The sequence below is a fragment of the Lepisma saccharinum genome, chromosome 8 (assembly GCF_977018435.1).
Source record: "Lepisma saccharinum chromosome 8, izLepSacc3.1, whole genome shotgun sequence".
In the NCBI taxonomy this organism is placed as follows: Eukaryota; Metazoa; Arthropoda; class Insecta; order Zygentoma; family Lepismatidae; genus Lepisma; species Lepisma saccharinum.
Window position 1 is genome coordinate 54,369,375 of NC_139236.1, and position 72,089 is coordinate 54,441,463.

A 72,089-nucleotide genomic window follows, 5' to 3' on the forward strand; every position below is an offset into this window, starting at 1 on the left:
TCCATACGAGCTTGGAAATGATATATGAAATAAAAACATACTTCATTTTAACTGTTCCTTTTATAGGTCTCTGAGAAATAACCCAGGTCGTTAAGAAAAGTTCCTCTGGCCAGCCCTCCAGCACCACTCCCGTCTACCTCAACGGCCAAGTATTAAAAATTCCAACCAAGAAAGTGTACAAAAAGCATATATACATACATTAACATACGTAGTTCCGACTGTGTGTAAGTTAATCTTATCTCAATGGTGACGCCACCGAACGAGGATCAGCACAAATTTGGTTGGATCGCAAGTAGCCTCTATGCATGAAACAAATTTTTAACAAACTTCAGATGTACAAAAAAAAAAAAAACTAATTGCAGGAAGGCTGGTTGCCTTCGTCGTGATCGTCTCTCTCTCTCTCTCTCTCTCTTTGTCTGTTTTTTTTATTAATTTCTCCAGTGGCGGAGATTAGGGGAGGCGAACCCCCCGCCCACCACTTTTTGCCACTTTTGCTCCCGCACTATGTTAAACCTTAGGTATCAAGGGAAAGTAAACTTCCTCCCTCGTCCCTTAGTTTTGGAACCCAATCACCGCCACTGAATCTCTCTTTCCATGGGCGTCAACAGGTAGGATTAAGTCTTTGCATTTCTCTTCTGGAATATCGGAAAATTCTTGACTTACTTGTATCATCTTTCCTATCCCCTTACTTCCCTAATGTTGTCTTTTCTCTTTTCTTAATACTTTTTCGCCTTCTTTCCCCATTCTTAAAACACACTTCATATTACCTATTTCCTTTCTTAATCTCTTCCATTCTCTGTCTCATTTTCTTCTTTCTTCTCTCTTCTTTATTTATATTTTTCGTTTCTTAATTTCTCTATCTTTTTTCTTTCTGTCACTCTTTTCTTTGTATCTTACTTTCTCACTCACTCTCTCTCCCCTCGTGTATATTTATTTCAATTTTCTCTTTCTCTCCCTTCGTTCAACTCTCTCTCTCGATTCTGTATTTATCTTCCTTCTCCTTTCTCTCGCGCTATATTTCTGTCTTTTACTCTTTGTCTGTCCCTCGCTTTTATTTCTCTTCCCTTCTCTCTCTCTCAAAACATTTCCATACTACGATCACACGCAAACATTAAATGACATTATGCGGTTTTCAGTGTGTGTATGTGCCACTTAAATATATAGCATCTTCATTTTGATCCCCCTTTGAATTTTTCCCGCAAATGCTAATGTTCTTCTTTCTCTCGTTCTATACTTTTTCATCTCTCTTCTTTCTTTTAAAACGTTTTTTCCTTATGATGTCACGTCCACGCAAACATGACATCACCACACCCGACTTAAGTACTGTATTTTGATTCCTCAGACAGTTTTTCTGCGGTCGCCGATGCATGCAGGTGCCCAGAAGGAGAAATTTCTCCAAGTCCCCCTCCTGCCACAATATCATCAAGATTATCATCACAACATGTTAACCAGAACTCGAGCACCAAAAGACGTGCGCTGCTACACATGTATGCCCCGCAGTCCAGCACCGAGAGATGCTTTCTCATTTTTACGATGAACTTGGTTTCCCTTCTCGACCGACGCGGAAGCGTGTCCTCCCTCCCTCCTGGGAGGTAAAAATCCGGATGTCACACGGCGCAGACCAATCGAAACAGAAGGAGGTTTTACCTTTTTCCCACTCTTAATTCCGACGGTCAAACGAGTCCGGAGAAAGCCGTCCACTAACGGAGTGGCCCCTAAGGGGAGGGGAGGGAGGGGCGGGGGACGATGGTCTCGAGAGGCTTCCACTTTTCATTCAATTTTCGTTTCGCACAACATGCACTTGTCCATTGTTGCTGCGCTCGTTGTTGGTGTTCAGTATGGGCATTGTTGGGATGACTCCGTTCTCGAGATATACAATCCCGATGGTTTGGTGCGGGTCTGGCATGAAAGCACGGATCAAGTGTCGGACCAGTGCTTTACTTCTATGGATAGTTTCCTCGGCGACCTGAAAGATGGGAGGACTTGGGCCATTAAATGTGAGTAGATGCTTCAAGAACCTAAAGATGCAAAATCAGTTTGTTTTCAAGGAGATTAAGTGCCACACTATACATGCATGAAACCACTTGCGTGCCATGAACGCACATTTAGGGGATTTGGGGGGTAGGGCCCTCACACATTCTTGATCTCCGCCATTTTAGAGGTGATGTGATGAGCACCACGCTTCGGCCGCCTTTACCCTCCAGGGTTGCCCCCAGGATGGGAGGGAAAGAAGGCTAGAAAGACATCTACATCTTACCCTGGATTCAAACAAAGGAACCCCTGTAGGGCCTCCCCGATGGCGTAGTGGTAACGTCATAGCTTTGTTCCCTAGTTTGATAGCTGTGAAGATATAAACTCTAGATCCAGTCCCGATAAGCCTATCTGTGCATAATATGGACTTAAAACTCAAAATACACAAACCCCCGTGTCGTAGCACCTCCAACACAGTATTTTCTTAACAGAAGGTTCAGCTTCTTCCAGCAAATTACTGGCTACACATCTAATGTCCTAATCGTCTCGATCAGCCAAAATTTGCAGAAAACAAACTCAAAATGAGAAATTACATGTTAGTGTATTGGTACCCTTGCTGTTTGCAAAGCTATGGACTCCACGTTTATATCCAGGGTGCGCAGCGCTCCAAGTGGAAATTGTTAGGTTGAGTAATATTTGCTTGAGCCCTTGGGCTCACTGAGGAAGGGTGAGGAGGATGCTCCTATATTTTAACATGGTGACTATGGACAGCTGGGAGGAGGGTTTGCGTAAATTTCCCTCACCGGTAGGGATACCATCCCTTGCATTCCCCGATCCAGTTCGATCACACAGTGTCTCTGTTAGTTTAGGGTTTGCTATACATATCGGATTTTTCGGGACATTTCCTGAATGAAACTGCGCGAGTTCCTCAATAATTTCACATGACGGATACGTACCATGGTTTATAAAGTCAAAAGAACACAAAATAATAAAAATGATCAAACTGGAATTAAATTTCTAGAAAATTTTACAGTTGCAGAAAAGTGTGCTCAGTTTTGGCCCTCAGGTACCCAAGGACAAAGAAAGTACTTGAATGGGTCCGCTACCGGAACCGCCTGTCACTAACGTTTCTAATGTGTAAATCACAACACTGGCGTCATCTAACGGACCAAAAACATGATTTTTATTCTACCATTTCGCATTCTTAACCTCTAATCAATCAATTATCGGGGAAAATTTTCCATTAAAAATACATTACTGATATGTACTCTGACTTATGTTATTTGCTTTCATTTTCGTTATTTTACGTCGATCGGTTTAATCGTGACGACGAGGATGCATTGATGAAATCGCTGATGGGGCAAACACAATGATACATCTATTCCTGTCGAGGTTTTTATCCTGTGGCTTCTGGCATCGTAGCGCGTTACTCTTACCATTGCGCCAAGGGGACCGGCTAAGTTCAATATACAGTAACCAAAGAGTGATCGAAGTGAGAATTGTCAGGTATTCTCGAGCCTTGGGGCTAACTGAGGGGAAACTCATCTCCACTTCGAGCACTGGTCATATTTAGAAATTTCCGCGCCAACCCTCATCATTGGGTGAGAATATACTTTAGCGCTTCCAATCCCTGTAGTGTTGCCCACGAGACGAGACTTTAGCCTGTCTCGTCTCGTGGAGCCTCGTGGAAATGCTGTCTCGTCTCGAAAATATTAGTTTGTCTTATGACACATGGTCAATCTCGTCTCGTCTCGAATTTTTAAAAGCCTGTCCCGTCTCGTCCCGTGGGCAACACTAACCCCCTGCTTAGGAAAAAAATTATTGCCCTATTGGTCTATTTTACTTTACTTTGCTGACACTTTTGGCTAATCGCGAAGATAAAGATGAGTGATGATATGATCAAATTAATGAAGGTACAATCACAAAGAAAAGAATATCCAAGCCCAGGCCTGGATTCGGACCCGGGACCCCTAACGTCGTAACGCGCTATGCTAACCACTCTGCCATGGAGGTCAGCATATGTAATTCGTGCGCAAACAACTCCCCAACTGCGTAAGTCAAATCATAGTAAAAGATGATACTTTGTTTCAAGTGCACATACTCCCTTAGAACAAAATTGTTTTATAACTGTATAAATCTCACCAAGACAAAAAGGTTAGAAGTGTGAATCTGTCATAATTTATTTTTCCATTCAACTTAGCAATTTGCAATGCAATGCCAAGCAGTACTTTCCACATGGCTGTACGCAACGGTACGTCGTAACGGGACCTTTTTATAGGTGAGAATAAAAGTGCTACATGTTATTTTAACGGAAGAAATGTATGCGTGCGCGTGTGTGTGTGACTACATGGATCATTGAACATTAATGAACATACATATGATGAACATAACAATAAGAAACCAACTTGAACATACCGGAACCATTCTTCCCAGAAAAAAAGCGCCGAGTACAACCATTAGTCCATTACAGTATACACATGATCGCTAGTGTGAAGTCCTAATATAATAAATATACTCGTAATAGAAGCCCAGGATGAAGTTTCATTTTATAACTGACAATAATCAATACTATATTTCTGTTTGTTAATGCAGCTCTACAATATACCTTCATAATTACTTTATCAATACGCATACTTACATCATCACTCTGCCACTTGCATATCACATGATCATGAACAAAATGTATGCACTATATATTTTTAAGGAATATGAATGAACTTGATTTGACTTTCAGAAAAGTCTTTATTTTCTTTGGAAAGTGCCAATATTTCCATAGGGCGCTATGACGTGTACTTTTTCCCTAAATTTTCCCGTTTGCCTCTTTTCCCCTGACCCCCCCCCCCCCCGTAGCTACGACTCTGTAACCAAAACCATTTTACTGATATTAATAGGAGTGGTGGGTGCAAGATATTAGGCATATTTCAGACATTTTCCACCTAAATGGAATCATTTATTTAGTAATTAGTTTACACCACTACATTTTTCATCCCATTTTACACTAAATTGCTGCAGTTTTAAAAAGGCAATTTCTTCGTTATTTGCTGTATAAATTTCCTTTAAATCTGATGTTGGATTTCATCGCTGGCCGACTCAGTTCAATGTCAGAGTCATGCCCAGGAAAGAATTTCGGGGGAGAAATGACGAGAGTTCCGCTCTCTCCAATATTAATATATAGCAAAAAGAGAGAGTTTTGTGATTTAAACATTGCTAATTTTTCATGCTTTATTGTTAACATTTTCATTTCGAGGTTATTTCGGGACATTAACCCCAACCTCCTCTTCTCGGAACGCCCTTGTTCAAAGTATAAAAGGCAATTTACACAAAATCAGTTCCGTTACATTTTATTGTCTTTCTAATGAGATCTTTAAAACTTATGTTCCCAAGTCAGGTAGAGAGAAGATAAAGAACGAATAATTTCCTATTTATATTTCCATGTTCATCAATAATTGCACTTCAAATGTAAACAGTGAATATTTACTTATCGTTCCGTTGCGCTATTCTGTGACGTAGTACTAATATTTTTGTTCGGTGAAAATAATATTGAAGTAAGAAAGAAAAGTGGCAGCGGTCATAGTTTTTACACAAGTGCTAACAACTTTCTCTCCAGGCCGGTTTGATATTTTGAAGTTGCTCCCTTAGAATGGATCCTGATATTCTGATCACGTGCTGCTTGTATTAAAACATTGCATAATGTTTTGGGAAGTGGAGGGAGGGCAGATGATTTGTGGGTCGACAAAACGAAAGCTCCAACACATATAGTTTCGCAATTCGAATCTCCGAATATGCTGCGTACAAAGACATTACAAATAAACGTTAGACTACTTTATGGCGCTGTTGTTTGGAAATACCTTTATGCAACGAAATGAGGTAGTAAACGGTAATTGTACGTGTCCATAATTGTGTGTTCCAATTATATTTGCGTGTTCTTCCTATGCTATATTTACGTGGTTTCGGGGTCAGATCCCCACTTCAATTTGTCCTCATCTGGACATTTGAGGAAGGGTTTTGCCCACTAAAACAGTTTTTTTAACTGAAGCACAAAACACGTATTTCTTCTTTTGAGCCCCTCTATACACCTGCCAAGTTTCATGGAAATCTGAGGGGGACACAGGGGTCAGATCCCCACTTCGATTTGCGCTTATCTTGACATTTGAGAGGGAGTTTTGCCTCCTAAAACAGTTTTTTAGCATAAACAAAAAAACACGTATTTCTTTCTTTGGGCCCCTCTATATACCTGCCAAGTTTCATGGAAATCGGAGAGGGACACAGGGGTGAGATCCCCACTTCAATTTGTCCTTATCTTGACATTTGAGAATTGAGTTTTGCCCCCTAAAACAGGTTTTTAGCCGAAACAAAGAAACACGTATTTCTTCCTTTGGGCTCCTCTATACACCTGGCAAGTTTCATGGAAATCTGAGCGGGACACAGGGGTCAGATCCCACTTCAATTTGTCCTCATCTTGACATTTGAGGGGGTTGCCCCTAAAACCGTTTTTTAGCCGAAACAAATAAACACGTATTTCATCATTTGGGCCCCTCTGTTCACCTGCCAAATTTCATGGAAATCGGAAGGGGGACACAGGGGTCACATCTTCACTTCAATTTGTCCTCCTCTTGACATTTGAGAAGGGGGTTTTGCCCCATAAAACTGTTTTTTATCCGAAAGAAAAAAAACACGTATTTCTTCCTTTGGGCCCCTCTATACAGCTGCCAAGTTTCATGGAAATCGAAGGGGGACACTTAGATAACCTCCCTTTTAAGTGGTACAGTTCTGTTCACAAGATCTGGCACACTCGTTTGAGTTCAAGATCAGCTTCGGGTCCGATCGAGTGTGGCAGTACAGCCGAAGTAAAGGTTCGGGAAAACAACACTCTGCAGTGTTGCTAACCACGAAAGTTTTTCACCGGATGCAGGAAATTTTCTGACTTGCCGAGTGAAATGAAACGGTTACATGAAAGCTTTGCATTTTAATTATTAATGTAACACAGTGTCCAATTTTAAAAGAGAAAGGCGGGGAAAAATTCAGGAAAATATGTTCGAGATAATCAGTATCCCATAACTTATATATATATAAAAAAGCCTCAATCCATTCGCTTGCGAAAAGCTTATGTTTATTTGAAAGCAGAGGGGAGTGGATGGTGGTTCAATTACTTCTTTCCCTAGATTAACGTAACAGCAAAGTCGACGTTCACCAAGAGGACCCGCGTTCGAATTCCGACCTGAGTGTGGGTGTTCTTTGCGGTGTCGTGTCGTTTGTGCCGAGTCATTTGCGCCGAGGCTTCTTATCGGTTCATTTCCGCCGTGACATATGTCAAGACCTTCCTTGGCTGGTTTTCTCAAAATCTAGAGTGTAATCACCGCCGCGTGCACGTGTGTTTTTGGGCACACGGTGCATAGTGCATAAAGTGGACTTAAAAAAAATCAAACGTGTGTTTATGATGTTGCACAGCTGTGTTTACACTGAAAAGTTAAACCTATCCAGAGAGTCAAATATGACTTTTCTTTACTTATTTCAAAAGACGTTACACAGGATTACTTGTATCAATTTTATACAAAAACTTAAATCAGCATCAGCCTATTAACTATTAATCATTTATCGTTATTCGTCAAAAAAACATTGTAAATACAGTATTGTTAAAATATTGCAAGCATTCTACAAGTACTACTTAAATGTGCCAGTCTATTACACTTAATTATTATACACAACATAAAATCGTCTAAACCATTATAAATACAGTGTTATTTCTTGCAAACATTATATAAGTAATAGCTACGTATATATATACTCAATATTTCGATACACTTGCACAACAACAATACAATCGTTATTTGAATTCTTTCCACTCGTTTTTTCTATCATTTCCATATTCTCAGCTATCTTGTCGTCTCTCTCAAGTCTCAGTTTTACATAAATACTAATTTCCCAATGTACATAGATCCCTCATATATACTTTCATCTTACATTCATTTACCAATTACCTTCCTTTTCAATCGAAGATAAACACAGCTGCAGCTGGGTAACGTCATAAACATACGTGCACGCGGCGGTAATGACACTCCGGATTGTGGGAAAACCCAGACTCGTTCTTTGCAAGTGTCTCTTCATCAATTTTTCCATATCATCATTCATCTTCTTCGTCGCGATTAACTAAAAGTGGAAGAAAAGGGAAGCTAACAAAAAAATCAAATTGATGTTCTAGATGCGGACGGGAGAAAATAAACAATCCAAGGCAATAAGAATGTCTATCACGGCTTATGTGATGTGACTTCAGGATCACTTTCGTAACTTTCTTTTACGTATGCAAACTGCTTAACTAGCTTGTAATTTGAACACGAAAGTAGGATAAAAAAGCTCCCAAAATCAATACAGGCTGGATGAATGTCTTCATATTTTCCTGAAAAGTCACAACTCTTCGTCAAATAGTTAGTTCAAAAATATAATTATGTATGTGCCATTGACTTATAAGATTCGTCGCCACATATCAGAATCTGCTATGTTGACACAAGCTAGAGCACTAAGATTATTAGGGGTTGGAAACTTAGTGTTGCACAAAAGCACGTCTCCGATCGTCTTCATTAATATATACACACACAACATTAACTTATAGTCTGTGAGCAATGTGTGCACAGCTTAGAGACTATACCATGAAGCGTATTGCTTTCAAATTAATGTAATTAGAGAGAAGGGACATTGAAAGTTTGGAGCCGGACAGGTAAAAGTGCAATCTTCAGGAGAAATCTCCCTAATGGCATGCTTTTTTGAACAGCGGCTTGTGTCCATGTCGGTAAAACGCCAGCTTCGTAAGCTGAAATCCTAGGTTTGATTCCCCGTGTGGTCATTTTTTCCTTCCTTTTTTTGCCAAACGGGTGCCACGAAAAGTATTTCACCGAGTCACAGCTTTATACTTTGTTGTTGTTGTTCGTATGGCAAGGAGAAAATAATTATTGAAAGGACTATGCGTGTGGCATAACTTTGATTTGGAGGGTATTTTTTTCTTTATTGCGTTGTTACTGAAACTCCATGTATATAACAACCACTTCTGATGTTTTTTTCTGGTAACAAATCCTAGCGTAAGATCAAGCGTTATTCTTCTCTGAAAGAAAAATCACATAATTTAAGTTCAAAAGTTCGTTTTGGCTCTGGGCCGAGATAGCGCGTGACATGGGGCAGATGCCGGCATTTTCGTCCCGTAACGTCTCGCTTATTTACGCACGTATCTTTACCATGTACAATTATATTTATATTGCATAAAGAGTACTTACCTGTGTTATAAGAGTTGCTCAAAGTTGTCCACGCGCTATCTCGGCCCCGAGCCAAAACGAACGCACTGTATTTGCTGCAATATGAGAGTAATAGATTCAAATGGAAGCACCAATAAACAGAGGAATCATCGCGCTTCGGCATTAATACAATTTAATTAATTAAAAATATATAGGATGTAAAATAAATAGCGATGAGATTATATCTTCTACTATCTTTACAACTACCACTTTGTCCATTATCTCCACCTTGAATTGAAACTGGAATCCCTTAATCTTACGGCAACATTGTTAGCCTCTGCGCTATCGTGGAGGCGTAATTTCCAATATAAATTATATGTTGAAACTCTACTTTGCGACAATAACGTATTTCCAGTTTATTTATTAATTACGAGTATATTTTGTGTTCTTTTCATCTTTTTAAAGAGATTTGCATTGAAAAATAACTATCTTACAAGTCCCAGAGGCAATTAACTCAGAATAAATAACGTCTGATCAAAAATAAAAGAATCCTGGATTGAGTTCTTGTGCTCGATTGCGTGAAAGCCGGTTCACAACAAACAAAAAAGGAGAAAGTGAGATATAAGTAGCAATTGCACTCAGCAGGAATGTAGTATGGAATGCACTACTTATTGACAATATTTACTACACCTACGCTCATGTGTTGCCACTTTCTATTGCGATATGGGGAGAGTGTTTGTGAAAATAGGCCCATTTTTGTGGGCGAGCATTTAGCGCAATCAGAAAAGCACAAGAAATGTAAAATCTGTGATATCAAGCAAATAGAGGGACGTAAATAACACCCCCGCAACCCCCGCGGTGCGGTGAGCGCAAGAACTTCGGGGGCGTAGTAAGAAAGACCGATAGTTCACAAAAGTTTTCCTTTCGACGAATTGACAGAAGATGGTTTTCTCGACCCATTGGAATGTTTTAAAGTAAAGATTTTCTACCTTGCTTTAGATATTCTAGTAAATCAAGTAAACAATAAATTTCAGAATAAGAAACAAATCAAATAAAGCTTCACCTTTTTAAACCCCACAGCCCTAACGAAACACACAAATAGACAGCAGTTAGTGGAATCCTTTCTGGGAGAAATATAAAAATGATGTGTCTTTCACTAGAGCTATAGAAATTGTTTGTTTTTCCCCCCGGAATGTAGTGTCAACTGAAATTAAAAGAAGAAACATGTCGAACATCAGCGAAAGTTGCAGAATTCGTCTTTATAGAAAACAAAATTCTGGGTAGTAGCATTCCTGACACATCACTACATATATGCTGTATTTGACCCTACTTGTGACGTCTTCATCGGCTGAGAAGTCGTTTTGCAAGCTGAAATTCATCAAAAATCTCTTAAGAAGCACAATGACAAGATTGAGATTGAGGAGACTGGAGCTCGATAACTGGATTTGACCAAACTAGCACAGGAAATTGCTTCCAACAAAAAACGCAGATTAAGAAATATCGTAATTTATGTAGTAACAATGTATTTTCATATATATTTATAAATAATTTTATACCGTTTGCTTGCTGTCTTAACCTTTCGTACCAGTTTTTACATTGATTCAAATTAGTATGCATTTTCATACTTGTATATGCCTAATATAAATGTAGGCGTGAATTAATATTTTGGAAAGCTCTCTTTATAAAACGAGTAGGGGCGCACAACTGGAAGTTGCGGGGAGAGGGGGTGCAGAATGTGTTAGTTACGCTACTGGGCAAATATCTAAATCCATCATATCTTTAATACACAATAAAATGCATTTGCATTGTGTTATAGTTATATTATTCAAATCAGCTAATAATGTCAGGAATTATTCGACTATATGGAAGAAAAATATTTGATTTCTTGTGTAAAACAAATGAACATATTTTTTTCTATTATGTGATGTAAATATCAGGATTCGGAAAATTACTTTTAAAAAGTATTTGAATTAAATTTATTTTCAGAAGTAACTCATCATTATTGTAAAGTAACAGTAAAGTAATATTATATTTACTTTACGGAGGAAACCTACTTGCGCCGGCCTCCTTGACGGAGTGGTGGGCGTAACGCACGACAAGTTAGAGATCCCAGGTGTAACGTGTTTTACCCATATCCATTCCATCCAGTTTATCATTCACCCTTGTCGTGATTAACCCAAGAGGTAGAAAAAGTGAAGTTAAATAACCGCTATAGAAAGAAGGAACTTATTTTCAACTTGAATATTCCATGATCCTTAACTAAATTACCTACAGCCAGTAAGTCATTTCTATTAATTTTTTGGTGAGGAAACATTGCGATTATGCGGGAGACCACGCTTACTTTAGTTGTATCATAATATGTTGTTACCAAACACGAGAACTGAGTTTTAACCCTTACTCCTTTCACCAACATTTGCCATTTCAGAAAGATAGTTACAGAAATTAAATTATTAGAATTATGAAAAAAATGTACTCCAATGTGTTCTGTTTAGGATGATTCTTGTCCCTGGGTTCTAGTATTTAGCGTTCCAGAAATAATGATTATCTTTTGTTGAAAGAATAAAATATCAGTTTTGAATAATACATGCAAGCAACAACAAAAAAAAATGTCAAGGAACCGGTATTCCACAACTTCACATGGATTTTGATAATGTATTTACTATTCTGCGTATGTCTCAATATCCACCTTCCACAGGGAAGTTTGTTTCAAGCCTACTTTATGCACAGCCTCCCTAATCGAGACTGAACATACAGTTTAAAGTAGAATCCGAAACCTATTATGAGCACCAACCCACAATTTATTTTACTTATCTTTTCCGTCCCTTTTGGTTAATTGCAAAGGTGAGGATAAAACCTGATGAGATGAAATTAATAACAGGCCAATCACGAACACATATGGACACAACACAAGCTCACAGAGGATTATACTGGTTGTGAGTCCAGACGCCAGAGCCTCGTTAGTGTGCAAATGTAATCTAGCGCGAAGCACGTGAACGAGAAAGAAGTCGACATTGAGTGTATTTAGGAAGCGGCAGTCCCTATATACCGTAATTTTCACTTCATTTTTCACTACAGTCAGTCCACGAATGTGAACATTGTTCTCCCCTATTATCCATCCGTACTTTGAGCTACGAAGTTTCCAATTTCTGTACTGAATCTTCCAAATACCCTCTTCTATAACATCTACCCATTTTAACACAGGGTCTTAATGCCGGCTGAATGAAAAAAATCTCACTAATAATTTAATTTCAGTATCAACATACTTAATTCACTGTTTAATATATTCTTAAATTCATATATGTGGAGATTTTGGACGTGGAAATCATAAAGTGTCAAGAATAGTACTAGCGGCACGCGCGTCGTGGTTTGGCCACCCCTGATGTACATTTTCATGTGATAATATAAGTTCTGCATTTGCATTTAATGGATATTTTTTAGTTTGTACCATGCTTCAGACACCTGTCCTCTATAATAAACCAATTTATTTCTGTAATTATTATTTTTGACATTAATTTTATAGCTGATTACGTTGACTTGTGATTTTCATGTTCAAAATAATGTCTTACTTTCACATAAATAGTTTTTCACCTTCTTCCATTGTCTCTAATTACTTATGCGGAGTGTGATTATCTGGTTTCCGTGACGTAGTGGTCATCATAACGCGCTACGAAGCCAGAGGTCCTAGGTTCGAACCCTGGTTAAGGCATGGCTGTGCCATTGAGTTTGTCCCATCATCCATTCATCAGATCATCATTCTTCCTCATCGTCGTGATGAACCCAAGAAAAGCAACATAAAATAACCGAAAGAGTCTACCCGTAACCATCTTCCCGATGCCGTAGTGGTAACGCTCTCAGCTTCTAATCTAAGAGCCATGGGTTTGATTTCCGATGAATCCACGATGCTCAGTGTTTCGGATCCAACTTTACAATGTAGGTTCATTCCCGATTGGCTTATCTGAATATAATGTGGGCTTAAATTTTGGCACAGTTTCTCTTTCTGTATCTTTAATATCAGTGGTGTATACCGAGTCCAAGATCTGGGCTATCTCACTACGTCACGTGATCCTAAGCTATGAATAGAAATAAATTTACTATCTCTAAGAAATCAGGTTGCCAACTCATAAGAAATCAGGTTGCCAACTCATAAGAAATCAGGTTGCTAACTCATAGGAAATCAGGTTGCCAACTCATAGGAAATGATGTTACCAACTCATAGGATATCAGGTTGCCATCTCCAGAATCACCATCATCATCTCACTGATATGAATAATTCAATTTACAATTTCTGATCTATTTTTCTCCTGTATTTTATTCTCTAGACTTCAGGCTTCGCAGGTAGCCTAGCTAGCCTAGAATATACGCTCCTGTTTAATATACTGGGTGAGTCTTTTAAAAGAGGCCCAGTGAAAAATGCGCTCCTTGCATGTAGGCAACCCTGGTACACCGAAGAGAAGAGCGGGTTAGAGAACAGTCCAGGATATCGGTGCCAAGCATATTCGACAACATGACATGACATGACATATCCTGGACTGTTCTCTGCCCCGCTCTTCTCTTCGGTGTAGCAGGGTTGCCTACAAGCAAGGAACACATTTTCCACTAGGCCTCTTTTAAAAGACTCACCCAGTATATATCTATACTTTATGTTAACATTTTTTACTTTGTACTATAATCTTCAGACATTAAGACTCCAACTTTCTTATCAGTTTGAAAGATTGATAAGGCATTCATTATTATTTTTAAAAAAATATTTACTGTCATCATATTTCCAGTGGCAGAGGCAAGCGGGCGTTACCCTTCCAACTTCTTCGCCGGCAACGACTTCTGGATGGGCTCCAGGGACCTGTGCCGCTTCCTGTCCAGCGATGGGGAGGACCCCAACGCCACCTTCCCCTTTCCTCTCCAGTTCCATGTAGCCACGGTCAGGTTCAATCTCACTCTGGAAAACGTAACTGAGGTAAGCAATCGCCCCGGAACCCCCATTAATATGTCTTCGACCGACAGGGCGCTTTGAACTGTCATCATCACCCATGGCCGACTTTACCGTGACGGGAAGTTTGAAAGACGTCAACGAAAATTTCGGGATTTTCGCATTGTACAGTCAACGGCAAAAATAATGGTACGCAAGTTGTCCACCACTATTTTCATTTCTTTCTTATTCTACATCCTGTGTTGTTTTAAGGAATGAAACTATGTTGGTTCGAAGCAGGCATTGTTCTCTCCTTATTGGCGTTATTATTTCAATTCATTGTTATCACATTGTGTAATACATACCGAATGAAAATGGTGGTGGACAATTCGCCTACTGTTTCTTTCGCCGTTGGGTGTACGTTCTACGTCCAAAACCAATGATTGATTGATTTGTTTTATTTTACTTCGCTTTTTGTGCCACATTTAACTAATTTGCGAAGATGAGGATGAGCGATGATATGATGAAATTGATGAATGGACGCTCAAAAGCATCCATGCTCAACCTGGGATTCGAACCCGGGACCCCTGTATGTCCAATGATTTTCACTTCTTATCGTAACGTTAAAACCTGGATAAAGACTCTGGGAAAAAGCTATTACAGTAGCCTATAAACAAGTGAAAGGTGCAAATTTGCTGTTTGTCGCAAAAAACGTCGCTATCAGTATTCGTCATATGCTGCAAACTTTCTCCGGACGAGGTACCGATCAAGGAAATACTGTCAAAGTAACCTACAAGCACTGTAGCCACTTTTTAACGTAAAGAGCCGAAATTCGTACGTACCGTTTTGGTGTCGTGCCTAGAATTCTCATTACAACGCACCAAATACATAACGAAACTTTTTTTAAAAAATGCAACTTGCATGCATTTATAATGAGCACATACCTTTTATGCGTTTCACAAGATTGGCAACCGATAGCTTGTGGATTTCGACGCAACTTCTGCCCAGCTACTAAGTCTCGCTTCTGCACTTCTAAACGGGTATAAAGCTCCTTGCAATCCATGCTTTATTCCCCACACGATCAACAGAATCGGCACAATATTACGCAGCACACAGTTCGACCGTATCAACCTTCCAAACCACGGCACAATATCGCAGTGGAAACATCGACTATCTCAGGCAGCAACCGCCGATCGGGAAGCCTGCTTAGAGACAAGCAACCTTGGGCTTTGAATCAGCATACACCCCAGTGAAGTTCCCATGGTGAATATGGCAATTCCAGACCATAAACTAGATTCACCAAGTCGTTATGCAAACTTTATAACAAGTAACTTTAATATACTGTATATCGTTACTATCACTCTTTAGTCAAGACGATATTTAGAAGCTTTTATTGTGGCTGAATTATGCTCAACGAGTTCGAATCTAACATGTAATTTAGTATTGTTACTATTATTTTATTGTACTTCAGTTATTTGGCGTCGCGTTTCTGCCCTTTTAGGTTTATCGTGACGGTGAAAGATAACTAATGAAACTGACGAACGGGCATTCACAGAGAACACCCATGCCCAGACCGGGATTCGAATCCATGACCCCTGCCGTCGTAGCGCGCTGTGCTTACCACTCCGCCACGGAGATCGGCTTTTTAACTATTGAGTTTTAAAAAAATATAATAATCGTGCAAGAAATTGTAATTTATAACCATTATCTATATTCATGCATAATAATTTATTCAAAGTTACATGAAAAGCTATCGGTTCCCGTTTTGTAAGGGTAGATTATTGTTCCTAAATTTCACAGTAACTTCTAAAACGTGTAGGAGAGATATTCCCACCGGGTTGCATTATTAAGCCTCACCTCATCTATTGAAGTATTTACAACAGTCTACTTTTGGTTACTAAGTCATTCCATACGGGAAATTCTAGAAATTAATTAATAGCTTAAGTCGGAATGACTTTTTTCAGAAAGCCATTTTCTGGGTATACAGACCATGAGAAATTATCTCAGGGTCAAAGTTCTCAGTTTTGGGATTGACGTCATGCAAGCGATAGAAGTCATGCGTAGCAATTGATGGGTTTGGAAATAGCGATATTGTGGTCGAAGTGAAAAAGTGACATTTTAGTATTGGTTGGCAACACTAGCATTCCATAATACTTCCAATAGATGCAGGAAACGTGTACGCATGTAACGACCATATAATTGAATTCAAAATACAGTCTTCTAATTTATAATTTACATAACTCATGGCCGATCGTCTTGAATGAAGATTTTCTTAGATTATTCGCGCCAATAGATGAGGACAAATGTTGAATTATACCATCACGAAAGCCACAGATACCACATCTTCTTCTCTTGCTTTACATAAAATATTTCGAGGAGATATACGTTCCCCAAATCACAGTAACTGTATTGGCAAAGATTGCGTCATGGTGGAAACGCTGAAATATAGGCCAGAGAGGCAACATAACACACTCATAATTAGGGCTCGAAAGTTGAAGACCTATAAATTGCCAAAAAAACAAATACCTATAAAAAGACCTCAAAATATCAAAAAATAACCTAAAAACGGAAAAAAGGACGTATAAATGTGATCCAAATTAATTAATAACTTCAGTTTTACTTACATATTTAATGCATAAAAAAATACAAAATTCTGGTGGTATGGAACCCACAGTGCGAAAAAACTGAAAGCTTCAAAACAAGAGAAAGTTGCCACTTACAGCGCGACTTTCCAGACAAGTTACGGTTAAAGGACCTTGTACCGTACCTGCTTCAGTCGTCCAAAAATGGTTTTCTCTCCTTTCAGGGATGGTTCAAATGTATTTCTTTCTTTTTATTTCTTCACTACAGAAAGGATGTTTAAGAAGTGATGAACTGATGATGATTCGAGTTGAGAATGTGCAGTAAAAACGTAGTCGAAAGAAGGTGAAGTTTACAAAAAAAAGCTATTAAGACCTAAAAAGAGGCTTAAAAAAGGACCAATAAGCCAAAAAACGCCAAAAAAGGCAAAAAAGGACAAATGAAACCCACCTTTTTCTGGCCTACAATGACCCAAAATGAACATATATTATGTTGGGCCTCGTCTTCGGACAATAAGAAAAAAATGATTTCTCCTCAACTTCCGAGCCCTACCCATAATCATATTTACAAACCTGATCTAACATTATTGGCCTAACAATGACCCAAAAGCACAAAATCTGTATTTTCTAATGTTTACTCTAATGAGGATTTTCTTGAAATATGTTTTTCGTTATTTTATTTGCATTTTCAGAGTCGAAAAGTGCAAATTGGGCTTTGCCTTCCAAGATCCTGTTCTTCTGACGACGCATGGAAAATTATTGAGATATCTGCAGATGTATTCGACACGTCCCAGAGAAGTGTCCAAATGATAAAAATACGAACATTGGGTGGCAGCACAAACACTTGGAAGGATCCTGCTCTAACAATACTTCTGTATGTAGCTAATATTTAACTTTTTAATGGATAGTTTAGTGAAATAATATGATACAGTTACAAGTGAAAAATTCTGACCAGATCTCAATTCCATCTGTTAAAGAATTTATTTTCAATCTTCTTAGTGGATGTGCTTATTTTTTCTTTAGAAGTGAGTGTGTGTAGGGATTGTCTTGAAACGAAAATAAAATAACGTCTAGTCCATTGCGACCTATGCCCTGCATATTCTATTATTGATTGATTGCATTTGTAAAAAAATCCCTTTGAATTGTAAATGTTATGATTAAGGCTAGGAGTTTTAGGACCTAAAAAATGAACAAAATATGCAAAATAAAAAATGCACTTATGACCTAACATTTTTGCAAATATGCCCTTACAACTGTGCTGTTTCAAACATTAGTATTTAACCCATGCTGAGATATTTTCACATACTACTTTCACTTAGTTCACTTTCTGAGGCCAACGTCCATTTTCTGATTTTATTCCTTTAGAAAAGGAGACTGGTTTTCCCAATTTTTCAGGAAATTAACTGGGACGTATCATTGTAAAAAATTCAACAACTAGAGTGAACAAGAGAGTAAGAACGAATCCACTTCGAAAATGGCTGTATATTCCTTGAAAAAGCTCAAATATGTTGAATATGACAGAAAATCTATCAAAATATGCTTTATCACGTAGAAATGGCCAAATATGCCCTTCAAAGCACCATAATTTAATTGGCCTCTTCATAATATGGATTTCCATATATTTAGGGAACACGTTACCTCTAGTGTGAAGCTAGTGCCTGAAGTGAGGGGTGTTCCCCCTGCAAGTTAAGAAAGTTTGCGTAAAGGATACCCATCCCTTGCTAGTATAATTTGCGTAAGCATCCTTCATGTGGAACCCCAAAAGCATCCCCCACATATAAACTTCCACTTCGAGCACTAGATGAGACCAATAAGATTATAATACGCAATAAAATTCTTTCCAAACGCTGATACAGCCTTAATTTATATTTTAGGATAGTGCTGGGCACTGCGTACATCCTTGTCGTCATAGGAACCATTTTCGACATGGTTCCGCAGTTAAAGCAAATTTGTGGAAACAATTACTCCTACGAAGTTAACAAGACACCTTTAGGCACATCGGAGAAAGTAGTAGCTGTTAGCTTGGAGACTAGTAACAAGGAAGACTCAAGTAAGTATCATTTACACAATTGTAGAAAAGGCAGGGCAAAGGAGGGCAAAGAACAGACGCAGATTCTCCTTGGAAATATACATTTCTATTTTGTTATTTTAGTCGCCTTTCTGCTACTTTTGACTAATCGCGAAGATTAGGATGAGTAATGATGTGATGACATTGGTGAATGGATACTCATAAAGAACACCCATGTCCAGGTACGGATTCGCTTTTTTGCCACCTCTGTCTAATCGCGACGATGGGAATGAATGGTGACAAGATGAGATGGATGAACGGACAATCGCAAACATACAGGGACGATAGCGAAACCCACGGAGGATTACACTAGCCATGGGTTTAGACGCCAGAGCCTCGTTACTCTGCTTAATGTAGTCCAGGGTTTACTACGTCGAAGGGAGGTGACATTTGGGTGTCTGCAGAAAGGGTCACCTCTCTTGTACAATTATTATCTATCTGTAATGTTAGGAGAATATCATACTTATAATTCTTTAACTTGATGAGTTAGAACAGGAGAAATTACGTTGATCTTTAAGAAAAAAATCCGCATTCTACAGTCTTGTTTATTACAAATCCAATGCTAATAAAATGATGAAATGTGACATAAAACAAATTATAACCTTAATTAATAAGATACGGCGTACTTGTAACTTCTACGTACTAAAGTGTGACTATCAGGAACATTGATTAATTTGGTTTATTTTACATACTTTTCTGCCTCTTTTGTCTAATCCCGAAGATGAAGATGAGTGATGATATTATGAAATTGATGAACGAACACTCACAAGAGAGGTTATCTAAGTGTCGCTCTCCGATTTCCATGAAACTTGGCAGGTGTATAGAGGGGCCCAAAGGAAGAAATACGTGTTTTTGTGTTTTAGCTAAAAAAAACTGTTTTAGGGGGCAAAACCCTCCTCAAATGTCAAGATAAGGAGAAATTGAAGTATGGATCTGACCCCGAAACCACGTAAAAATGGCATAGGAAGAACAGGCACATATATTGGAACACACACAGCACATAACTGTAGGATACTCGGTACCAAACGCAAGTGCTATCGTGAAGGACGATGGCGGTTGAAGTTCTGTGCTAATGGTACTGGCAGATACACAAGTGGGGCACTTGAGATATGAAGTGTATATCACTGGCAAACACAGCTCTGTGCTGTGTGTGTTCCAAGTATATGTGCGTGTTCTTCCTATGCCATATTTACATGGTTTCGGGGCAGATCCCCACTTCTATTTCTTCTCATATTGACATTTGAGGGGGGGGGGGGGTTGGCCCCTAAAACAATTTTTTAGCTGAAACACAAAAACACGTATTTCTTCCTTTGGGCCCCTCTATACACCTGCCAAGTTTCATGGAAATCGGAGGGGGACAATGGGGTCATATCCCCATTTCAATTTGTCTTCATCTTGACATTTGAGGAGGGGTCTTACCTCCTAAAACAGTTTTTTACCGGGAACAAGAAGCAAGTATTTCTACCTTTGGGCCCCTCTATACACCTGCCACGTTTCATGGAAATCGGAGGGGGACAATGGGGTCATATCCTCACTTCAATTTGTCTTCATCTTGACATTTGAGGAGGGTTCTTACCTCCTAAAACAGTTTTTTACCCGAAACAAAAAAAAACAAGTATTTCTACCTTTGTTCTCCTCTATACACCTGCCACGTTTCATGGAAATCGGAGGGGGACAATGGGGTCATATCCCCACTTCAATTTGTCTTCATCTTGACATTTGAGGAGGGTTCTTACCTCCTAAAACAGTTTTTTACCCGAAACAAAAAAAACAAGTATTTCTACCTTTGTTCTCCTCTATACACCTGCCACGTTTCATGGAAATCGGAGGGGGACAATGGGGTCATATCCCCACTTCAATTTGTCTTCATCTTGACATTTGAGGAGGGTTCTTACCTCCTAAAACAGTTTTTTACCGGAAACAAAAAGCAAGTATTTCTACCTTTGGGCCCCTCTATACACCTGCCACGTTTCATGGAAATCGGAGGGGGACAATGGGGTCATATCCTCACTTCAATTTGTCTTCATCTTGACATTTGAGGAGGGTTCTTACCTCCTAAAACAGTTTTTTACCCGAAACAAAAAAAACAAGTATTTCTACCTTTGTTCCCCTCTATACACCTGCCACGTTTCATGGAAATCGGAGGGGGACACAGAGGTCAGATCCCCACTTCAATTTGTCTTCATCTTGACATTTGAGGAGGGTTCTTACCTCCTAAAACAGTATTTTACCCGAAACAAAAAGCAAGTATTTCTACCTTTGGGCCCCTCTATACACCTGCCACGTTTCATGGAAATCGGAGGGGGACAATGGGGTCATATCCCCACTTCAATTTGTCTTCATCTTGACATTTGAGGAGGGTTCTTACCTCCTAAAACAGTTTTTTACCCGAAACAAAAAAAAACAAGTATTTCTACCTTTGGGCCCCTCTATACACCTGCCACGTTTCATGGAAATCGGAGGGGGACAATGGGGTCATATCCTCACTTCAATTTGTCTTCATCTTGACATTTGAGGAGGGTTCTTACCTCCTAAAACAGTTTTTTACCCGAAACAAAAAAAACAAGTATTTCTACCTTTGCTCCCCTCTATACACCTGCCACGTTTCATGGAAATCGGAGGGGGACAATGGGGTCATATCCCCACTTCAATTTGTCTTCATCTTGACATTTGAGGAGGGTTCTTACCTCCTAAAACAGTTTTTTACCGGAAACAAAAAGCAAGTATTTCTACTTTTGGGCCCCTCTATACACCTGCCACGTTTCATGGAAATCGGAGGGGGACAATGGGGTCATATCCTCACTTCAATTTGTCTTCATCTTGACATTTGAGGAGGGTTCTTACCTCCTAAAACAGTTTTTTACCCGAAACAAAAAAAAACAAGTATTTCTACCTTTGTTCCCCTCTATACACCTGCCACGTTTCATGGAAATCGGAGGGGGACACAGAGGTCAGATCCCGACTTCAATTTGTCTTCATCTTGACATTTGAGGAGGGTTCTTACCTCCTAAAACAGTATTTTACCGGAAACAAAAAGCAAGTATTTCTACCTTTGGGCCCCTCTATACACCTGCCACGTTTCATGGAAATCGGAAGGGGACAATGGGGTCATATCCCCACTTCAATTTGTCTTCATCTTGACATTTGAGGAGGGTTCTTACCTCCTAAAACAATTTTTTAGCTGAAACACAAAAACACGTATTTCTTCCTTTGGGCCCCTCTATACACCTGCCAAGTTTCATGGAAATCGGAGGGGGACAATGGGGTCATATCCCCATTTCAATTTGTCTTCATCTTGACATTTGAGGAGGGGTCTTACCTCCTAAAACAGTTTTTTACCGGGAACAAGAAGCAAGTATTTCTACCTTTGGGCCCCTCTATACACCTGCCACGTTTCATGGAAATCGGAGGGGGACAATGGGGTCATATCCTCACTTCAATTTGTCTTCATCTTGACATTTGAGGAGGGTTCTTACCTCCTAAAACAGTTTTTTACCCGAAACAAAAAAAAACAAGTATTTCTACCTTTGTTCTCCTCTATACACCTGCCACGTTTCATGGAAATCGGAGGGGGACAATGGGGTCATATCCCCACTTCAATTTGTCTTCATCTTGACATTTGAGGAGGGTTCTTACCTCCTAAAACAGTTTTTTACCCGAAACAAAAAAAACAAGTATTTCTACCTTTGTTCTCCTCTATACACCTGCCACGTTTCATGGAAATCGGAGGGGGACAATGGGGTCATATCCCCACTTCAATTTGTCTTCATCTTGACATTTGAGGAGGGTTCTTACCTCCTAAAACAGTTTTTTACCGGAAACAAAAAGCAAGTATTTCTACCTTTGGGCCCCTCTATACACCTGCCACGTTTCATGGAAATCGGAGGGGGACAATGGGGTCATATCCTCACTTCAATTTGTCTTCATCTTGACATTTGAGGAGGGTTCTTACCTCCTAAAACAGTTTTTTACCCGAAACAAAAAAAAAAACAAGTATTTCTACCTTTGTTCCCCTCTATACACCTGCCACGTTTCATGGAAATCGGAGGGGGACACAGAGGTCAGATCCCCACTTCAATTTGTCTTCATCTTGACATTTGAGGAGGGTTCTTACCTCCTAAAACAGTATTTTACCCGAAACAAAAAGCAAGTATTTCTACCTTTGGGCCCCTCTATACACCTGCCACGTTTCATGGAAATCGGAGGGGGACAATGGGGTCATATCCCCACTTCAATTTGTCTTCATCTTGACATTTGAGGAGGGTTCTTACCTCCTAAAACAGTTTTTTACCCGAAACAAAAAAAAACAAGTATTTCTACCTTTGGGCCCCTCTATACACCTGCCACGTTTCATGGAAATCGGAGGGGGACAATGGGGTCATATCCTCACTTCAATTTGTCTTCATCTTGACATTTGAGGAGGGTTCTTACCTCCTAAAACAGTTTTTTACCCGAAACAAAAAAAACAAGTATTTCTACCTTTGCCCCCTCTATACACCTGCCACGTTTCATGGAAATCGGAGGGGGACAATGGGGTCATATCCCCACTTCAATTTGTCTTCGTCTTGACATTTGAGGAGGGTTCTTACCTCCTAAAACAGTTTTTTACCGGAAACAAAAAGCAAGTATTTCTACTTTTGGGCCCCTCTATACACCTGCCACGTTTCATGGAAATCGGAGGGGGACAATGGGGTCATATCCTCACTTCAATTTGTCTTCATCTTGACATTTGAGGAGGGTTCTTACCTCCTAAAACAGTTTTTTACCCGAAACAAAAAAAAACAAGTATTTCTACCTTTGTTCCCCTCTATACACCTGCCACGTTTCATGGAAATCGGAGGGGGACACAGAGGTCAGATCCCGACTTCAATTTGTCTTCATCTTGACATTTGAGGAGGGTTCTTACCTCCTAAAACAGTATTTTACCGGAAACAAAAAGCAAGTATTTCTACCTTTGGGCCCCTCTATACACCTGCCACGTTTCATGGAAATCGGAAGGGGACAATGGGGTCATATCCCCACTTCAATTTGTCTTCATCTTGACATTTGAGGAGGGTTCTTACCTCCTAAAACAGTTTTTTACCCGAAACAAAAAAAACAAGTATTTCTACCTTTGTTCCCCTCTATACACCTGCCACGTTTCATGGAAATCGGAGGGGGACAATGGGGTCATATCCTCACTTCAATTTGTCTTCATCTTGACATTTGAGGAGGGTTCTTACCTCCTAAAACAGTTTTTTACCCGACACAAAAAAAACAAGTATTTCTACCTTTGTTCCCCTCTATACACCTGCCACGTTTCATGGAAATCGGAGGGGGACAATGGGGTCATATCCCCACTTCAATTTGTCTTCATCTTGACATTTGAGGAGGGTTCTTACCTCCTAAAACAGTTTTTTACCCGAAACAAAAAAAACAAGTATTTCTACCTTTGGGCCCCTCTATACACCTGCCACGTTTCATGGAAATCGGAGGGGGACAATGGGGTCATATCCTCACTTCAATTTGTCTTCATCTTGACATTTGAGGAGGGTTCTTACCTCCTAAAACAGTTTTTTACCCGAAACAAAAAAAAACAAGTATTTCTACCTTTGTTCCCCTCTATACACCTGCCACGTTTCATGGAAATCGGAGGGGGACAATGGGGTCATATCCCCACTTCAATTTGTCTTCATCTTGACATTTGAGGAGGGTTCTTACCCCCTAAAACAGTTTTTTACCGGAAACAAAAAGCAAGTATTTCTACCTTTGGGCCCCTCTATACACCAGCCACGTTTCATGGAAATCGGAGAGGGACAATGGGGTCATATCCTCACTTCAATTTGTCTTCATCTTGACATTTGAGGAGGGTTCTTACCTCCTAAAACAGTTTTTTACCCGAAACAAAAAAAACAAGTATTTCTACCTTTGTTCCCCTCTATACACCTGCCACGTTTCATGGAAATCGGAGGGGGACACAGAGGTCAGATCCCCACTTCAATTTGTCTTCATCTTGACATTTGAGGAGGGTTCTTACCTCCTAAAACAGTATTTACCCGAAACAAAAAGCAAGTATTTCTACCTTTGGGCCCCTCTATACACCTGCCACGTTTCATGGAAATCGGAGGGGGACAATGGGGTCATATCCCCACTTCAATTTGTCCTCATCTTGACATTTGAGGAGGGTTCTTACCTCCTAAAACACTTTTTTACCCGAAACAAAAAAAACAAGTAATTCTACCTTTGGGCCCCTCTATACACCTGCCACGTTTCATGGAAATCGGAGGGGGACAATGGGGTCATATCCTCACTTCAATTTGTCTTCATCTTGACATTTGAGGAGGGTTCTTACCTCCTAAAACAGTTTTTTACCCGAAACAAAAAAAAAAACAAGTATTTCTACCTTTGTTCCCCTCTATACACCTGCCACGTTTCATGGAAATCGGAGGGGGACAATGGGGTCATATCCCCACTTCAATTTGTCTTCATCTTGACATTTGAGGAGGGTTCTTACCTCCTAAAACAGTTTTTTACCCGAAACAAAAAAAACAAGTATTTCTACCTTTGGGCCCCTCTATACACCTGCCACGTTTCATGGAAATCGGAGGGGGACAATGGGGTCATATCCTCACTTCAATTTGTCTTCATCTTGACATTTGAGGAGGGTTCTTACCTCCTAAAACAGTTTTTTACCCGAAACAAAAAAAAAACAAGTATTTCTACCTTTGTTCCCCTCTATACACCTGCCACGTTTCATGGAAATCGGAGGGGGACACAGAGGTCAGATCCCCACTTCAATTTGTCTTCATCTTGACATTTGAGGAGGGTTCTTACCTCCTAAAACAGTATTTTACCCGAAACAAAAAGCAAGTATTTCTACCTTTGGGCCCCTCTATACACCTGCCAAGTTTCATGGAAATCGGAGTGGGACAATGGGGTCAATTCCCCACTTCAATTTGTCTTCATCTTGACATTTGAGGAGGGTTCTTACCTCCTAAAACAGTTTTTTACCCGAAACAAAAAAAAACAAGTAATTCTACCTTTGGTCCCCTCTATACACCTGCCACGTTTCATGGAAATCGGAGGGGGACAATGGGGTCATATCCTCACTTCAATTTGTCTTCATCTTGACATTTGAGGAGGGTTCTTACCTCCTAAAACAGTTTTTTACCCGAAAAAAAAAAACAAGTATTTCTACCTTTGGGCCCCTCTATACACCTGCCACGTTTCATGGAAATCGGAGGGGGACACAGAGGTCAGATCCCCACTTCAATTTGTCTTCATCTTGACATTTGAGGAGGGTTCTTACCTCCTAAAACAGTATTTTACCCGAAACAAAAAGCAAGTATTTCTACCTTTGGGCCCCTCTATACACCTGCCACGTTTCATGGAAATCGGAGGGGGACAATGGGGTCATATCCTCACTTCAATTTGTCTTCATCTTGACATTTGAGGAGGGTTCTTACCTCCTAAAACAGTTTTTTACCCGAAACAAAAAAAAAAACAAATATTTCTACCTTTGTTCCCCTCTATACACCTGCCACGTTTCATGGACATCGGAGGGGGACACAGAGGTCAGATCCCCACTTCAATTTGTCTTCATCTTGACATTTGAGGAGGGTTCTTACCTCCTAAAACAGTTTTTTACCCGAAACAAAAAAAAACAAGTATTTCTACCTTTGGGCCCCTCTATACACCTGCCACGTTTCATGGAAATCGGAGGGGGACAATGGGGTCATATCCTCACTTCAATTTGTCTTCATCTTGACATTTGAGGAGAGTTCTTACCTCCTAAAACACTTTTTTACCCGAAACAAAAAAAACTAGTATTTCTACCTTTGTTCCCCTCTATACACCTGCCACGTTTCATGGAAATCGGAGGGGGACAATGGGGTCATATCCCCACTTCAATTTGTCTTCATCTTGACATTTGAGGAGGGTTCTTACCTCCTAAAACAGTTTTTTACCCGAAACAAAAAAAAACAAGTATTTCTACCTTTGGGCCCCTCTATACACCTGCCACGTTTCATGGAAATCGGAGGGGGACAATGGGGTCATATCCTCACTTCAATTTGTCTTCATCTTGACATTTGAGGAGGGTTCTTACCTCCTAAAACAGTTTTTTACCCGAAACAAAAAAAACAAGTATTTCTACCTTTGTTCTCCTCTATACACCTGCCACGTTTCATGGAAATCGGAGGGGTACAATGGGGTCATATCCCCACTTCAATTTGTCTTCATCTTGACATTTGAGGAGGGTTCTTACCTCCTAAAACACTTTTTTACCCGAAACAAAAAGCAAGTATTTCTACCTTTGGGCCCCTCTATACACCTGCCACGTTTCATGGAAATCGGAGGGGGACAATGGGGTCATATCCTCACTTCAATTTGTCTTCATCTTGACATTTGAGGAGGGTTCTTACCTCCTAAAACAGTTTTTTACCCGAAACAAAAAAAAACAAGTATTTCTACCTTTGTTCCCCTCTATACACCTGCCACGTTTCATGGAAATCGGAGGGGGACACAGAGGTCAGATCCCCACTTCAATTTGTCTTCATCTTGACATTTGAGGAGGGTTCTTACCTCCTAAAACAGTATTTTACCCGAAACAAAAAGAAAGTATTTCTACCTTTGGGCCCCTCTATACACCTGCCACGTTTCATGGAAATCGGAGGGGGACAATGGGGTCATATCCCCACTTCAATTTGTCTTCATCTTGTCATTTGAGGAGGGTTCTTACCTCCTAAAACAGTTTTTTACCCGAAACAAAAAAAACAAGTATTTCTACCTTTGGGCCCCTCTATACACCTGCCACGTTTCATGGAAATCGGAGGGGGACAATGGGGTCATATCCTCACTTCAATTTGTCTTCATCTTGACATTTGAGGAGGGTTCTTACCTCCTAAAACACTTTTTTACCCGAAACAAAAAAAAACAAGTATTTCTACCTTTGTTCCCCTCTATACACCTGCCACGTTTCATGGAAATCGGAGGGGGATAATGGGGTCAAATCCCCACTTCAATTTGTCTTCATCTTGACATTTGAGGAGGGTTCTTACCTCCTAAAACAGTTTTTTACCCGAAACAAAAAAAACAAGTATTTCTACCTTGGGGCCCCTCTATACACCTGCCACGTTTCATGGAAATCGGAGGGGGACAATGGGGTCATATCCTCACTTCAATTTGTCTTCATCTTGACATTTGAGGAGGGTTCTTACCTCCTAAAACAGTTTTTTACCCGAAACAAAAAAAAAACAAGTATTTCTACCTTTGTTCCCCTCTATACACCTGCCACGTTTCATGGAAATCGGAGGGGGACACAGAGGTCAGATTCCCACTTCAATTTGTCTTCATCTTGACATTTGAGGAGGGTTCTTACCTCCTAAAACAGTATTTTACCCGAAACAAAAAGCAAGTATTTCTACCTTTGGGCCCCTCTATACACCTGCCACGTTTCATGGAAATCGGAGGGGGACACAGAGATCAGATCCCCACTTCAATTTGTCTTCATCTTGACATTTGAGGAGGGTTCTTACCTCCTAAAACAGTTTTTTACCCGAAACAAAAAAAAAAACAAGTATTTCTACCTTTGTTCCCCTCTATACACCTGCCACGTTTCATGGAAATCGGAGGGGGACAATGGGGTCATATCCTCACTTCAATTTGTCTTCATCTTGACATTTGAGGAGGGTTCTTACCTCCTAAAACACTTTTTTACCCGAAACAAAAAAAAACAAGTATTTCTACCTTTGTTCCCCTCTATACACCTGCCACGTTTCATGGAAATCGGAGGGGGACAATGGGGTCATATCCCCACTTCAATTTGTCTTCATCTTGACATTTGAGGAGGGTTCTTACCTCCTAAAACAGTTTTTTACCCGAAAAAAAAAACAAGTATTTCTACCTTTGGGCCCCTCTATACACCTGCCACGTTTCATGGAAATCGGAGGGGGACAATGGGGTCATATCCTCACTTCAATTTGTCTTCATCTTGACATTTGAGGAGGGTTCTTACCTCCTAAAACAGTTTTTTACCCGAAACAAAAAAAACAAGTATTTCTACCTTGTTCCCCTCTATACACCTGCCACGTTTCATGGAAATCGGAGGGGGACAATGGGGTCATATCCCCACTTCAATTTGTCTTCATCTTGACATTTGAGGAGGGTTCTCACCTCCTAAAACAGTTTTTTACCCGAAACAAAAAGCAAGTATTTCTACCTTTGGGCCCCTCTATACACCTGCCACGTTTCATGGAAATCGGAGGGGGACAATGGGGTCATATCCTCACTTCAATTTGTCTTCATCTTGACATTTGAGGAGGGTTCTTACCTCCTAAAACACTTTTTTACCCGAAACAAAAAAAAAAAACAAGTATTTCTACCTTTGTTCCCCTCTATACACAGCCACGTTTCATGGAAATCGGAGGGGGACAATGGGGTCATATCCTCACTTCAATTTGTCTTCATCTTGACATTTGAGGAGGGTTCTTACCTCCTAAAACAGTTTTTTACCCGAAATAAAAAAAACAAGTATTTCTACCTTGGGGCCCCTCTATACACCTGCCACGTTTCATGGAAATCGGAGGGGGACAATGGGGTCATATCCTCACTTCAATTTGTCTTCATCTTGACATTTGAGGAGGGTTCTTACCTCCTAAAACAGTTTTTTACCCGAAACAAAAAAAAAACAAGTATTTCTACCTTTGTTCCCCTCTATACACCTGCCACGTTTCATGGAAATCGGAGGGGGACACAGAGGTCAGATCCCCACTTCAATTTGTCTTCATCTTGACATTTGAGGAGGGTTCTTACCTCCTAAAACAGTATTTTACCCGAAACAAAAAGCAAGTATTTCTACCTTTGGGCCCCTCTATACACCTGCCACGTTTCATGGAAATCGGAGGGGGTCAATGGGGTCATATCCCCACTTCAATTTGTCTTCATCTTGACATTTGAGGAGGGTTCTTACCTCCTGAAACAGTTTTTTACCCGAAACAAAAAAAACAAGTATTTCTACCTTTGGGCCCCTCTATACACCTGCCACGTTTCATGGAAATCGGAGGGGGACAATGGGGTCATATCCTCACTTCAATTTGTCTTCATCTTGACATTTGAGGAGGGTTCTTACCTCCTAAAACAGTTTTTTACCCGAAACAAAAAAAACAAGTATTTCTACCTTTGTTCCCCTCTATACACCTGCCACGTTTCATGGAAATCGGAGGGGGACAATGGGGTCATATCCCCACTTCAATTTGTCTTCATCTTGACATTTGAGGAGGGTTCTTACCTCCTAAAACAGTTTTTTACCCGAAACAAAAAAAACAAGTATTTCTACCTTTGGGCCCCTCTATACACCTGCCACGTTTCATGGAAATCGGAGGGGGACAATGGGGTCATATCCCCACTTCAATTTGTCTTCATCTTGACATTTGAGGAGGGTTCTTACCTCCTAAAACAGTTTTTTACCCGAAACAAAAAAAAACAAGTATTTCTACCTTTGTTCCCCTCTATACACCTGCCACGTTTCATGGAAATCGGAGGGGGACACAGAGGTCAGATCCCCACTTCAATTTGTCTTCATCTTGACATTTGAGGGGGGTTCTTAACTCCTAAAACAGTATTTTACCCGAAACAAAAAGCAAGTATTTCTACCTTTGGGCCCCTCTATACACCTGCCACGTTTCATGGAAATCGGAGGGGGACAATGGGGTCATATCCCCACTTCAATTTGTCTTCATCTTGACATTTGAGGAGGGTTCTTACCTCCTAAAACAGTATTTTACCGGAAACAAAAAGCAAGTATTTCTACCTTTGGGCCCCTCTATACACCTGCCACGTTTCATGGAAATCGGAGGAAACACTTAGACAACCTCCCTTGTCAGAAGAACAACCATGCCCAGAAGTGTACAGTACTAACCATTCCGATAGGAATATTAACAAAGAGACAAGTATTATGTACAAAAGATAGCAGTAAAATAGAAACTTCAAATATGCCAGGAATATTTGGGCAAGCTGTGATGTAATTTATGTCTTAGACTATGTCCTTATCGCAAGAATGAATTTGTCACCACTGATTTGTGTGCTTGTGTGACAAACGTTTATAATGATACATAAAATGGCCAGTCAATGGCAAAAATTCTGAGGTTAATACGTGACGAACATTCGTGTTTCGAGAACTCTACAAATTTCATTACGTCGACTTTGATTTAGAAATATTATAATTATATGTTCTCAATTGCAGAGACAACAGAATGTAATTCGGACACAAGCCAAAATCCTAGCGGAGAGCTGCAAATCAAAAGCAATGCGACTGAGAAAGGTAATATTAATATCATCTTTTTTGTAGATTCAGTTACTCTTCAGTTTCGAATAGGATGAAAGATGGGTGTTAGACGTTCAAGTGTCTAACATTCATTTTCTCTGTCACTCTCTCTCTCCCTTCTCTACCTTTCATCCATTTTTTCTCTTCTCTGTCTGTCATTCTTTCTTCCTTCTCTCTCTTCATTCATCTCTCTCTCTCTCTCTCTCCCTCTCTCCCTCTCTCTCTGTTTTCTGCTTCTATTTTATTCCCTTTTCTTTCGTTTACATTTCATTTTATTTGTCCCAACTCTCTATGGTTCAATTTACCTCTTTCAGACCCCTGCTTCTTTTTCTGCAAACCATCTCTCTCTCTCTCTCTCTCCCTCTCTCTCTCTCTCTCCCTCTCTCTCTCTCTCTCCCTCTCTCTCTCTCACACACACATCTCTTTTTATACATCCTTTGTCTTTTCTGCATGACCTGTTCTCTTCTCTTTTCCTTTTTTCCTCTCTCTCTCTCTCTCTCTCTCTCTCTCCTTCTCCGTTTTCCACCTCCCTTACATTCATCTTAACTAACGAAACTAATTTTATAATTAGACGACACGTCCAAATGCTGTTTAAGAATTAAAAATGAAATATTGACATTCATATTGAAATATTGACTTAATAATAATGCCATTATACGCGTACATTAAAAAAAAAGGTAAAGCGCTCCCCTGTGCATAGCACCACGCCATGAAGGCGTATAGGGGGTGTGGTGGTAACGCCCCACACTTTCTTGATCCCGGTCGTGAGTGGGGGTGATGTGATCAGCATCACGCCCCTGACCGCCTTTACCCCCCAGGGTTTCCCCCAGGTACCCATGTTATTCGACGCTGGGTGGGCGCCGGGGCCGCTTCCATCCTTAGAAAAGTACCCGGATTTGAACCGGCCGGGGATCGAACCCGGGACCTTGAGCATGGTAGTCAGACGCGTTACCGACTGAGCCACCGCGTACATTGGTAGTCAGAATATTTTTCTATAAACTGAGTGGTTACAGGGTTAAAGGGTTCAACCTTTGGTTCCACCTTTTAGCATGGTCACTGGAACTAAGCATTTGAAGGTTGTTTGGCACTCCCCAGATTATAATTTACTGCATCACATGCTCCTGAGAGATATTGGCTATGTAATAGGGAAGGTCTTTGGTTCTGTCTCAATAGGCTTATTTTTAATTGTATTCTATTCTTACAGGGCTCTTGGCTAGAATCTTACTATCCTATTCGATGAAGACCAACATGAAGAATATATTCAACCTGCAGACGGCCAAAGGGGAAATAACGATGTTAAATGGAATGCGCTTCTGGTGCATGATTTGGTTGATCGAATTCCACACTGTGGTGTCCGCGCAAGCATATGCAGGTACGTTACGTGCTCAGGCGGTGATTGGCTTCTTGTCACCCACACGAAAATTCCTGTTTATCGAAACTCAGCATGGATGTACTTCTGTAGTGGTGGCTGATCTCCACAATCCGCCTCAAAAGTTCTGGATTCAAGTCCTAGCCAGTGTGTCGATGTTCCATTATTTTTATTAATTTGTCCATTTTGTATTATCATTAGTCATTCACCTCTTGGCTGTGAATCACACACACACACACACACACACACACACACACACACACACACACACACACACACACACACACACACACACATACATACATACATACATACATCAAAACCTACAACAACGACTAGAGGGTCGTCGTGCTGACCACACGTCACCCCGTAACTGGTTGGATGATCTCCCACCTCGTCAGGCGGGAGTGAGGCCGGCAGTCGGTAGGTAGGCCCTGGCCCTCACGGGCTGTTGCGTGACTTATTACAACTTTTTTTTCATTTCTATGTATACATACATATATGTATGTGTGTGGGTGTGTGTGTGATGATTCTTAGTACAATAAGGACAATGAAGGAATTTGACTGATGTTAGGAACCTTTTCTGACCATCAATCACATACTGTTCGTATCAATAAACTAATGCACACACATGTATAGCTTATAAAGTTACTCCTGTACTTTGCAACATGCCCTGAAGCATATAGGGGTAGATTGTGGAGGCAATTTGCGGAGGCCAATGTCCATGTTTGGAAATTGCTGAAAAAATTCTCACCTGAAATCATCCACCCCAGGAATCGAACACAGGTCTTCCGCGTATCAGACGCCCTACCGACGGGACCACCGCGGCCCATATCCATATGTATGTTGTGTATGTATGTATGTATACTGTAGTTGGAGTCAAACTGAAAACCTTCTTCTTATTTTCTGATTTTTTACGCGAGCAAAACTATTATTAATTTTTATTCAAACTAGCCTCGTAATTACTTGTTATCGCATTTTTCAAATACTGATATTACTAACATTGAGTATTCAGATGTCCGAAATAGCGAGTATATTTCAAGAACACTTTGGCACCTCGTGTAATTCAAGTCTTTACATTTTCTTATTCCACATCGTTTTTCTGCCTCAGGCAAATTGTGGCGATGGTTCCATGAGTTCAAATCCAGGAAGGAACACCCATGCCAAGGCTAGGATTTGAACTCTGAACCTGTGGCGGTAAAATCTTATTTCATTGCTTCAATGCGCTCAGCCACTGAGGTGGCAAATCTAAGATGGCGTCGGTCATATCGTGAATAAGTAAAGTAATGTGCAGTTTTATCTACTGCTTATATTATCACATTTTCTCTTTGTTTGTCATTGTTGATAATACTATAACATGTGTAAGAGGAACCACTTTCGATATTAACACTTTAAATGTACATAAAATCTTACGCATGGGACTGATGATAAATAGAATTATAATTATATTATATTGGTTGTCAAAGAAAACTGTTACGATGATTCAAAACAAAATATTTGTTTGTTTCTTTTGCACTCCAGAAAATCGCATAATGGAAAAGAAAATCAAGAAAGATATTTTATACCAGGGGATGATCAACGCTACTTTTGCAGTGGACAACTTCTATATGTTGAGGTACGTTTCAGGTGTTTAATCTATAGTTCTATTTTATTATTATTTTTACATAATTTGTTTACCTCTCTATAGGCTAACCACGACGATAGGTGTTTTGTTTCAATGTTGTTTGACGTACCGTACGCCACTGGAGAACTATCTTGCTCCTCCCGTCGTGAGCAAGAGGACTCAACAAGGCTAGGAACAAACCCGATCAAGTCGTGATAACCACTGTACCTACGTATTCCGCGATTAGCACTTAGATATTCCCTCTCTAACCGAAGGTTCATGGCTGCAGCAATACAAGCCTTCCATCTGTCCATATCCTGGGCAAGATCAATCCAATCTTTTCCTATAAGTCAATCTCAACTTTATCCCTCCATCTTCGTCCTGGCCTTCCTACAGGTCTCTTACCATCAGGTTTCGTAACAAGAACCCTGTAAACTCTCTTTCCTCTCCCATTCCTGCCACATGGCCTACCCACCTAAGTCTTCTTGATTTAATTATTCTAATAATATCTGCAATACAAATTATGACACCCTCTCCACTCACCTGTCCCCTGATCCTTTTTAGGTCCAAATATTTTTCTAAGGATTTTATTTTCAAACACTCTTAATTTATGTTCCTCTCTTAACATACGGGTCCCATAGTCCATTCATTTATTTTCCACAGTGCTTGGAAGTATGACGTCGTCAGAGAAAGGTCATGGAAGATTTTAACACATAAGGGAATATAAAGTATTATCGTAGCCTGCTATCATTCAGAAGATATCAACACAAAAATCGGTCAGAATATCCACGTTTAAATAATTCAGATCAACAGTGAACCAAAAACGCAGTGCTCAAAGGAGGGATATATAGAGTTTAAGAATATTATTATTAATAGATAGAAAACATCAATCTTATCCCTCTCCCAAATACAATATCTTAGCTACGTCTCGATCAATATCCCTACCACCTCCTACATTTGCACGATACAGGACCATGTTTAACTAACATTCATTTTGGTGGTAAATTTACATTTACACTCGACGATAGATTGAAAATCCTGTATTGCCGATAAACCCCTTGGTTCAGTGATTTGGTTTATTTTACTTCGCTTTGCTTCCACTTTTGGCAAATCGCGAAGATGATAATGACACGATGAAATTGATGAAAAGACACTCATGTAGATTGCCCATTCCAAGGAAGGGATTAGAATCCGGTACCCCTGGCGTCGTAGACGTAGCGCCAGGTGCCAATCCCTCCGCCACGGGAGTGTCTACTTTAAATCGTAGAACTTCAATTTGAGTTAAAGTGTCATGTCAGGAGAAACTCTTCAAGCAGAATGTTGTTTAATTTATTTTTGAAAAGGCACTGCGATATAATCAACATTTAATTATTTAAAATAATAAAAAAAAAAGTATTTATTGCACTCTAGCATAATAATATCGATGTTATTGTTTCTCTATTTCAGTGGTCTTCTTCTAACATTGTCCTATCTTCACAAATCGTCCAAGACGAAAAACACACAAAGAGGAATTATACCATATTGCAAGGAATACATCATGATGGTCGTTCGTAGATATTTAAGGTACTGTAAAAAAACAACGTCGTCAGAATTTTTATAGATCAGCCCTTTAATAGATTTTTGTAGATCAGGCCTTTTATATAAAATTGAATAATAGAAACAATACTACTAATAATTCAATAACAATTATTAATATAAGCATATAATAATATGTGGGTTACAATATGAAAACTTGAGGTTTTGACTTGGATTCTGCATTTTACACTAAAGTTTTCGAGTTATCTCAAAATTTTCCTTTGGTCATTTTGTTGGAATGCAAATTAACCTGTGCATTTTCCTTTTTTAATTTAAATTGAACGTATAAAATTTCCGTGGTGGGATCAATTGAGAGATTTGATTCCCCCCGTTGTCGACTCCCTTGATCCAAGTTTTTGGAAATGGTAACTTGTAAGATAATACTCCTAGTAACACATGTAATAAACGTATTTTTTTTTTATTTTTTAACTTAGGCTCACACCACCGTATGCGTTTGCATTATTACTTATGTACTGGAGTTCCACACTGCTCTACAACAATGCGACTTTCGAACCCTACACTCCTGACATAGAAACTTGTCCCAAATATTGGTGGAGAAACATGTTCTACATACAGAACTTCTTCAGGGTAGAAGATATGGTAAGTTCATTTGATAATACAGAAATAATTTCTTAGACATTATTACATCTCACATCCGGCCTAAGTGATCTGCGTAGCACTACTAGTTCGAATCCTGGGTAAGGCATGAATATGTGTGTGCGTGTGTGTGTGTCGACATGAAAATTTGAAAAAATAAAAGTAAATTATTTCAGCGAAATATGAGAAGGTATGAATAGTAAAGATACGAAGAATATTACAAGAACGAATGATCCGTAGGAAGGTGGGTGATATATATTTTGGGAGTTATCTGCCCATGTTCCAGTTCCATACCCTGTTATTTGCTGAACCTCTCATCAACATGTACGTGAAAATGGGAAAAGTAGAAGCGGATGGGACTTGTGTTGATAATTATGGCCAATATTGATTGATTTGCTTTATTTTACTTAACTTTTTGTGCCACTTTTGGCTAATTTACGAAGATGAAAATGAGTGATCAGATGATGAAATTGATGAATGGACACTCCCAAACATCCATGCCCAGGCCAGGATTCGAACACGGGACCCCTGGCGTCGTAACGCGATGTGCTAACCACTCCGACACGGGGGCCGAATTATAGTCGATTATGAACAATGTGTTGAGCCCTACCTCAACACTCTCTAATTTTCTAACCTTTGAGACTTCTAAGACTTGCTCAAAACAGACAAACAAAACTAGAACATGGTTTCTGCTTAATATTCACAAATAATTCTGTATAAATGTTAACTCTTTTTTTTCTGTTCGTGTGAAATTATAAATTTCTTTTCCAGTGTATGAAGTGGAGTTGGTACTTGGCTAACGATTTCCAATTCTTTCTTCTTGGCTTGGCATTGTTAATGTTAGCAGACAAGTAAGTAATTGACATACGTTCTTAGAATGCTAGCATTTATATTTCTCTGCATCTAGACCCGAGGCTACTTTGGGTACAGTTGTGTTTGAGACTAAATAAATATAAATTACTAACACTGGTTTTGCTACTACACTCAAAATGTAAATATTATACTACCACTATTATTACAGTTAATATATTACAACCAGTTAAACGTTAAACAAATTCTGTAAAAGCAGAATTTATATTTATGCCTTAAGAACAAAGATGCGTTCTTGCATTCAAATTAAAAGCAAACCATAATTGTGATATTTCTCTCGTCTCTTCATTGCAACCCATAAAACTTAGCAGACATTTTATTAAATGAATTGTCTGCAAAATTTGTAGTAGTGCATTCAATATTTTATTTCATGAATTACTTTATATGAATTCAATGGAGTATCTACTAAATAACAGCAACATCTTTATTAATAAAATATATTGTTGATATTGAGGTGTTGTTTTAAGTCCAATTTATGCACAGATAACCTAATCCGGATTGGATCTACACTTTAAGGTGGAATCCGAACCACTATGGGTCTCCAATGGGTACGAAACCAGGACCTCATGATTACAAAGCAACGACGTTACCAATACGCCAATGGGGAGGTTCATTAATAGAAGATAATAATATCATATGCGTTATACATTTTTTACTGTTTTGCCAGTATGTTATAGCAGTAGTAATGTGTGTCTTCGTTCTGTTGCATTTTGACTCTCAATACCTATGCATTATTAAAAGACGAACTTTTTATTTCATAAGTGTTTGATGGCAATTATCTAAGTTCTGTCAATGGATTGTTTATAAACCACAATGATTTATTCACAGATTCTTCTCCCTCGCTGTTGCAACTCTAGTTGTGATTCTCTCGTCTGCGCTTGCAGGCTGTTCCTACTTTGCCTACATTTACGATCTCAAACCAGGGTAAGTTAATATCCAGACGGCTTTTATTAATTAGATTTGGTAGTTAAGTTCTCTAGTTTTCGAACAACAGAAACAAGGTTCAGGTTTTAATTAATTTGGCGCTGTAACATATTTGAACAAAGATTTCGGAGAAATGGGTAACTGGTAAACGAATTTGTAATTGACATGTCACTGCACTTGATTAATTAAATACTTTTTTAAAGGTACGAGTGAAATTTCTAACACAAATAAAATGAATTTAATTTGCCCTTAACGAATATCACGAACTTTAATCTATAATGAATAGTGCCTACTTAGAACTTTTCGAGATATGTTCAGTAACGCATAGAACCCATTCCAAAAATGTATAAATTTTAGTACTAGTTGCACACTTATTTATAGATCTTTAATCATTAATGAATTATTGCCTCAAAACTAAAATACATGTATGGCATGGTAAAGTTTGGAATTTATATGCATATAAAGGTAAGTCGGAACTAGACCAACATTTTGATGTGCCTTTACCAGGAACCGAACCTAATAACAGTTATGACAGGAAAAGTCATTCAAGAAACAATATTTTATCCAATAATATTTGCCCGAACAAGGAACAAGTGAATGGCATTTGTATTCCAAAGGATATTGTTCAAATTCTTTTGAAATACTTCATGGTTATGGATATTCTGTGCAGTATTCTAGTAGTTAATTTATACGAAATAATATTTCTATCTCATGTTGTTACGTAATGAGTATTTTCATTGGAAATTTAAATTGCGTGAATTGTTACTAAACGTTTTTCGATTATAAGAAATAACATTTTTGATACACAAGATTTCCATTTCTCGATATTAAAATCGCATAAAAGCATTCATATTTTATTTATTTTACTTCATAACGCATAGATCAGATACAATAATTAAAATTTGTGTTTTACAGACAACACGAGCAGTTGCTTGAATTCGACACCTTGTTCGACAAGCCTTGGGGGAGGCTTGGTCCATACGCCATCGGCATGGTGACTGGTTGGATAATCTTCAAGGTGCAGGACAAGGAAATAAAAATTAACGCGGTACGAAATGTTTGGACTTTTTTCCACTCCTTACACATAAAAACTTCTTACTTATGTAGGCATGTCTTTAAAGAAGAATGCTTATTACTCCTTATTTTCACATGGACCTCCACCTGAAATTGTGGTTGAGAATGAGTTGACGTTTGCCTCTAAAATTCCATCACCTATAGTGCAGGAGGCCTTAGAAAGATTGCTTCGCGGGCTTACAGAAGACGACAATATGGGGGTGTGTCTGCGAGAACCAATCAGGTCCGCGAATGAGCGAGCCCGGTTGCACAGCTAGCTCGCTGCACTCTTCTGGAAGGGTGAGTGACCTCTGCCTCTTGCTACCTCGGTCTGTTTGTTCGGCTGAGGAGCAGACGACACGAGAGTAATAGTGTGCGAGCGACGTCTGCTGTTAGCCCGCAAAACGCTCTTTCTAAGGTCTCGTGCACTATAGTTCTGCTCATTATAGATGATTATTTGATTAGTAAAGCAAAGGACATCCCCTTCTTGAATGTGATAGTAAAATGCATCAAGTACCGAATGGGCATATATGTTCTATCTTGGCGAAGTTATGTGTTGTTTTCTTCACTGGTTGATTGATTTAGTTTATTTAACGTCGCATTTCTGCCACTTTTGGCTAATCACGCACGACGAAGGGGATGAATGGAGATAAGATAAAATGGATGAAGGGAAAATCAGAAGCACGTATGGACAACACAACGCAAGCACCACAGAGCAGTGGAGTAAATAACAACCCCGCGGCGTGGGGTGTGCACGAGCTTCGGGGGCGCAGTAAGAATGATAAATGAAGAAAGACCGATAGTTCACAAAAGTTTTCATTTAGGCGTTAAAGTATATTTTCAACTGAACACATTATATTTTTATGCCCCTAAATCTGCAAACAGAAAATGTTATTCACTAGAAAAGTAGAAAGTGAATCTCCAGGTTAGAAGAAAACCTTCATTAGCTGAATGGTTCAAGTCATAGATTACGTCGCCGAAGGGTAGACTACAGGCAAGGAAATGTGCTGGAAACGTTTTCATCCCTCCCCGCTCCTACTTACCGCCCCGTTCTAGCAAGGTTTGGTGAAATTATGCTGTTGTTAGGTTTCTTTTATAGTTGTTGTCGCTACAAATTTATGGGAGAAATATGAACAAGATCTTGCACTATAGCTACAGAAATTGTTTCATTTCGGAATGTAGAATCAACTGAAATCATAAGAGGAACGCTGCTAAGCATTGAAAGCGATCGTGCTCGAAAACTGGACTTGACGAAACTAGCACAAGAATTTGCTTCCATCAAAAAACGCAGAGGACTGGTAATGGGCATTTAGCAATATGGTAATTTTTGTAGTAACAGTGCATTTTCATTTGTAATTGTAACACAATTTTTTACCGTTTGTCTCTTAAATCCTTTCGTACCAGTTTTTAAATAGATTCAAATTACATGTACGTATTTTCATATTTGTAAGTACCTAATATAAATGCAGAAGTGAATTAATATTTTAGAAAAGAAAGTTTTAAAAAAAATCGTAGGGGCGCACAACTGCAAGTTGCGGGGAGGCGCAGAGCTTGTTAGTTACGCTGCTGCCACAGAGGATTATACTGGCTGTGAGTCCAGGGCCCAGAATCTCATAGGTTTGCAACATTCGTTTCTACAGACTATATTAAAAATATTCATTGCATAATATATTAACCATCCACACACACATGCGATTCATATCCCATATAAGTCTTCATTAATATACTAGTATGTTTTCAAAATATGTATTATTATTATTATCATATGTACATATAACTTTGTCTATATTTCATCAAGTACAAGTACACATGCAACGTTTCCCCCCAAAATTGGAAGTTTATTAAAAATTTTACAGTAAAATTTCTACTAAGCCAATGGGAAGTTTCAGGGAGCCAATGTAAATATTTGACGTATTTAATTTTTACTGAAAACGTAATAATCCTGGAACTATGAATACAAATCAGTATTTTAAAAACCGATTGTGGATTATAATAAATATAGCCTACCTGCAATATTACAGGATGATTGCTACTGTGGTGTTAATTGACTGTGAAAAGTATTAGGTAGAGTTAAAAGCAGAATTTCTGAACCCCGTCCCCACAGCATTTTCAAATAGAACACTCGACATAAATATGAACAAAATGACAAAGTGTGGATGTGTGTGTGTGTACTGTACAATATAATAACGTTCATTATCTTGCAGATATCCAGGACCTTCCTTTGGAGTATCAGTCTCTTTCTTGTGGGAATCACTCTCTACGGACCCTTCTGCTTAAACCTTGGCCCCGTGGTGTCCGCCTTGTATATAGGGTTTAGCCGGTTCCTCTACGCGGCTGCTTACATATGGGCGATTGTGGCTTCTTGCATCGGGTACGGAGGTAAGTAAATGGGTCCCGAATCTATAAAAACATTCAAATGTAACCTGCTGAAATTGGGGGCCCGTTTAAGATTTCTGCATGAGTACAATCTGCGCTATATTGCGGTCACTTCTCCACATAATAATTATTTTGTTCTAACTTTGAAGGGTTTAATGTCAGTTTTTGCCTCTTTTGGCTAACCGTGACGATGATTTGATGATGAAATTTGCAACAGTCCTCCGCTTAGAATGGCCCCCACTCCACCGTCGTCGACGTAGACACGCACCAGCACGGCGAGTGCGTTGCGGAGAACCACAACATTTCGTAATGTCCATAAATTTACCCATAATGCTAACTGTCTCTTCAGCGGAGAGATGAGACTCCATAGTTTTCAGGGATCGGGTGTTAAAAGAGCTTCTCCAAAGATTTCAGATGAAATGGGACCAATAGCTTTTACCTCAAAAGAACAACAAGTGACGAAAGTTTATATTCCAGTTTATTTCCTTAACAAAATAATAATATAGATACACGTTTTAAAAACAAAACTACCCAGGGTTAACAATAATAAGTACCTTTAGAACCTTACTCATTAATCTTACTAAAATTATCCTAGACATATATACAAGTAGGGAAACGGAAAAACACATTTCGAACTACAACCGGTTTCTTACAAAGCAACTGAGATACTTTCCCATTATTAGGTGGGATTAAGCCGAAACTAAATATTATAAGGGCCTTTTATCTCTTTCACCAGAAGGTGGAGTTTACCTTCTCTATGTTGCTTGGACTCTCGCCTTAGCGGAGAGCACCTTCTAAGGCCCGAAGACGGAGCGGGACTCCTCTAGGGTGCTTGGACTCTCGCCTTAGCGGAGGGCACCTTCTATCGCCCTAAGACGAAGCAGAACTTATCGGTGTTCGGACTCTCGCATAAGCGGATGGCACCTTCTCTCCTTCAGGTGTTTGATCTCTCGCAGTAGCGGAGCACACCTTCTCTCGCCCTCAGGCGGAGTCTAACTAACTTACCAGCCAAGCTTTCCCCTTATATACTGTCGGCGATGCTAGCGTAAGCGAGCGGGAAAATATTGAACTACATATATTAACATTAAATAGTTACAAAAGTTGATTATACGTAGAGGTGGATCCGTCTTTACTTGTGACGATCCGAGCTCGTTACAATCTTGAACTAACAATATTTACATTAAACAGTTACAAAAGTTGATCATAGAAGCTAACAAACTTAGAGGTGGATCCGTCTTTACTTGTGACAATCCGCGCTCGTTACAAATTTATGAAGGGACCCTCATAAAGAAAACCCAGTGGCGGCGATTGGGTTCCAAAACTGAGGGGGGTGCAAGGACTGTATACTTTCCCTTGGTATATAAGTTTTAGCATAGTGCGTGGGTAAAAGTTGGGGGAGAACTGTCCTCACGGCCCCCCTAATCGTCACCACTGAGAACACCCATAACACGCCGAGAGTTGAGCCTGGGAAATTATGCAACTTCAGATTGTATATGTGATTTAATGGAAGATTGTACACATACCTTGGCTTACTTTTACCAATTTAATTTTAATGTTATTAACATTACAAATTACAAATAGTTTCGAAATAGAAAATATTGAAAGCAATACAGAATATTTCACACTAAATTTTTCGAGTTAATTCATTTTTCCCTTGGTCATTCTGATGGAATATACGAGTAAATAAAATTAACTTTCTATGAGTTTTTGTAATTTAAAACGCATGAAGAAAATTACCGAGGTGGTGTCAATTAGGAGGTTCGATCCTCTCCGATGACTCCCTTGATATCAATCAATATGCTTTCAAGAATATAATTACTTTTTTTAAAAAATATTGTATTTTTCTTGGAGAATCGGTTTCTTCATAAGAGTACACGTTCATTCTGCCCAAGTGAATAACTGGTCGCTGATTGGTAAATGATAAAACGAGAGATGAACGAATCACCAAACATTCCCTTCCTTATACACATCTGTAAGTATCATTAAAATTGTGGATAAAATTAATATTTTCTATCTTCCGCATAGGTATACCAAACTCGCTGGGTTCTTGGAAATACCTTCTGCCCTTCAGTAGGTTGACATACTGCGTCTACCTAATTCACCCGATTGTAATGAGAACTATTTTCGCATTTAGAGCTTCCCCGATTCACATCACCGTGCCTACTATGGTAAGTAAATTTAATTCAACATGTTTGCCACATCGTACATAAAATAACGTCTCATAATCTTGAAACGTATATATTTTGCTACATTCTGCTCCGCACTGATGAATGTTTGTAATTCAGTTTTAAAGGTTTTTGAATCGCAAATTTTTAAGGTTTCATCATTATTACCATAAAATAAAATCCTTGGATGGCCAACATGTTTCTTAACACCATTATATTATGATAATACTTTTATGAAAGTTTTCTCGTATCTTTGGTTATATATTTGAAATAACTTTTTCCTCAATCCTTATTAATATTACTTTGAAATGTGACTTTTTGTTGACGTATTAGGCTTATGTATGGATGAAAACAATACGAAAATGAACAAACCTACAAAAATAAGAGTTTTCTTTAAAAAGTTAAAAGTACGCTTTACTTTGGCTTTGATATAGGGTTAGTAAAACACCATCTTCTTATGCTAAACCTACAGGAATACACAATAGATAATCATACTTGAACACGATTTGTAAGATCTATTCAATGTCTCGATGAATAAATAGTTCAAAGCCATACCAATTTTATACTGTATTGAATGCATTCCGTAGACAAAATTTACTATCACAGTTAAATAAGTTACAGAAATGTAGAATTGTTAAAAAAAGGGGGGTATTGAAAAGTTTCATGCAAAGCTAACAATATTTTTTTCTTCTTTTCGCAGGCACTGTTTTTATGGGGAAACGTGGTTCTATGTTATGTAGTGGCTCTCTTTGTATGTCTTCTTTTTGAAGAGCCAATGATATCATTGATAAAAATATTTTTCCCAAACAGAAGAAAATCTAGTACTACGCAACAATAAATTAAATAATATATCGAAGAGGACCTAGTCGACAGCGATAAAGGAATACAGAGTTTTGTGATCTCAAAGTGATATACAGTTTAGAACACATCTGACTGTTGTGATGATTTCTTCTGATCTGCATCGGTCATTTAGGAAAAGATACAGAAGGATTGAATGAGAATGACAACTATAAGTACAACATGTTTTGTATATGAAACTATTTATGAAATATCGTTGGTAGCATTAAGCAACATTCGCTCATGGCAACATTATATATGTACTGTAATATTGTAATTACCAAGGAAGATTGCCAGAGGCGTCAACTTAAAATAAATTTGGGGGGGAAGGTTGGAATCATCAATATTTTATGTATGTAAATATATATAATAGTTGTTCCTCTACGTGAATTTGGGAGGGGGGTGAGAAAGTGCCTTGCCCCCGAAGTCGGCACTATGAAGATTGCTCAATGCATGAATTGTTACTAACAGTTGAATTAGTAATAATAATAATAATTTACTTCTAGTTCTTAGTAGTTACCAAACACTAAAAAATGACTATTTAATGTTATTAATTTCCATAAGCTGTGTCTATACAAACACTGTGCAAATATGTTAATAAGGATTCATAGAAGTTACCGCAAGTTTCACGTGCGCGTAATAATATGAAAATATATCCCCGTCCCAATTTTTTTACTAATATTTGAGTATTGTTGCACTATTAATCACAACATGTGCCTGAATAAAGAAATCCTGGGACATGAGGAGACTTCACTCTTTATAGTATCTACTTGTAGATGCAGATGGACTGATATGTAAAAAGTAAGGTAAGGAGTCCAATTGCCGTTTTAGTGTAATTTGTGTCAAAAATTAAAGGTTTTTAAGACCAATAACAAAGTAGTTATAAGGACCAAGTTCTTCGCTAAAACTAACTGCAACTGAAATTACAAATATTTGGTAAAAAAGGGTTTACAACCAAAAATATACCAAAAAAGGTGAGGTAGGGGCAAGCAAGGTATTTTTTCCAGGGTGGGCATACAAGGCATATTTGCCCACCATTATAGTGTTGCGCTGTACAAAAACATAGCTTCAATATTAATTTTTCCTGTTTGTGCAATAATTAGCCTATATTATTGTGGCTGAAATGAAATTATGGGTGTGAAATATATAATTTTTGGTTGCGCTTCATTTTCCGGGGGGGTGTAGCCCCCCTTTGCCCCCACTTCCAGACGTCCATGTCACCGACTATATTATGCCATTATCTTGCTTGTTATTTAAATTATCTTCTTTGCTCAATCCATTTTTTTTTGGCGTTGAGCAACCTGAAATATTACACATTTAACTTCCATTAACTTGCTGGGTAATATAGCACGCTTCGTTGACATTAGCTTGGTAATACGACATATTTCAAGCAATTGTAACTCTCACCTTTGTTTTTCAAGTACTTCCTTGTGTCTGCTACCAAAGCATGAACGAAGTAAAGGTGCTGGTGCATACATCTATAATACGATTATTCTTTAAAATATAAAACAGTTCCTAACTCCATAATAATTTGCACGAGAAAAGTTATTTTTCATGCACTGTGTTGTGTAAAAATTTACTTCATGCAATTAACAGTCGAAGGAGAGACTGCCACCATTTCGTTTCTAACACGTTTTGATATGAGCAAAGCAAACTGAATACCGGTGGAAGAGTCTCTAGTGATGAATGATGATTTTTCTACTTACCTTAGATGCACGAGATAATGGGAGAACACCTTTTCGCATTGCAAAGTTCTTGACTCATTCCTGTTCCTGCATGAAAAGAATAGACTGACATTAAACGACGTCAATATGTTTACAAGATTTCAAGTTTGTAATTTTGTGATTTGTTAATAAATACCTGTTTAATTATGTAAGTGGTTACATTATTTATCACTCCTCTGTACTAAAACAACAAAAATGGTTTTCTTCTGAAGAAATGGATAACAATACAGCCTAGTTATTGCTCAATCCTCATTGCAGATGCTTTCCCGTAGTATGAACCTTGTTCTAAAGTAAAGGTTTATTTATAGACACCTGCAAACTGAAATACACATACAGAAAATATCGAATTTACACGCCTGTCTATTTTCACCTCAGGTATGAATGAAATAATATTTACATAACAGGCACATATCTAGAAATATATTTCGAGAGAGGATCGAATGAGTGTCGTGCCCAGGATTTTCGAAAGGAGAGGCTACGTATAATTTTTTTAAAGTAGTCAGCCCTCATTTTGCCATCTTTCCCTGCCTTTGACATTTTTTTAAGGAATATTATGCAAAAAAAGATAATAATATAGAAACATGTTATTTCAATGTAGGATATTCAGAGAACGACTTCCCCCACAATTCATTGCGCGAAGTAACTTCCGCTGCTACATTTACGGCGAACAGATCAGACTCTACGTTTAGGGGCGTAACATACAGGGCAGTAGTTCGGGCGGGCTCGAAACCTAAGGGGTGCGAAAAAGAGTACTAATTATTCTCGTGTTTCCCATTTACAAAAATTTCAGAAATTTCTGGATAACGTACCTGGACATTTCATATAACGAAACCGTATCAGATCATTACATTATGCTTATGTCGATGTTATGACGGCACTTTCAGCAATAATATTAGAATCTTTAAAGAAAAGCGATGAAAGATGCTAACTGTATCATTGAAAAACACTAGAAAAGTTTCAATTTATTATTAAGATATTGCTGCATGAAACAGTACATTTGTTATCAGGGCCGGATTTACCTCTTTGCCGCCACTAGGCCAAACAAACTCTGCCGGTCCTCATACCGTTTATCAAGAATGAAATAAAATCATTATTTTCTGTATTACTATCTTTCCTATTGCTTTCCTATTCCTTTCGCCATTGCAACTGAAGAATCATTAGGTGATCCGCCACTGATAACTGATATGCCAGAGATTCATTGGATGCATGAGAAACATCTATAGAATTAACATAACACACACTGGACTCAACGGCACTTTCCTCACTTTTTCCCTGATTACATTTCTTCTGCAGCGGCGGCTTAAGGATTGGAGCCGCCGTGCCATGGCACTACCCTCAGAAGAAACGCATATCTCGCCAAGTAAAGTTAAATGAATACATTGATAGTTTACAGACAAGGAGATTCGAATCTTTCAATCGGTCAAGCTGACGTGAAGACCGCCCCAACCTCCTGACTGCATCGCCAGCTGTTTCCTTCGTACCCTCGCGAGGCAACAGTCCGTTCCGCCGAAGAACTGGCCTAACCCATGGACACACGTGCAGAGGGTTGAAGAAGTCTCAGCGAGGAACATTTCCATCATGAGCCGAGAACAAAGTGGCAGGTGGCGGGGTTAGCCCATAAGAAACCTTGCCCGTCTTCGCCTGGCACGGCGAGGGAACTTTCGCAGTGTTGACACGACACAGTTGCCACCTTGAGAAGAAATTCGCTAAATACGACTGATTTGTAAGACGGGAAGTAATTTCTGCCTACTTTTGGAGAAACGAACCTAATACGTATTTTTCCAAAGTTAAGTGAACATTTTTGATAATAGATAGATGCACCAAGAGGGCCATCCAGACTTTTTTTAAAAATATGAAAGTAAAAAATCCTATGATGATGCGAGTTTCCTTTGGCATTTCAACAATTTCTTTTCATAACAAATATATTTTCGACATCCAGTTAGAATACGCGTGTATGGAGGAGGAGAAGGTGATACGATTTGTTTTTCCTTTCCTCTTGTAATTGTTATATTTTTAGGGAAGTGTCCTGTAGTATAATATAAAGATAGGTTAGTGAGTGAAGATGAATCGAATTAGTACGTTATTACTTAAACACGTGTTGTTTTCCACGTTACCAAACGAGGATAAACATCTTGGCCAGTGACGCAACCTCAAGGAGGGGGCGGGGGGCATTGCGGAGGTTTTTTTTTTTCTATTTACTTGATCACGTTGGCACTACGCATCATAGTTGCCGCCGGCCACCAATGCATTTCTGTATAAAAGAAAATAACTGATTTTCGGAACCTTCTTCAGAAATTATTCCTGCTTTTCATCTTTCTCCGCTTTTCTGTTTTTGTATTGTGACCCACTGAGTCTTACTCTTTGATCACTCATAATGACCGTAATGACGTTTTGAACTTACCCCAACAAACGCACGTGAGACACTGACACGCGAGACTCAACACACCGCCTACTTCTTGAATAATATTCTCGAGCAACTAACAGTAGAAAAAGTACAATGTGAAACCCCTTTAATAATGCTTGCGCCGACAGTTTAATTCTCAACAATTCAACGCGAATCACATGCTTTCGATATGCGGCCAATGCCGGCAGTAACAAGGAACGGCGTTCCTGGAACGCAGCCAAGCCGGTGTTGTCTTTCAAAAGCAAGCGGCAGGCTTCACGTTCTTGCCGCAATCGCTGATCCAGCTCAGCACAATTCGAAACAACAACGTCGGTAATTAAAACAACAAATTAGTAAACTAGTTCCGAGCCCTGCTAGCCTATCTCTCTTAAGAAATATTCTTCGTTAACTTATACATATTTACAATACAACTACATTAAGCCATTCCATTCGTGTGTCCGGAGAAAAAAAGAGGCAATCCGAGAATTAGGTATTCCTTATAAATTTAAAACAAACAAGTGCCGCCCCTACCAAAATGCAGCTCTAGGCCCGGGACTACGAAGCCTATTGGGAAATCCGGGGTTGGTTGTTATACATGTGTGTGTGCGTGCGCGCGTGTGTGTAAGTTGAATTTTGTGCTCCAAAATGAAAAACGTCCTTGCGCCACTGAACGCAGGTATGAATTACCCAATTTTACAAGTTCAGCCCCCCCCCCGAAAAAATCCATTTCCAATATTAACTGCATGGAAAAAGTGTGGAGAGCGCGTTGTATAAATCCTGGTATTAATCCAGGTCTATCGTTGCTATGGCGACAGCACCGGAAGTGTTTACCAGCGTAGCGGGACTTATCGAAAAGAGTAGGATGTATCCAAATCCGTATCCATGTTAATGAATCTCCCCTTTTAGTAAACGTTAACGTTATATTGCTAGAATTCAAGCAGAATAAATAAAATGTTTAAAAATAATAATTACAAAGTTCTGTGTGCTTAACTTTCTCAATCACACACAATATTTAGTTTGTAATTTGGATGAGCAGCTTCGGCTAATCATCTCATCTTTTCGCCTTTTACGTGACTGGAGGATTCGCGTACGAGCGCTCGAGGTGATAGGTTCAGTCGTAAAACACGGTGCATATCCGACAGAGCAGCACATCGCGAGTGATTGGTTCAATTTCGACGACTTTATTGTCAAGTTAATTGCGTGTAGAGTGCAGTGCAACGATTTAGTGTATTTTTCCCCTTGGAGTATACCCTAGACAGCGACCCATTAGATCATCGTGGCTTCCGGCGGACAGCCGGATACCACCCAGGATGCCGCAATGTTGGACCCGAGAGAGAGGACGGCGGCGGAAGGACTAGTCGACCTGGCTACACAGGAATTTCCATTAAACCAACATGATGATGACATTCCCATGACCGACTCAGTGACACGCTCAGGTAAACGGACCCTGGACGAGGTGAGTAAAAATGATAGCAAACAAGAGAAAATGTTCCGCCCCACTCAACCGGACACAAGACCTCCAACTCTTTGGTATTCGACCGACACCACCGGCCCATTTGTGGTCCTCTTAGAAGGACACAATCAAAACATTGGTAAACTTTCTAGTGGCAGTTTGGGCAACAAATTCCGGAAGGCCAACATCCCCGTGTGTTTAGTGGAACAATGTGGCAAAAACAGGGTCCGGGCCACCTTTAAAACAGCAGATACAGCAAACGCTTTTGTGCTGAACGGGACCTTTCTGGACTCCCTTGGAGTCCGAGCCAAAATACCTCACAGCCTGATCCAACGGGAAGGGCTCGTGTATGGCCTCGAATTTGACGTGACAGAACAAGACATTCTAGACGGCATTGACTCCCCATTTCGGGTCACATGCGCTAAAAGACTAAAGAAAAAAAATCTGGCGCGAGGATGGTACTTCCCACCTCGTGGACACCAAGTTAATTTGCCTTACCTTCCATGGTAAACATCTACCTGAAAAAGTGCTGATCAACAAGGAAATCTTCACAGTCAAACCGCGAGTACGATCGGTGTTACAATGCTCTGGCTGTTATCGTTATAACCATTCCCAGGTTCAATGCCGGTCTAAACCACAATGTGCTAACTGTGGACAAGAAAGACACGGGGACGGATGCTCCAACACCCCTCACTGTAGCAACTGCAAGGGCCCCCATGGGGCACGTGACCGCCACTGCACCTTCTGGCAACGAGAACAAAACATACAAACTCGCATGGCGGATGAAAATATCTCCTATTACGAGGCGAAGGCCAAACTTTCCGGTACCTTCCACCCACCCCTAACCCGGGAAGATATTTTAAATCCCCTGCTCAACAAGCGCGACTTCCCCAAATTGTCTCCCACACCCACCTCAACCCCCTCGAATGGAACACGCCAATTCGGCGCTTGGGACAACCCCTTCCATACCTTACAGACGCATTTTGCATCTGCACCTCCCACCCCAAGTGGTCGTCAGACCACCACACCGCAGGGCGTGGAAACAGTTCGCTCCAAAAACAAAATTCAACCCCGCCGCTGGACTGGCAAGTCTAATACTCCTATACCCCATTCCCCCCAAAAGGAACAACACCCAGACTCACACGTTAAGGCACCCAGCCCTAACGTTGACAAAACAAGAACGATTTCTAGTTCAACGACATCAGAAGATGAATTTACCCCCTCTCCCCCCATTGGGCGTAACGCTCATTCGGCCCGGAGGGCCCCCCCGGACACGGTACCACCACCGCATTTGGAACCACAGCAAGTTCCATATCCCGACCAACAAACAATCTACAAATCACTCCTGGACCTCATAACAACCTTATGGGCATCAGTGCTCCAAATATCAAACATACGCGAACAAAAGATTCTCATCCAGCAAATACAAGCCCTCACGACCCAACTGTTATCCATAATAGAAGGCTGATTACCTATCCATTTTTGTTTCTCTTTCCTCTTCATTTTTTCTCGTTTTCTTACCTTATCGACAAAATGAAGATATTACAACGGAAGCCCGCCTATTCCGGCATAGAACGCCTCCATGAGTCTCTCTCCCCTTTTTATTTTTCCTTCCTTCCTCCCCCTCCATGTCATTTCCTGTTATCCTTCAATGGAACGTCCGCAGCTTTTCGGCTAGAAAATGCGAATTACAGAAACTGGTGGCGGATTATAAACCGCATCTCCTTAGCCTACAAGAGGTGAAAGGAACTCGATACGAGAACTACAGACTCCCACATTTCATCTCTTACGGTCCCCCTTTCCCCGCAACACAACGAGGTGTTGCTATTTACGTCCATGAAAATATTCCACATTCGCCCCTCCCTCTCCCCTCCTCCCTTCCTTTAATTCATCAGTTTAATGTCGAACTTGTTGCCGTACGCATTCAGTTTCATCAACACCTATTCACACTCCTCTCCCTCTATATTCCTCCCCACCACTTTTCGCAGAATATCCCTTTATCCACCCTCACCGACCTTCTCGACACACTCCCAGGACCCTATCTCATAACCGGTGATTTCAATAGCCATAACCAATTGTGGGGTAATGTCCAGACCGATAGACTAGGTTACAACATTGAACATTGGATCTCTGACAACGACTTCATTATAATGAACGACGGTACCCCCACCCACTACCCACACAATGGTTCCTGCCCGACTGCCATCGACTTAACAATAGTGTCCCCAAACCTCTTTTCTCATATCAACTGGACAAACGATTTAGACTTACGAGGGAGTGATCACACGCCGATATTTATTTGTTTACCAAACACCTTTCCGACTACAGGAGTGACTGACATCCCTGTCCGTCGATGGACACGCGAGTCTATTAATTGGAATACCTTTCGTTCATACTTCCTTAACTTATACTATATGGATGACATACCCTCTCACCGGACAATGACGTACACCAAATTCCTCCAAATGATCACGTTAGCACTTGATCGGAGCGGTACGCGCCAAAAATTCTTTTCCATGGACCGATTCCCTAAGATTCATTGGTGGAACAATCAGTGTGCCGCCATCAAAAAAAAAAAAAAAAACCGCACTCAAAAAAGTTTATGCCAAACACCCCACGCCTGAAACATGGCAGGAGCTCCACAAACTACAGACGCTCGCAAAAAATACATATACTAAAGCCAAACGACTGGCATGGAAACTCTTCTGCCAGTCCCTCGACGTGACTATCCCCATAGGAGCCATTTGGCGTAAATTCAACTCCTTTCGACACCCCCATATTCCCCGCCCCCGACCGCTCCATAATGCCTGGGAAGCGGAATTTATGGACCTCCTCACACCCCCTACGGTTACCTTACCTCCCCCATCCCTAGCCCCGAAAAACTTTTCCTTTACAGCAGATTTCCCTGCCGTTACAATTCCGGAACTTCAACATATCCTAGAGAATACCCCCTCTACTGCCCCAGGATATGATGGCATCACTTACGACACCCTCAAACACCTCCCAGAACAAGGACTCAATATCCTCACGGCAATCTTCAACTCTGTTTACCGCAGGGGTAAAATCCCGCGAGGCTGGACCCAACATGTTGTCATTCCAATATTAAAACCGATGAAACCAGCTACCCATGCGACGTCTTACCGTCCTATCGTTCTTATACCTGTAATGGCTAAATTATTCGAAAAAACTTTACAACACCGAATAACTTGGAATTTAGAGAAACGAAACTTTTTTCCTCCCTCTCAAATGGGTTTTCGAACCGGACTCGGCAGCCAAGATGCTATCTGTACTCTTACAGTGGCAATTCAAAATAGCCAAATCTTGCGACATTATTGCTTTAGCTTATTTATAGACATTGCTCACGCCTACGATTCGGTCCACATTCCCATATTATACCAAATACTTAATACTCTTCACATTCATCCGGGGGTAGCCCAATTAATATGGCACTTATACCACGAACGAATATTGGTTTTTTGGTTCTCCCATAACGTTACGGGACCACGAATAATTCGGAGTGGTGTCCCCCAAGGCTCCCCACTTAGCCCAATTCTTTTTAATATATACACTCAATACTTGCATCAAACACTAAATTCCAATCATCATATACTGCAATACGCTGACGATTTTTGTTTTTACAATAGCACATCAGATGCCACTCGAGGCATCTTAGACCTACGCAAATTTATCATTCAATTACGTGATCAATTAGCGTTCCGCGGCTTATCATTTTCCCCGGAGAAATCACAGATCATTATTTTCAATCCGTATACGCTTACCCGCTATCCCAATACGTTACCTCATTTACATCAAATTCCGGTGGTCCAAACCTGTAAATACTTAGGTATACATTTCGACCGTAAATTAACTTGGCAACCGCATCTTCAATATTTGCGCACAAGAGGGAAAAAAATGATCAACATTTTGAAAGGGCTTGCCACTACCAAATGGGGGGGCCACCCCTCCATTATGCTATTATTTTATAAGAATTGCTTTCGCTCACTTTTTGACTATTCGGCGCCCGTATTGGGAGGGATGCCTGATCGCTGGCTCCAAAAAATGGATATCTTACAACGTCAGGCACTCCGCCTTTGCCTCGGATTAATGGCATCTAGTCCCAATGTAAGCGTTTATGGAGAAAGTACTGAACCGCCTCTCTCATTCCGATATCAATACTATACCACGAAATACATATTGAAAACATGGGAACGACACTCTCATCCCTTCAATACCGAGTTCGCTATTCAACGCCAACTGGAAGCAAATTTAACTCTCGATCGCTCTCGCCCTCGGCTTTTCTTTTTATCTTGTTATAATATTGATCGCGACGCCTACCATCTCAGCTTTACATTTACATCCCCTTTGATATACACTTTACCAATACTCACCGCCCCTCTCCCCAATATTAACTTTACTGATTTCGGTCGACACGAATACTACAAAGAACTCTGGCCCGACCATACTTTTATCTACACAGACGGGTCCAAGAATGCCGACCGCGTTGGATGTGCCTTCTATGTCCCTCAATACAATGTTGTACGACAATTTTCATTATCATCAGAAGCGTCTATTTACTCGGCAGAGTGCTATGCCATTTATCAGGCCTTGATCCATGCCCGTGAAGCACAATACACGCAAACTTTAATTCTCACAGATGCCCTCAGCGTATTATTCACGATCGCTCGTTGTGGTAAGGATGCTTACCGGTTGCAACTCTTTCCCGTTTTAATTTTACAAGAGTATTTTCACCTCCAACACAAAGCCCAACGCGTACAGTTTACCTATGTCAAAGCTCATAGCAATCTTAATCCTCATCAAGACCTTGTGGATCATTATACCAAAACAGCTGTGGACGTTCCTCTCCCCTCTCCTATACGACTTGCCTATACTGATCTCCTCCCATGGGTAAAAAAAAAAATTCACTCTCAGTGGGAAAATTGGGTCCATGACGCAGTGGCAAAAACCACTACTTACAAATGGTTCTATGATAAACTCCCTATTCGACCCTGGTTTCATCATCTAAAAATGCCTCGTGAAGTGATCACCTGTATCCTACGCCTTAGAACGGGACACGTGACCACAAACGAACATCTGGCACGAATACATCAAACTCCTTCCCCCAATTGTACATGCGGAGAACATAAACAAACCCCCACCCACTTATTTTTCCAATGCCCGCTATGGAACACACAACGACAGGCACTCCTCCACAGACTCCTTCGACAAAAGGTTGCTTTCCCCTTCTCCTTGCCCACTCTACTTTCATCTCCTTCCCCCTCTATAATGTGGATTCTCTATGGATTTGCCCGACAGTGCGACCTTCGCTTTTGATTCCATCCCTCATCATTACTGTATTATAGTGACAGTGAAGTGAAGTGTGAACCAATATAGTGCAGTTTATATTCCAGAATTGAGAAAAAATGTCAACGAAACAGTCAAGTGTACGCCCAGTTACGTTGTTTAGAAACAGGCAGGGAGAAGAATTAATGCAAAATAGATAAATTTCTGCGAAATTCTTAAAATGTGCCGAAAATTAAACATTTTATGGGGCACGTTTAATTTTAAAATTATTTTTGTTAAATAGTTTATAAAAACTCTCTTAATAATAATATAGCTACATGGTGTATTAACGAAAACTAAAACTAAAGTGGACATTAGTGCCAAAGTCGTAAAATTCATGATTATCCTTTTCAAGATATAATTGTAGCATTAGAACAACACCCTTCATATGATAACACATAACAAAGATTTTTCTTTATTTTCTTATAATTACAGACGGATTTGAATCTCAATTTGGAATGCTACTTTATCTATCTACCTCAGAAATAACAATATCACTGCATCGGAATCCGTGCAATTATATGTTCACAAGTCACTTTCACTCGACAAGCAGAAATTCTTGCGGCAGAAACATGACAGTCTTCTCCAGCACCCTCTCTTGACCTTATAGAACTCCATCTCCTTCTCAAGGATTCTAAAATCCAACTTCAGGTCTTCAATCAGATTCTTTTTCGTTTCCTTAATTGACAGGCAATGGATTTTCATGAACCGCACAGCATGTTCGTGGTCGAGTCGCTTGGGTTGTTCAAAATAATATTTGAGTCTGTTTTCGGAAGCCATCTGTTCGTCCGAAAGCTTTCGTTTAAGGCTTGCTTCCAAATCCTGGATCTTTTTGTCAAATCTAAATAGCGCACTTGTAGAAAACAGTTTTTTCTGCAGTGAGGACTTCTGGGAGTCCACGAACTGACTAAGTTCTTCCTCCGCACGCTTCCATTCACTGTTATAAACTATGGATATAGGACTATCTTCGCTCTTTTCAGCTTCTTTGTCGCCGTTTGCCTTTCTCTTCTTCTGGTTTTCGGTATGGACAACTATCATTTGCCCTCTTTTCCCTGCGAAAGTTAAAATCTCAGGTGCCGGGGGGGTTCGCTCCTCTCGTGGTGGACTTCCCACGGAGCCCCGCCGACACTGAATGCAGTAGTAACAAGGCATAAGCGGCTTCTCCTTTTTCTTCCCAACCATCTCGTAGAAACTTCTCTCTTCCAGAATCCTCCTGAACTCTCGTTCTATGTGGTTCATTAGATTCCTCCTGAGCAGTTTTACAGTCTTGCATTGGAACGTAGCGAATTTCAATGTGTAATGTGCTCTGTTGTTTTTTTTTGGAGAGCAGAAAGTATTGCAGCTCTTCCTCCTGTTTCGATTGAAGCTCCTCGCACCTCCATACTAATGCTGCTTCCAAGCTGGCAATCTCCTTCTGGAAGACGGTTAACGCGCTTTTCTTCAAAAATTTCCCTTTCAAGCTCTTCATTGAAGCGGATTTTTTTGCTTGAACAGCGCAGTTAACCATCACCATCGTGTCCTCCCACTCAGCACTAACGTAAGTTCTGATGAACTTTTCGCCCCGTCGAGAGCGCGAATCTTCATCTGCAAGCTGCGAGGGCGTTGTTTCCTCTACTTTAACCTTAATTCCATCAAAGCGATCCATTTTAGTAGTTTCGTGTTGCGTTGCATCGTCCCCCGAATCTTGAGTGTCTGTGGGCGAGATCGCATCAACTGCCAGAGCGCCTTCACGATTCGTGGTCGATTCCTCACGATCTTCTGCCATTTGACGTGTCCTGGCCTCATAAATCCTCTCATGATGTCGTTTATCCTTTCCAGCGACCTGCACGCCGTTGGAAGAAATTCTACTGTAGTCGTCGCCTCTTCTGTAGACGTTCCTAGCAGTGCTTCCTTCCTTCGATGTGCTGGCTTCTCCAGGTGCTTTCGCATCGGCAGACAGAGCGTCTTCATTATTCGTGGTCGATTCCTTACGATCTTCTGGCAGTTGACGTGTAGTGGCCTCATAAATCCTCTCATGATGTTTTTCCTTTCCAGCGACCTGCACGCCGTTGGAAGAAATTCTACTGTAGTCGTCGCCTCTTCTGTAGACGTTCCTAGCAGTGCTTCCTTCCTTCGATGTGCTGGCTTCTCCAGGTGCTTTCGCATCGGCAGACAGAGCGTCTTCATTATTCGTGGTCGATTCCTTACGATCTTCTGGCAGTTGACGTGTAGTGGCCTCATAAATCCTCTCATGATGTTTTTCCTTTCCAGCGACCTGCACGCCGTTGGAAGAAATTCTACTGTAGTCGTCGCCTCTTCTGTAGACGTTCCTAGCAGTGCTTCCTTCCTTCGATGTGCTGGCTTCTCCAGGTGGTTTCGCATCGGCAGACAGAGCGTCTCCATGATTCGTGCGTGGACCTGCGCGGTCTTCCGTCAGCTGATGCGTCACGGCCTCGGCCATGTTTTCAAGTTCTCTTGCATTGTAAGGAAACTGTACGCCGTGGGACAAGAGTTCGCAGTAAATGTCACCGCTTTCGTGTACGTAGCTAGAAGAATACTCAGATGTCGGTTCTCTCTCGTCATAATCCGTGGGTCTTCTGCCACGGTCTTCTGCCAGCTGACAAGTCACGGCCTCGGCAATCTTGTCAAGTTCTTCCTTCTGAGGAATACTCGTTGCTTCCTGTATTGTTCTCCTCGCTTTCCCTTCAAAATATCTGTCGCAGCAAGCACAGGGCGCTGCACAATCTATAATATAGTTCATTTCCAGGGGTTTTATCGACAAATCACGGTTTAGTTTAAAATCTGTCTGCGGCAAGTGGCTGCGTGACCCTTTGACGCTCTCTTCTTTTCCAGTGCACTCATTCTGGTCGTCGGTGGCCTTTCTGAGCGACTGCGAAGTGCTCAGTGCCCTAGCAGCGATGCCATATCTACGCTCGTCATTTACAATGTATGCACCTGGCGATTCATTATCTTTCACCCTCCATGCAGGAGAAAGAGTGACGACCAGGGCTTCTCCTTCAGGCAAATCTATCTCTTGGCCACGTATCGGGCGCGAATGTGAATTGGGGTCCCGATGCCTATCTTCTGCATTAACTAGTAGAATATCGTCTTCTGTTAAAGCAATGTTCGTTCTCTTCTTAATGTTTTCATTGTTCTCAATGGTAAGGAAGATTGGATCCTTGTTGGTTTCAATCGTCTCCGTAATCTTGACGTGCTCGTCTTGGGTGAGAACAGCAGCTTCCTTTTTGGTCTCCATATCACTCCTTATCACTGAACTTTCAACAATCTTGTGGAAACCATGAACCAGCACGTCGAAAGCTCTAACTCGTAGCGTTTCGTCAGTCATCTTATAAATTTCTCTAATGCTGACAGAAAAGATTACTCGAGGTTGGCCGTCCGTCTGAATTAAAGAAGCGTATCTCAGAACCGAAGATGATTGATAAGACAGGAGTCTATAGATGAAAGAAGAGCTGTAAAGACGATCCTGAAAAGTCCATACTGTGAAGAACTGGGTTGTTTGTATGTGATATGCATGATGCGAGTAACACTCGTCCAAATTTACAAATTTTCTTAAGTAGTTTTCTGCTTGACTAATATGTTTATGTACATCATAGCAAAGTCCCGCAAGCAGTTTTCTCCGAATTGGGGGATCAAATGCGCTTGTAGTCTGTCGACTGAGAATTTGCAGCCTGGTCCTGACGGACATCAAATCACGAAAGATCTGCGAAACAAGATCCATAGCGCTATCTACTCACTTTTGCACCGTTTTTTCTTCGTAGCGTTTATCGCACTTCTATGCCCAAAGACTTGTATTCGCAGGTCTAATTACCGGGCAACGTGTTCTCCTTTATATTCAGAGCCAACAATGCGCTTGATCGTTTATGTACTGTTGCTAATCCCATTTTAACTTTTGCTCTGATAGTAATTATTACTTTGCTTCCCTTGTTTTTACAACTCACTCGTGTTGCTTTCCCTGAATGTATAAACCTCGCTCTCCCGTTCACTCGATCTGATTGAACCCTTTCGCTGCTCCGTTAGGGAATGAGGAAACGACAAGCGCTACAGGAAGCGAAGAGGCGAAATACTTTTGTAGCCCCACCGCAGTTAAAGAGTGTGGAGGGATTGTAAATGCTCGTCTAGTTCTCGAAATATATACTACAGGGTGTCCCACGAACGGCGCAACTGGGAATTAAGAGTGGCGTTACTTTGTAACCGAAACCTGTACATACATATGTCATACACCCAATGTTAGCCCTGTGCAAGTAGATATTTTTAAACATAGAAACAACAAACGGGGTGCAGTGTTGTTCATGCAGTGTTGCCAAATGTAAGTGAAAGTGTAAATTTATTTTTCCACAAAGCATGGAAAATTGCATGTCAAACATTCGTACGGAAATTTGGACGTCAATTTCCGCCTTGGGTAGGTGGACTATTTCGCCATCTATAGTTCAAAGAAGAAAACCGATCGTTTTCGCGTATAGCCAATCCTGAAATGCCTCGTAAAGGCGTACCGGTCCAAATGGGTGTTTTAAAAAAAATATGAGGTACAGTGGCAACAGTCTTGATGTTTGAATGCAACAAAAGGTATGTTTAGTGATGGTCTATGACATGGAAATACTGGAAACAGGAAAAAAAGAAAGTGAAAATTATGGTGAAAATAGTGTTACTTACCTACTCCTGGCAACCATGCGAAATAGTCCACCTACCCAAGGTGGAAATTGACGTCCAAATTTCCATACGAATGTTTGACATGCAATTTTCCATGCTTTGTGGAAAAATAAATTTACACTTTCACTTACATTTGGCAACACTGCATGAACAACACTGCACCCCGTTTGTTGTTTCTATGTTTAAAAATATCTACTTGGACAGGGCTAACATTGGGTGTATGAATTATGTATGTACAGGTTTCGGTTACAAGTAACGCCACTCTTAATTCCCAGTTGCGCCGTTCGTGGGACACCCTGTATAAATTTGTGTGTGAATATGATGGTTGATGTTGTTTACTCTTCGCTTTTCTGCCACTTTTTTGGCTAATCGTGAAGATGAGTGATTAACTCAATGTACAGACACTCATGGCCGTGTGCACGAACGAAGATCAATTTTTAAACTCGGATCGGGAAAGGATCACTGGAAAATTCCATTGCACGAAGACGGTTCAACACTTGATCGCGATCTAGGAACATGAAAACGAGTTTATCTTCTGATCGGCCATTCGCCACCGTTTTGCTGTCTGATCCTGGTTCACGATACTGACGCTTCGACTGCAGGCAGTTGTTTTTTAATATAAAAAGAGCGGAAAGTGATATCGAGGGCGTGCAAACGCTAGAGATGTTGGATGTACAATGCTGATAATTCGAGAAATGTGTAAAGTAAACTAAAAACTGCTAAAATAATAATAATCATTTGTGGTTCTGTGGTGCAAAGTCGAAATGTTTCTAAATACTGTACTTTCTATCCCAGACACAAAACATGTGCAACTGCAAGGTAAATTAGAACAGAGCAATGTTACATGGTGTTGGAAATATGATTGTACCTAGGTATAAATTTACGAAAATACATGTTACTGGCTATTTACACGACACGACAATATAAATATATAAGAATTACGAAAATTTTACCGAATTATGAAATGAGAAAATCAAATACTTACCACAATACAGTAATAATAATAATAAAATATCTTTATTGAGCGGGCGAGGTTCAGCGTACGCTGTTCTCTCGCGAATGCATTTTGTAAGGCATTGAAGTCCCTTAGAAGAAGGTTCCATGCTTTCTCCTTATCCTTTTGTGTTGTGCCGTCAGTTCTTTTTTAAGATTATTATTTCTTTACACCCTACTACATCCTTGTACTCGTCGACAAGGTTGATCAGTACATTTCTCAAATTCAGAAAAATATGCGGCCCGACTTACTTTCTTCTCCTACACGTTGATACTTTACCACATCACACTACTCTGTGGGGTTCTTGATTGTCATTTGTTTTAGCCAACCAATCAGGTATAGCCTTACAAATTAATCTCGGATCAGTTGAACGGAATCTTGTGAACGTCGTTTTTCGTTGGTGCAATGCAAATCTTTAAACCAAGTTCGTATAGAGTGGATTACAATTGATCTCGTTCATCTGAACTTCGAAATAATCGGCGTTGGTGCACGCGGCCATCAGAAATAACATCCATGCTCAGGTCGGGGATCGAAGCCGGGCCTCCTGGGATCGTAGTGTGCTGTGATAAGCCTGGTAATTGCATATGTATTTACATATATTTAGGTATGTATGAGTGTATAAATAATTGTTTTGTGCATATCGACGAATTGCCGTTTTCACTGTGGTTTGTCTTTTGTGATGGGTATCTGTTAAACTAACGTCTTCGCCCTGTAAAGCATATAGTGGTTCTGATCCCACTTTAAACTGCAGACACATTCACGGTTAGCCTTTGTGCATGAAGTGGACTTAAAAAAAAAAACAAGTTTAACAAGCAAGTGTGTATGTGAAACAAGAGCTAAATAAGCAAATAAAATATATCATTATTCACCGTCGCGAGAAATACGAGTAAAAAACGACACCAAGAATTAGTTTTTTTTTTGTTTTTTTTTTGTAATTTAGCGCGCCGTACTCTGTGGCGCAGCGATCAGCAAAGCGCGCTACGACACCAGAGTTCAAATCCCGGCCTGGGCGTGTTCTTTGGCAGTCTCCATTCAACAATTTTATCATATCATCACGTAACTTCATCTTCGCGATTAGCCAATAGTTGCAAAAAGCGACGCTAAATAACCAAAATCGAATCGAACCCAGAGACGAGAGTCTACCACGCAACACGCTCGCCACTGATTAGGCGTACCCTCTGCCAACCCCCCTCCCCCCCCCCCCCCGGGCAACGCGTTGAAGAGGACAAACATATTCGTGTTCGTATATGCTGCCTCAACAGGTAGTCCACGTTCAGGCATGTATCTAGAATTTTTTTCGGAGGGGGATCTGAACCAACCGTCTCAATAATAATAATAATAGCAACAATAATGTAAATCTTTAAATTAATATAACTAAATTGTAATTAAATTAAATACTAATTAAATATTTAAATTTAATAATATTGCATTTTTATTATTACATGAATACGTAAAAAGATATAATATCATATATTTATTATCTAACTTGCGTGTACCGAAGATCTCCAAAATTTGTATAAAAGCAAGAAAATTAATGTCAAATAGATAATGAATTGAATATTTATCGAATAATAATCCAGTTGATCCAGTTAGATCCAGTTCACGAAAAGTTCCTGATTAATATTTTGTGCATATATCAGAAGTAATAGAGTGCATAAACCTTTTTTGGTACTATGATCCAATATAATAATAATAGTTATAAATATAATAATAACGTAGTACATTCGAGTCCAGTATTATGCTGAAAGTATATTTTCATTATTTTATTTTAGTGCTTGGTGTATTTCGAGGGGGGGGGGTGTTCGGAAGCCTCCCCCCTAAATACGCCCTTTTCCAAATTCAATATGCCGCTAAAGTAGAGGTTCCAATCTCACTGTCTTTACTTGTTCTTAGCCTTTTAGATATATATATATATATATCTTCACAGTTCGTTGCATGTAATTCTGGTAGCAAGATCCTTATATAAGTTCGCGTGCATTCAGAACTTCTTACAGGTTTTTAAAATTTGCTCACATGGGCCCTAGGCATTACAGTTGAAAGGAACTAGACGATCAAAAATTCGAACGCAAATCTCTCATGTATACACCGTACATATCCTCCGCGGATCTTCGGGCATCATCGGGGTACTTGCCTTGCATCGGTTGTTGTATGTATCGATAGTCATCGATGTCTGCTTGTGTCAGGGCTATTAAAGCTCCAGGAATGGGTTCTATTGGGTTCCTCTGCAGGACCGGAACCTTTTTTTTAGCACAATTTAAATTCGGTCCAAGTTGCGTAATGTTTCTTTCAAAAAAGGTACCTGGACCGTATTTAAATTGATCCGGAAAAGAATATTCTTGGACCGTATTTAATTTGAGGCGGAAAAGAATATTCTTGGACCGTATTTAAATTGATCCGGAAAAGAATATTCTTGGACCGTATTTAAATTGATCCGGAAAAGAATGTTCTTGGACCGTATTTAAATTGATCCGGAAAAGAATATTCTTGGACCGTATTTAAATTGATCCGGAAAAGAATATTCTTGGACCGTATTTAAATTGATCCGGAAAACAATTTTCTTGGACCGTATTTAAATTGATCCGGAAAAGAATATTCTTGGACAGTATTTAAATTGATCCGGAAAAGAATATTCTTGGACCGTATTTAAATTGATCCGGAAAAGAATGTTCTTGGACCGTATTTAAATTGATCCGGAAAAGAATATTCTTGGACCGTATTTAAATTGATCCGGAAAAGAATATTCTTGGACCGTATTTAAATTGATCCGGAAAAGAATATTCTTGGACCGTATTTAAATTGATCCGGAAAAGAATGTTCTTGGACCGTATTTAATTTGAGGCGGAAAAGAATATTCTTGGACCGTATTTAAATTGATCCGGAAAAGAATGTTCTTGGACCGTATTTAAATTGATCCGGAAAAGAATATTCTTGGACCGTATTTAAATTGATCCGGAAAAGAATGTTCTTGGACCGTATTTAACTTGAGGCGGAAAAGAATATTCTTGGACCGTATTTAAATTGATCCGGAAAAGAATGTTCTTGGACCGTATTTAAATTGATCCGGAAAAGAATATTCTTGGACTGTATTTAAATTGATCCGGAAAAGAATATTCTTGGACCGTATTTAAATTGATCCGGAAAAGAATATTCTTGGACCGTATTTAAATTGATCCGGAAAAGAATGTTCTTGGACCGTATTTAAATTGATGCGGAAAAGAACATTCTTGGACCGTATTTAAATTGATCCGGAAAAGAATATTCTTGGACCGTATTTAAATTGATCCGGAAAAGAATATTCTTGGACCGTATTTAAATTGATCCGGAAAAGAATGTTCTTGGACCGTATTTAATTTGAGGCGGAAAAGAATATTCTTGGACCGTATTTAAATTGATCCGGAAAAGAATGTTCTTGGACCGTATTTAAATTGATCCGGAAAAGAATATTCTTGGACCGTATTTAAATTGATCCGAAAAAGAATATTCTTGGACCGTATTTAAATTGATCCGGAAAAGAATGTTCTTGGACCGTATTTAAATTGATCCGGAAAAGAATGTTCTTGGACCGTATTTAAATTGAGCCGGAAAAAGGTACCTGGACCGTATTTAAATTGATCCGGAAAAGAATATTCTTGGACCGTATTTAAATTGATCCGGAAAAGAATATTCTTGGACCGTATTTAAATTGATCCGAAAAAGAATGTTCTTGGACCGTATTTAAATTGATCCGGAAAAGAATATTCTTGGACCGTATTTAAATTGATCCGGAAAAGAATATTCTTGGACCGTATTTAAATTGATCCGAAAAAGAATGTTCTTGGACCGTATTTAAATTGATCCGGAAAAGAATATTCTTGGACCGTATTTAAATTGATCCGGAAAAGAATATTCTTGGACCGTATTTAAATTGATCCGGAAAAGAATGTTCTTGGACCGTATTTAAATTGAGCCGGAAAAAGGTACCTGGACCGTATTTAAATTGATCCGGAAAAGAATATTCTTGGACCGTATTTAAATTGATCCGGAAAAGAATATTCTTGGACCGTATTTAAATTGATCCGGAAAAGAATATTCTTGGACCGTATTTAAATTGATCCGGAAAAGAATATTCTTGGACCGTATTTAAATTGATCCGGAAAAGAATATTCTTGGACCGTATTTAAATTGATCCGGAAAAGAATATTCTTGGACCGTATTTAAATTGATCCGGAAAAGAATGTTCTTGGACCGTATTTAAATTGATCCGGAAAAGAATGTTCTTGGACCGTATTTAAATTGATCCGGAAAAGAATGTTCTTGGACCGTATTTAAATTGATCCGGAAAAGAATATTCTTGGACCGTATTTAAATTGATCCGGAAAAAGAATATTCTTGGACCGTATTTAAATTGATCCGGAAAAGAATATTCTTGGACCGTATTTAAATTGATCCGGAAAAGAATATTCTTGGACCGTATTTAAATTGATCCGGAAAAGAATGTTCTTGGACCGTATTTAAATTGATCCGGAAAAGAATATTCTTGGACCGTATTTAAATTGATCCGGAAAAGAATATTCTTGGACCGTATTTAAATTGATCCGGAAAAGAATGTTCTTGGACCGTATTTAAATTGAGCCGGAAAAAGGTACCTGGACCGTATTTAAATTGATCCGGAAAAGAATATTCTTGGACCGTATTTAAATTGATCCGGAAAAGAATATTCTTGGACCGTATTTAAATTGATCCGGAAAAGAATATTCTTGGACCGTATTTAAATTGATCCGGAAAAGAATATTCTTGGACCGTATTTAAATTGATCCGGAAAAGAATGTTCTTGGACCGTATTTAAATTGATCCGGAAAAGAATGTTCTTGGACCGTATTTAAATTGATCCGGAAAAGAATGTTCTTGGACCGTATTTAAATTGATCCGGAAAAGAATGTTCTTGGACCGTATTTAAATTGAGCCGGAAAAAGGTACCTGGACCGTATTTAAATTGATCCGGAAAAGAATATTCTTGGACCGTATTTAAATTGATCCGGAAAAGAATATTCTTGGACCGTATTTAAATTGATCCGAAAAAGAATGTTCTTGGACCGTATTTAAATTGATCCGGAAAAGAATATTCTTGGACCGTATTTAAATTGATCCGGAAAAGAATATTCTTGGACCGTATTTAAATTGATCCGGAAAAGAATGTTCTTGGACCGTATTTAAATTGAGCCGGAAAAAGGTACCTGGACCGTATTTAAATTGATCCGGAAAAGAATATTCTTGGACCGTATTTAAATTGATCCGGAAAAGAATATTCTTGGACCGTATTTAAATTGATCCGGAAAAGAATATTCTTGGACCGTATTTAAATTGATCCGGAAAAGAATATTCTTGGACCGTATTTAAATTGATCCGGAAAAGAATATTCTTGGACCGTATTTAAATTGATCCGGAAAAGAATATTCTTGGACCGTATTTAAATTGATCCGGAAAAGAATGTTCTTGGACCGTATTTAAATTGATCCGGAAAAGAATGTTCTTGGACCGTATTTAAATTGATCCGGAAAAGAATGTTCTTGGACCGTATTTAAATTGATCCGGAAAAGAATATTCTTGGACCGTATTTAAATTGATCCGGAAAAGAATATTCTTGGACCGTATTTAAATTGATCCGGAAAAGAATATTCTTGGACCGTATTTAAATTGATCCGGAAAAGAATATTCTTGGACCGTATTTAAATTGATCCGGAAAAGAATGTTCTTGGACCGTATTTAAATTGATCCGGAAAAGAATATTCTTGGACCGTATTTAAATTGATCCGGAAAAGAATATTCTTGGACCGTATTTAAATTGATCCGGAAAAGAATGTTCTTGGACCGTATTTAAATTGAGCCGGAAAAAGGTACCTGGACCGTATTTAAATTGATCCGGAAAAGAATATTCTTGGACCGTATTTAAATTGATCCGGAAAAGAATATTCTTGGACCGTATTTAAATTGATCCGGAAAAGAATATTCTTGGACCGTATTTAAATTGATCCGGAAAAGAATATTCTTGGACCGTATTTAAATTGATCCGGAAAAGAATATTCTTGGACCGTATTTAAATTGAGGCGGAGAAAAAGTTCCTGGACTGAATTGAAATATTTTACAGATAAAAAGGTTCTTTACGGTTCAGAACCTATTTACGCTTGGTGATTTTCTCTTCTGGACCGGAATTGAATTTATTTAAAATTTCTGGACCTATAACAACAGTGGTTTGTGTAAATAAAAGCCCTTGCTCGTAATGCAAAAAGACCACACTTAAGAATGTGTACAACTGTGAGGAAGAGTCGATAGTTGAGTTTTGTTGCCGCGTTTGCGGCGTCTCAGTGGGCGTCAAGTTTTAAGCGGCTCTGCGGCTCACCCAGTCTCGAATCAGTGGGTACAGCGCATTTGGTTTAGCATGAGCTCTGGCATGCGCAAAGCGGGAAAGGTTTGTCGTCTGCAGAGGACGTCACGTGACTCATAGGAGCAATGTTGCAATACGCGGAAGTTACAATTCTACTAGACAAAACACTGGCAAAGCTATATCCTGTTGTCTTGTCTCATAAAAAAAAATACACTTACGAATCTAAAGTAGCACGCTGTCCTTCACGATCGTGAATTTCGTCAATTGCTCTACGAATAACACTTGTCAAATTCGTCCACATCAGTTTGGAATTTCTTTCTTCCGCGTGGTTTGTTAGGCGTTACTAATCCCTTCCCGGTTACTTTGTAGCAATTATTTTCGTTTCAAAGTACTTACTGATATATCAGTAGCTGCGGAAATACGCTTTTGCACTTGTTTCACGTTCAACGCAAGACCACTGTCAGCTTCTTTCTTCATAAACTTATGAAAGTTACAATAATTTCTCTACTCTGACTATGAACCACTTTGCTTTCTCCAATATTCATTCCAGTTTTAACCCCAGCTTCCGTTGAATAATAATAATAATAATAAATTCTTTATTTTCGTAGACCCATATCCATGGGTGTGGAAAACGTCATACAATACTAAATATTACAAAAGGAGTAAGATTACAATAAAAAGAACAAAATGGAAACACAAAAATACAAATAAATCATACAGGTATGGGTTAAACATAAACAGTTATAAGTGTCACATACTAAACTTGTAAAAGAGATAATCCAAAATATAGGAGACATACAATATCAAAAGAATTTAAGTGCTTCAATTTACTAATCCAATTTAACTATTGAAATTAATTGAGATTATATAGAGGTATATCTGTTAAATTCTGCTTAATTGATTTCAGTTTCTTGTGAGTGTCTGTAATTTCTTTGATGTATGTGGGAAGTTTGTTATGGTATTTTATTCCTGCAACATGAGGTGATTTGTCTGAGAGAACAAGTCTGTGTGCTTGCATGTGGAAGTTCTCACTTTGACGTGTGTTGTGCTGATGGATGATCGAATTCTTATCTAATTTACGGTGTTTTAGTACATATTCAATTACTTTGTAAATATATAGGGAATATATGGTCATAATTTTATTTTCTCTAAATAATTCTCTACATGAGTTTCACCCTAAGCAACACAGGTCAACAATCACCTTACTCGTGGTAACACGATCTGCCTCCCCCTCCTTCCCTCCGAGAGAAAGAGGAGGAGAAGGAGGATGCATGCCTCTTTCGTCGAAGGGTTTAATCAATTCACCGTCAAAAAGAATCCTCTGTCATTCTTTTCCTTCAACTATCACCTTCTCAAACTGTCGGTTTTTTAATATATATATATATATATATATATATATATATATATATATATATATATATATATATATATATATATATATATGCAGTAAGTACCGAACACACCTAGCAATAAGCAGATTATGGATATAGGTAATTGTTAAGGCAGTTAGCAACTCTGATCTCAGTAGAACTCTCGCACCGTCCCGCTGACGGCAGGCTTCTGCGGAGCTGAAGGCCAGAGCTCAAGCTAAACCGAATGGCTTTGCCCCCCCCCCCCCTTGAGCTTGTGAAATATTATGAAAAATGCTGTGGAAAAATAATTAAATGCCTAATTTTTCACAGTCAAAGATCTGGGACAATAATATTACTAATACTTCTACTACTACTACTACTACTACTAATAATAATAATAATAATAATAATAATAATAATAATAATTTGAATTATTATTTCCATGCAGCATGGAGAAAAGCACAGCATTCCAAACACACGCGTCTTTCAGAGTGATGACTTGAAAATAAACCCGAGTTTATGAGGTTAGGTTATGATTTAAAAGAGAAAAAAGTTGTTTTGTATCTCAGTTGCAACAATGTTCAATACACTGCCGTACACAGGATTTTTTTTCGGGAGGGGTTAGGATATTAAATGTGGATAGCACATGACTTCGTTTTGGAGGGCAGGATGCATAATAAAATATTTCGTATTTTTGGAGCTTTTCAGTCTATTTAAATTGTATTCAAAGACAAAAATGGTAATCGGGATTCACTTTAAAAGAGGTTTTGCATTTACACATTTTGATTTTTTAAAGTTCTTAACGGATTTTTATTTGAAAATTCTGATTTTCTCAAAATTTCGGTAGGGGCTGGAACACCATCGGCCACCCCTGTGTTCAACGAACATGTATTTTTTTTGTGAACAATGAGAATTAACTAAAGAAAGTTCTTGGTTCGTTGTAAGAGGCTAATGTATAGACAAAGGCTAGGCGGACAAGAATACAGTCACCAGTTCGCCTTCCCATTGTATTGTTTACCGCAGCACGTTTGAATGTCTCTCTTTAAAATGTCTCACCTTGTTGACTAGACAATTATTCAAACAACAATAAGCTTAACTATTGTAAAATATTTTATTGGTAAGAACAGGGAGACAATCAAGATGCGAATTATCGGGGACATTTATGCGGGGAAGCAGCCGTTAAAATTCCAACCAATTTCGGGAATCGAATCCGGATCTCCCGCGTGATTGTCACTTGTCAGACGCTCTACCGACCAGATCACCGCAGATCCTTGGATGAGTTCCATACTTTGATTATTTCAATTTATTTTAATATATTTTCTTGTTTTATGGGTCTTCTTCACTCTTGAAATGTCTCACCTCGTTGACCAGACAATTATTTCGTTACAAAGAAACAAAAAAATGCTCCCAGGATTTGATAAAAATCGAATTACTAGAAAGTAATTTCGTTCTAATGTTTTCATAAATACTATATTTATGTAGATCTCTACTACTTAATAGTAGTAGTAGTAGTAGATTTGGTCAGTAGATTTGGTGTTTTAAGTCTACTTTATGCACTAGTAGTAGTAGTGGTATTAGTAGTATTATTACTATTAATTTAGCTCATTAATTAATTATAAGTATTATTAATTAATTGTGATTATTATTATTTAATTAAAGTATAATAAAACAACGGTAATGTGAATTTGGAAAAATGTTTTAGAAATAACACCCCCCTTGATGAAATCCTGCGTACGCTACTGTGCGTTCGTGTGTGTGTGTGTGTGTGTGTGTGTGATGGTGTGTGTGTGTGTGTGTGTGCGTGTGTGTTTGTGTGTGTGCCACGAATGGCGATAGGTCCAAAATGAGTTGGGATTGTCGTTTGTGGGACGATTCTAGCCTAAACTGATGTGTCATACATACCCCCTTTCCATTTGAAAATATTGCGTGATATCCAATATGGCGGAATCCAAGATGGCTGCCATGATGGTCCCATCCCCATTCAATGCAGTTTCCGCACCAATACCCACTTGCAACATGTCATTTTCCTCAGTCCACGCTTCTCGTTATTACTGGCCTGTCCCGATAATTTTGACTAACCCTGTATATATATATATATATATATATATATATATATATATATATATATATATATATATATACACATACACATATATATACATTATATATATATATATACATTATATATATATATATATATATATATATATTATAAAAAAAAGAAGTTGCCCTTGAATACTTTCCTAACTATAGATTTAAATCTTTATTAGGTTCTGGATATTTCTAGAAGCTTGTGGAAACCGGAAATAGGTTCAATTTCGGACGCCCTGGGATCCATTGTCGACACAACAAAGGTTTTTCACAAAAATTAATGTCGTTCACATTCAGATTGATATCTTTATCTATTTGTATCAGATGAGAAACTATTGTCACCAAACTAATTAATAAAATATTACACGAGTCAAATGAAAAAAAAATAGTCCAATAAAAATTGTAGGGCAGACTGTATTCAGATGAATGAGTTATCAACTGTTATTTACAAAACGACCTAAAGGCTGCAACACTGATCAAGTGAGCTTCAAAACGCCATTTGTGTCATTTTAAATATGGCACCTCCTCTACACACTTGCACAAGTGAAAAGGAGTGGTTTCAAGTCCTCGTCAGCCTAAAACGTACAGACATTTCTCGTCAAATGAAATTCAATATATCTGTGCATGCTTACCGCACCAGCAAGTTTACTAATGGAGGAGAAACTTCGACAATGGCCTCAGTCCGCAGCACGGCCGTAGGCAGGAAAAAGTTTCGGGGGGGAGTTCATTCATAATTGTTCCCATGGGCGTCGCCAGAAATTTGAATAATAGAAATAATAACAATAATTGTACAATAATTATTAAAATTTCATAATAATAAAACAATTTTATTCCATAATAATACTAATAATTATTATTATTAGGCCTATATTATTGTTATATCCTTGAGGGGGGCTTACTCAATCCAGCAGATGAGTGAATATCCAGCACAAGTTTATTTTTGTTGTTTTACGTTTCATACAGTGTGTACTGAAATGCACAATTATTATACTTCGTCATTAAACTTTAGACACCTTCAAGAAAAAGCTTTAAAAGTTAGATGGAAATTTTAGTCATAAAGTTTTTGTTGTTTAACTTTAAATTACATTTTTGGAATTTTGAAAAGTGTGGAAGCAGTTATTATTTTTAAAAACTTAGCCTGGTGCATGGATTGTAACCTGAATCGCGAACGTAATGTGCTACGGAACTGGATATCCTAGGTTTGAACTCCTATCAAGGGGGGATTTTCAACTTTATCGGACAGGAAATTTAAAAGCTGGAAAGGGAATTTTGGAACAATCATAAGGGAATCTTCAGTCTATATTAGTAGTGTAAAATACAATATTACTGG

The 72,089-nt window shown here is 39.3% G+C and overlaps 1 protein-coding gene across 1 annotated transcript; it reads left to right on the forward strand.

The window, feature by feature from the left end:
* Positions 1–1,795: 1,795 nt before the first annotated feature.
* Positions 1,796–46,213, forward strand: LOC145991475 (nose resistant to fluoxetine protein 6-like). The gene is made up of 15 exons (XM_083127480.1): positions 1,796–1,997; positions 13,961–14,145; positions 17,369–17,550; positions 18,551–18,726; positions 30,965–31,042; positions 32,250–32,417; positions 33,936–34,029; positions 35,464–35,580; positions 36,027–36,192; positions 36,961–37,040; positions 37,888–37,983; positions 38,899–39,031; positions 41,241–41,415; positions 43,438–43,580; positions 44,278–46,213. The coding sequence occupies exons 1-15, from the start codon at positions 1,796–1,798 to the stop codon at positions 44,413–44,415; spliced, it is 2,133 nt and encodes a 710-aa protein (XP_082983606.1). The 3' UTR covers positions 44,416–46,213.
* The last annotated feature ends 25,876 nt before the right edge of the window (positions 46,214–72,089 follow it).

What these genes read in the sequence shown, in the direction of transcription:
- LOC145991475 (XM_083127480.1), top strand. Translation starts at nt 1,796, where the DNA reads ATGCACTTGTCCATTGTTGCTGCGCTCGTTGTTGGTGTTCAGTATGGG. An exon ending in GAGGACTTGGGCCATTAAAT is followed by an intron (nt 1,998 to 13,960) that starts GTGAGTAGATGC and finishes TCATATTTCCAG; the next exon opens with TGGCAGAGGCAAGCGGGCGT. An exon ending in ATTTACGATCTCAAACCAGG is followed by an intron (nt 37,984 to 38,898) that starts GTAAGTTAATAT and finishes TGTGTTTTACAG; the next exon opens with ACAACACGAGCAGTTGCTTG.